Genomic DNA, 70,357 nt, shown 5'->3' on the forward strand with positions numbered 1-70,357 from the left:
AGAAGGGAGGGGGAGGGAGAGAGAGAGGGAGAAAGAGAGAGGGAGGGAGGGAGAGAGAGGGAGAGAGAGGGGGAGAGAGAAAGAGAGAGGGAGAGAAAGAGTGAGAGAGGGAGATCTCCCATCCATTGGTTCACTTTCCAAAAATGACCGCAGTGACTGGGGCTTGGCCAGGCCAAAGCCAGGATCCAGGACTTCTTCTGGGTCTCCCATGTGGGTACAGGGGCCCAAGTACTTGCTCCATCCTCCACTGCTTTCCCAGGTACATCAGCAGGGAGCTGGATCAGAAGTGGAGCAGCCGGAACTCTAACTGTGCTTATATGGGATGCCAGCACTGCAGGCAGCGGTTTTCCCTGCTAAGCCACAGCACTGGCCCCATCTTAGGTGGGAGAGGACATTATAAGAGGGTCTGAGAAAAGGCATGGGAATGGCAAGAATGGACTATGTCCATGGTTGGATCATAGGATTCTTTGGGGGGAAAACATCAGGAAATAACCTGTTTGAGGCCAGCTCCTAGAGAGCCGTGAATACCACACTGAATTTGGGCTGCCGTAGAGGCTTTGGGGGTAGAATGTGCTGCTCTGCACCAGCAAGTAACTGACCACACGATGTCGGGTGAATGTGAACCTGGGGAAGTTGGAAGCAGAACGGCCAGGAAAGGGGCTATTACAGCAACTAGTGGGGAAGATGATAGGAAATTAACGAGAAGAATTCTCAGTATTTAAAAACCTGGATTCAGTGCAAGAGCTGTTTCAGAAGTCAGAGCTAATGAGAGAGGGACTCGGCGGATGTTGGGAATGAGCAGCCTGGAGGAGTAAAACATGACAGACCTGCAGAGTGTACAGCTGAGTGAGGATTTGGGGAAGGAAGCTCCAAAGGGAGAAAAATCATGAAATGGAAGAATTTGGTGTATCAGAGAACCCGGTGAACATCGAAGTAAAGATGGCCAATATACATCTGAAACTTTAGAGCAAAAGTCACTCTGTCACAACTGCTCAGCTCTGCTCCTGCAGCGTGAAGGCAGCGCGGGTGTGACAGCAACAAATGGGGGTGGCTCTGTGCCCAGAGACCCTGAGGCATGGATGCTGAAGCTCCTGTCTTGTGTTACTTGTGCTTGTCATTAAATATGATCTACTTGATTTCTTTCAGTCATTAAGAAATGCAAAAATGTGTTCTTAGCTCGCAGAACGTGAGAAAATGGGCAGTGGTTTGGAGTTGGCCCACGCGTTGCCGCATTTTGCTGATCTCTGGTCTAGAGACTCGACGCCATCTGCACATTAGAGATAATGGAAGCCAGGCACAATGTAAAGCAAGAGAGTAAGATTGCCTCAGTAGGAGACAGGAGAGGCAATGAAAGGAAGAAGAAAAACACGTTAGAGACACCAGAGGACAGGAGAGCTTTACGCAGGGTGAGGAGGAGAGCATTGCTGCTGATGGTCGTGGTGGCTGCTGCGAGAAGTCAAGGATGTGAGTATTTGTGGTGAGTGTGGCCACTCAATTACTTTTTTTAAAAAAAGAAAATTATTTATTTATTTATTTGAAAGGCAGCAGGCAGAGAGAGAGAGTCTTCCATCCACTGGTTCACTCCCCAGATGGCCACAGCGGCTGGAGCTGCACTGATCTGAAGCCAGGAGCCAGGTGCAGCTTCCCAGTCTCTGACGCGGGTGCAGGGGCCCAAGGACTTGGGCCATCTTCTACTGCTTTCCTAGGCCACAGCAGAGAGCTGGATTGGAAGTGGAGCAGCTGGGACACGAACTGGCGCCCATATGGGATGCCAGCCCTGCAGGCAGCACCTTTACCTGCTACACCACAGCGCCAGCCCCTACTCAATTAGTTTTAACCACAGAATGGACCTCTTTTGTCACAGAAAGGCTTCTCTGTACTATTTAGAGGAAAAATATTCCTGCCTACCCAACCAGGTCACATCCAGTGAGGTGAATCACAGACAGTCTGCGCCTGGATGATAGCACAAAGAAAAGAGACAATCGAGTAACGATGTCACTGGGGACCTCTGAGAATTCAAGGTTAGCGGGGAGCAGAGGCCAACGTGCAGTAAGTTCTAGTAGCAGCTAGCCTTTCAGTTCCGATGGGTAAGGGAGGAAGCAACCTTGTAATGAAAGTGCAAAGTAAACAGAATCAAGTCAGGATTTGGGGGAACAACTTGGAGAAGTGAACCAGTGGAAAGGGAGGAAGGAAATATTAAAAAGTAATTTGCAAAGCAAAATCACGTATGAGGGCAAGTGGGATGAAGTCAAAGGCATAGATAGGTGTAGGGTTCTTTTTAAGTTGAGAGAGAGCAATTGCACACGATGTGCACTAGGCAGAGGGCTAGTGAGGAACAAGGAGCTGAGAGACTGCAGCATCTGCTTGTTGCAGCCCTGTGCCACCTAAAACCCCACCCCCTTCAGTGCCAATCCAACATGGCTGCAGGCTGGCTACCGACTTCCCCGTCATGTACCTAAGCCTCACTTACCTATCATGAATGAGATAACATGATGACCATGTGTGTGTTGCGGCTCCACCTGGAGATGCCATGACACCTTCCCAGAGGTCTTCGCCTGCACTGACGCCCTGCCCAAACTCTGCCCAATTTGTATGTCCAGTCAGGGTACCACTCCCTAAAGGGTCGGCCTGAACTTTGGTAGGGGCAGTAGCCACTCTGCTCATGGAGAGAAGCTGCTCACAGTTAGGTCTGAATGTGTACTACCCTTTTAAGTAAAGCCTGCTCTCCTCCTCCTCCTTCTCCTTCTCTGCACACCTCATCTATGCATCTGCTTTGACTCCGTCTTTCATACTGGGATGAGAACCTGGGATAAATCTAACTGGGGATCCCATACCCAACAGTACCTCCACTTGTTTACTCTGCAATGTTCCCTGGCTGGGAACAAAGGCAGGAAGCAGGAGCTGGAAACTCAATCCAGGTCTCCCACTAGGTGGCGGGACCAAATTATTGGAGCCATCACCACTGCCTCCTGGGGTCTGGAAGTGGAATCAGGAGGCAGAGGTTGGTATCAAACCTATGCGTTCCAATATGGGGCATAGGCGTCTTAACTGCTAGACCAGAAGCTCAGCTTAAGGATGACTTGTTTCCTTAAATTAATTAATTAATTAATTAATTTAAAATTCAGAGTTAGAGAGAAAGAGAGATCTTCCATCTGCTGGTTCACTCCCCAGATGGCCACAATAGCCAGCACTGGGCTAGGCTGAAGCCAGGAGTCAGGAGCTTCATCCAGGTCTCCCACATGGGTGGCAGGGGCCCAAATAACTTGGGCCATCTTCTGTTACTTTTCCCAGGCCATTAGCAGGGAGTTGGATCAGAAGTGGAGCAGCCAGGACATGAACTGGTGCCCATATGGGATGCCGGCATTGCAGGCAGTAGCTTTACCTGCCGCACCATTGCCAGCCCCTGACTTTTTTTTTTTTTAAGAATTATTTTTATTTATTTGAAAAGCAGAGTGTCAGAGAGAGGGGAGAGATACACACACAGAGTGATCTTCTATCTATAGATTCCCTCCCAATAAGGCCTCCCCATATGGTCACAACAGCCAAGGCTGGGCCAGGCTGAAGCAAGGAGCCTGAAACTCCATTCTGGTCTCCCATATAGGTGGCAGGAGCCTAAGAATATGGGCCATCTTCTACTGTTTTCCCAGGTGCATTAGTAGGGAGCTGGATTAGAAGCAGAGCAGCCAGGACTCCAACCAATTCTCAACATGGAATGCTGTCATCTGATGGTGTAACATAGCCCGCTGCTCCACAATGCTGGCCCCACCATGACTTTTTTTTTTTTTTTTTTTTTTGAACAGGAAGAGTTAGAGAGAGAGAGACAGAGAGAAAGGTCTTCCTTCCATTGGTTCACCCCCAAAATGGCCGCTACGGCCAGCGCTGCACTGATCTAAAGCCAGGAGCCAGGTGCTTCCTCCTGGTCTCCCATGCAGGGGCAGGGGCCCAAGGACTTGGGCCATCCTCCACTGCCCTCCCGGACCACAGCAGAGAGCTGGACTGGAAGAGGAGCAACCAGGACAGAATCTGGCACCCCAACTGGGACTAGAACCCTGGGTGCCGGCGCCTCAGGCAGAGGATTTGCCTAATGAGCGTGGCATCGGCCCCCATGGTGACTTTTAAAAATAGGAAGCTTTCTTCCTTTTTCAGATAAGTATTAGTGTATTATCTAACAGTATTTATGAGAAGAACTACCCCACGGGCCCATGCTGTGGTGCAGGAGGTTAAAGCCCTAGCCTGCAGTGCTGGCATCCTGTATGGGCACCAGTTTGAGTCCCGACTGCTCCACTTCCAATCCAGCTCCCTGCTAACTTGCCTGGGAAAGCAGCAGAGGATGGCCCAAGTCCTTGGGCCCTTGCACCCAGAAGAAGCTCCTGGCTCCTGGCTTCGGGTGGGCTCAGCTCCGGCCATTGCAGCCATTTGGGGAGTGAAAAGTGGACAGAAGAGCTCTCTGTCTCTACCTTTCTCTGTAACTCTTTCAAATAAATAAAATAAATATTTTTTAAAAATTACCCCAAAACCTAGTGGCTTAAAACAGGAAGCACGTATTAATTGACAGATTCTGTGGGTTGGGAATCCAGCACAGCCTAAAGGGTTACCTCTGGCTTAAAGTCTCTCAAAAAGCTTTTAGCTAAGCTGTTAGCCAGGGCTGTAGTCTCATCTGAAGGTTTGCGTGAAGGCGGCTCCACTCAAGCCGCTCACTTGCTTGCAGCCAGGCATCCCTGTGAAGCTGCCTTACGACATGGCGGCTGGCTTCCACCAGGGTGAGACAGAGAAGAGAATGAATGTCAGAGAGAGCAAGACAGTTCTGTGTGGAAGCCGGGGGTAGGTGCTATGGCACAGCAGAGTAAGCGACTGCTTGGGAAAGTTCACCTCCTGTATTGGAGCGCTGGTTTGGCTCAAATCCTGGCTTCTCTGGTCTAATCCAGCTTCCTGCCAGTGTGCCTAGGGAGCAGCAGGCAATGGCCCAAGTACTTGTGTTCCTGCCACCCACGTGGGAGATTTCATTGGAGTTCTGGGCTCCTGGCTTTGGCCTAGTACAGCCCTGCTGTTGTGGGCGTTTGGGGAGTGAGCCAATGAACGGAAGATCTCTCTCTGTCTCTTTCTCTCTCTCTCCCTCTCTGTTGCTCTGTTTCATAAATAAATAAATATTTTTTAAAACATGCAAGCCATATTCCTTTTTTTAAAAGATTTATTTATTTACTTTGAAAGTCAGAGTTACACAGAAAGAAGGAGAGGTAGAGAGAGAGAGATCTTCCATCGCTGGTTCACTCCCCAAGTGGCCAAAGCAGCCAGAGCTGGGCTAATCCAAAGCCAGGAGGGAGGAGCTTTCTCCAGGTCTCCCACGGGGGTGCAAGGGCTCAAGCACTTGGGCCATCTTCTACTGCTTTCCCAGGCCACAGCAGAGAGCTAGATCAGAAGTGGAGCAGCTGTGTCTTAAATCGGTGCCCATACAGGATGCCAGCACTGCAGGCGGTGGCTTTACCCACTTCACCGCAGCACCGGCCCCCAAGCCATAGTCTTTTAAAAACAGGGCCAGTGCTGTGGAGCAGTGTGTTAATCTGCCATCTGCAGTGCCGGCATCTCCTATGGGTGCTCATTTGAGTCCTGGCTACTCCACTTCCGATCCAGCTCTCTGCTAATGTGCCTGGGAAAGCAGTAGAAGATGGCCCAAGTCCTTGGGCCCCTTCACCTACATGAGAGACCAGAAGAAGCTCCTGGCTCTTAGCTTCAGATCCACCCAGCTCCAGCTGTTGCAGCCATGTGGGGAGTGAACCAGTAGATAGAAGATCTCTCTTTCCCTCTCTCTGTCTGTAAACTCTGCTTTTCAAACAAATAAATAAATCTCTAAAAAAAAAAAAAAAAAAAAAAAAAAAGCTTAATCCTGAAAATGAAAGCCCATGACTTTGTATCCTGTTTGCTAGATGGGAGTCCTTGAGTCTACACCTACTCAGTCAAATGAAGGGGATTCCAGGAGGACACAGACACCAGAGGGCAGGGGTCTCAGAGGGCCATCTTTGGGGCTGCCCACCACCATTGGTAAAGGCAGTGTTTTGATGCAGGAGGTGGAAGAGTTCATTTATGATGCTACTTCTGCCTCTGAAAAAGAGATGTCTGCCAGAGATGAAGCCAGTAGACAACCGGAGCAGGAGTAACATGGTAGAGGTTTTGTACAGTCTCTGTGAAAAAGGGGGAGGGGGCCAAGGAGGTGTCCAGGTGTTTCACCTGGATGTGAGGAGATGATGAGCCAGAAACATGACCAAAATGTTGGGGGCCAGAGCCTGATGCGAGGGGTCCGTAAATTGCTTTACTGAATCCAGTTCCCCCAATCTTAGTCATCAGTCTCACTCGACTCTATCACATATGGGAAACTCCAGGAAATGTAAAAATATCTACTCTTTCTTTTTACCTTCTTGTGTATCACTGATCCATCCGGTGACTTTTAAACTCATATATATCTCATTTTAAAGTCACTTTTGTAGTTGAATGGTCAGCAGTGATTCAGTGAGACATCCACACAGTGGTGAAAGAGTCCAAGTGTACAAACAGTGGTCCCCTTCCACCACTCTCAGCGTTTTCATGGAGGGAGAAGAGAAAGCTGCCCAGAATCCTCCTATTTTGAAAATCAGGTCGTAAACTCCATGTTCCACAAGCATAACTCACGGTTGGGCCACCGTCTTTCCTGCTGGATACGAACGAGGAAGGATGTCGCCCTAAGAACTGCTGACCCAGCCCCAGGAAAGCAGAAGGGAGACAGGCAGACCTTGTCCTGTGAACAGTATTAGAGCCCCGGGGTAAGCTTTACCTGAATTTACACTACCTTGGGATGCTCAGGTGATAGAAGTCACTAACGTCTCCTTATTGTTTAAGATGTTTTAGAGTCAGGTTTCCTCTTATAAAATAAAGTGCCCTAACACAGAAATAATGAACAGAATGGAGGCTTGCAAATACAGATCCAAAAATACGGAACTGGCTGAACAGGGAAAGTGGGGAAGTGCGGACTGTCCTGCTCTGGGAAGCTGACAGTCTGTTGGGCAGGAACTGTGACCTACGCTGTTTGGGACTCGGACCCTGAATATATTAACATGGAGCACTGGGGACGTGGTAGGAAAAAAAATCCAAGCTGTTAACAGCTGCTTGCCTCAGCCCTCAGTAAATCTCCAGAAAAAAAAAAAAAAAAAAAAGACTGCTTTGGACAGTCAGCTTGTAAACAAAGAAGGAAGAAAGAAATACAACATTTCTAAAAGAGGCCCTTTCCAAACTTCATCAATTTCTTCAAATTTCATTTCCATTTAATTTTTTTTCAGGTAAAATTAATTAATTATTATACTTTCAAAAATATTTATTTGAGAGGCAGTGTCAGAGAGAGAGAGAGAGAGAGAGAGAGAGAGAAGTCTTCCATACATTGGTTCACTCCCCAAATGGCCGAAACAGCCGGAGCTGAGCCGATCTGAAGCCAGGAACCTGGAGCTGCTTCTGGGTCTCCCACATGGGTGCAGGGCCCCAAGGACTTGGGCCATCTTCTGCTTTCCCAAGCACATTAGCAGGGAGCTGAATAGGAAGTGGAGCAGCTGGGACTCCACTCCCATATGGGATGCCGGCCCAGCAGGTGGCAGCTTTACCTGCTCTGCCACAGTGCCAGCCCCAGTTAATTATTTTATTAAGAATAATTGGAGGGGCTGGCGCCGTGGCTCACTTGGTTAATCCTCCCCCTGTGGCACCGGCATTCCACATAGGTGCCAGGTTCTAGTCCCGGTTGCTCCTCTTCCAGTCCAGCTCTCTGCTGTGGGCCGGGAGTGCAGTGGAGGATGGCCCAAGTGCTTGGGTGCCTGCACCCGTGTCGGAGACCAGGAAGAAGTACCTGGCTCCTGGCTTTGGATCGGCACAGCTCCGGCCGTGGCGGCCATTTAGGGGGTGAAACAACGGAAGGAAGACCTTTCTCTCTGTCTCTCTCTCTCTCACTGTCTAACTCTATCTGTCAAATTAATTGGAAGAACATGCTTGCAGTTGGTAAAATAATTCCAATCTATCTTTATGCTAATCTCTGTATTCATGACTGTATATGTTGTATGGAGAGATGTCTAAAATGATATCCACTAAATCCCATGCTTTCCTGGATAGTGTGAAATGAGGTGAATTATTTTCCATTCTTCTCTGTCCTTCTCCAAGCAGCTCAAGGTTTTTATAATGTGCATGTATCACTTCTACAAAACAAAAACGTTATTAATTTTCTTTTTAAAGGGGGATAGAAGAGCCCTTCTGCCATGTAATCACTAAACCAGGTTGCCTAAGAGATCAATCACATGTAGCCTGTCAAGAACAAAACGTCTCGGTTTCTAGTTTGGTGAGAATGAAATCAGGAAGAACAGAATCATGTAGAGAATAAATCAGGATCTGGGACGGGGTGGGGTGGAAAAGCCGGATGCCTAGCCCTCTGCTAAGGGGCTTTGGATAAGTGCCCATTCGTGCCAGCATGAAGACAGAGCTGGAATGCAACTCACAGGTCAGAAGGTGTTAAGTGGCAGCCAGGAACAGGAGGGGCCCGAGGCCTGCTGCCAGGAGGCAGAAATTCCTTGGCTTGTATCTGGTCTCAACTTGCCATAGCTTGGTTAGATTTCTGGCTTCAGTTACCAATCCCTGAAATGTGTGGGTTCCAGTGGACTGGGTGCCTACCACATTAAAAAAAAAAATAAGTTATTTGAGAGGTGGAGAGACAGAGAGCTCCCATCCACTGGCTAGCACTCCCCAAATGCCCACAATGGTTGGCGCTATGCCAGGCCAACACCTGGAATTGGAAACTCAGTCCATTTCTCCCACTGGCTGGCAGGGACCCAATTACTTGAGCCATCACCTGTTGCATTCAGGGTTCATGTTATCACAAAGCTAGAATCAGGAGAGCCAAGACTGAAACCCCGGTACTCTGATATGGGATCCAGGTGTCTTAACCAGGGTCTTAACTGCTGGGCCAAACACCCACCCCCTACTATGTTTTTGAGGGAAGTGTTTTTGCAAAGAAGGTATGAGCCTGGTTGACAAAGGTACATGATCTTTCCCTGGCCTGCAAGTTCTCCCCAACAAGGAGAAAACTGACAAATCTGCAGCTCCCAGAAGTAGCATCTCCAAAGCCCATGTCCCTGGATGACCAGAGAAAGAAGATCCCCAGAGAGAGAACAAAGGGTTGCCAAACAGCTGGCCAGGGAAGTGACAGCAGCTCTGGGAGGAGACCTTTCTGGTTTTGTCCTCATTCTCCAGCATGAATGGGAGTGTTTCTTCTCGGTAGCCTTGTCTCTGTCCACCACTGTTGCTCTGGTGCACTGGGGGTGACACCGCCCAGCCACAGTGTGTAGGAACATGACTGTTTCCTTTATGCCTGTTTAGAGAAAGAGAGAACCTGGACTGGGGGATGAAAACTCCAAGAAAGGGAATCTGTGTTGTTGGCTTTTGGGGAGGACATTAGCACGTTTTATGGAAACATGTGGGCACGTTTCTGAGGAATCAGAAGAGAATCGGTGGCTGTGGGGCTGCTAAGGGGATGGAGTATAATGGGCACTCCTTGATTGCCTCTCTATCAGCAGTGCCCACAGTCATCTGATTTACCCCAAAGGGTTTCATCCTCCCTGATAGAAAATCTGGATGGAAGAGAAACACCTCCGCCTGTTCCAAGGAGGGGCTTACCCCAGTTAGTGCATTCTATACCCGTGGCCACAGCACTTGATTCGGGGTGAGCATGTGACTCTTCAGACCGGGGAGAGAGCAGGAGAAATCAGCTAGAAAGGAGAAAGAAAAGGCCAGAGAGAGCTAGCGAAAGAGTCACTCGGAGTGGGTGTTTGGTGCAGTGACTGAGTCAGTGCTGGGGACACCCACACTCTATCGGAGCGCCTGGTGCTCGATTCCAGTCCCTACTCCTTTACTTCCGACCCAGCCTCTTGCTGATGCGCACCCTGGGAGAGGGCCGTGATGGTTCAAGGACTTGGATTCCTGACCCACGTGGGAGACCTGAACTGAGTTCTAGGAGCCTGGTTTTGCCCTGTTCCATCCCTGGCTGTTGCAGGCATTTGGGGAGTGAACCAGAGGATGGGAGAACTTTCTCTCTCTCTCTCTCTCTCTCTCTCTACCTCTCTGAAAAATCAAAATACATACATACATACATAGAGTCTGTCTTGCCTCTGGGTATGAAGAGGAGTGCAGTAGCTCCAGGAATTGCCAAGGGGACTCCTTCAGAAACCACAAGGGAAAGACGACCTGAGAGTTGAGTCCATTCTTTTTTTTTTTTTTTAAGATTTATTTATTTATTTATTTATTTGAGAGACAGAGGGAGATCTTCCATCTGCTGGTTCACTCCCCAGATGGCTACAACAGCTGGAGCTGGGCTAATCCAAAGCCAGGAGTGAGGAGCTTCTTCCAAGTCTCCCACATGGGTGCAGGGGTCCAAGAACTTGGGCCATCTATTGCTTTCTGAAGCCATTAGCAGGGAGCTGCATTGGAAGTGGAGTAACCAGGACTCAAACCAGTGCCCATATGGGATGCTGGCACTGCAGGAGGAGGTTTAAACTACTATGCCACAGTGCCAGCCCTAGGTTGAGTCCATTCTGTGGAAAGTAAGCAGAGAAACAGGAACCGTGTTCTGGTCCTAGGCATTCAGCTGTAGACTGTTCTGCCATGTAAGTGTGAGTAGCTTTGTGACCCCTCTGTGACCTGTCCTGAATCTGTTGCAAATGCATCCCATAGTCTATTGTACTGGTGGTGTTATTGGAAGAGGGTATTTGCTGGCAGTTGCAGGTTTTCTTTCTTTTCTCATGGAAAAGTAGATTTTTTTTTTATTTTTATTTATTTATTTATTTTTTTTTGCAGCAGTCCACGTCACTGTCAGGGTCTCCCTGTGGAGATCAAATGAAGGGATTCTTTCATCTCACCAGCCAGACACAAATAATAGCCGATACCGCTTTGTACTTCCAGGGAGACAGGACGACGTGAGCACACATGAGGAGAGTGCACTCTGGGTGGTCTTCAGAAGCAGGGCTGCTCTAGAAAGTTCACAGAAAAAAGATGCAAGTTGCTTTCCAAGTCTACTTGGGGATGCAACCCACAGTGCTGGGCTCTGCCTTCCTCCTGGAGGGCTTCTGGGCGCACTGGGACCCTGTGGCTGCCCTGTGTGCGAGAACAGTCTCTGGCCAAAGACCAAACTGAACCATTCAAATCCTTACCTTCGTAAGCACTCAAGGAGCCAACAGAAGCCCCAGGAGCTGATGGATCTTGAGGGCTCGAGAAGGCCCCCCAGGGAGAGCTTTGCCAGCGACTGAGTGGATGCAGAACTTGGGCCTGTGGGTGAAGTTTGGTGATCATCAGTTGGTGAATGTGACAAACGAAGCCTGGTTTGTGTACACAGGACTTCCTTTAAGTCCCCAGAATGTAGGCGGCGCCTTGGCTCACTAGGCTAATCCTCCGCCTTGCGGCGCTGGCACACCAGGTTCTAGTCCCGGTCGGGGCGCCGGATTCTGTCCTGGTTGCCCCTCTTCCAGGCCAGCTCTCTGCTGTGGCCAGGGAGTGCAGTGGAGGATGGCCCAAGTGCTTGGGCCCTGCACCCCATGGGAGACCCGGATAAGTACCTGGCTCCTACCATCGGATCAGCGTGGTGCGCCATTGGAGGCTGAACCAACGGCAAAGGAAGACCTTTCTCTCTGTCTCTCTCTCTCACTGTCCACTCTGCCTGTCAAAAAATAAAAAAAAGTCCCCAGAATGTGAGAGTGGACCTTGGGGAAGAGGCCATTCCCTTGTCCTGAGTACAGCCAGGACTTCCCTGAGAAGCTGAAACTCATGACCCACACCAGTCTGGAGCCATCTGTGGGCTGTGCATGTCAGGAATTTCATACCTGCTCAGCCACCAGCACATCTCTCTCTCTCTCTCTCTCTCTCTCTCTGTCCTTCCCCATTTTTCTGTAACTCTGCCTTTCAAACAAATAAAATAAAACTTAACCCCCCCCCAAAAAAAAAAAACACCAAAAAACAAGGGCCACCGCGCTGGCATCCCATGGACACCAGTTCGAGTCCTGGCTGCTCCTCTTCCGATCCAGCTCTCTGCTATGGCCTGGCTCCTGGCTTCAGATCAGCACAGCTCTGGCCATTGTGGCCCTCTGGGGAGTGAAACAATGGAATGGAAGACCTCTCTCTCTCTCTGATTCTACCTCTCTCTCTGTAACTCTTTCAAATAAATAAGAAAACAAAAACCTGAGGCTGGTACTGTGGCATGGTGGGTAAAGCCACCACCCGCAGTGCCAGTATCCCCTATGGGCGCCGGTTCCAGACCTGGCTGCTCCACTTCCCATCCAGCTCTCTGCAGTGGAAGATGGCCCAAGTGCTTGAGCCCCTGCACCCGTGTGGGAGACCTGGAGGAAGCTCCTCCCTCCTGGTTTGGATCAGCCCAGCTCTGGCTCTTTCAGCCACTTGGGGAGTGAACCAGCAGATGGAAGCGCTCTCTCTCTCTCTCTCTCTCTCTCTCTCTGCCTATGCCTCTCTGTAACTCTGCCTTTCAAATAAATAAATAAAAATAAAAAACCTGTTTAAAACCCATAAGACCACAGGGCACAATTTCAAGACTGCTAGAGCTTTGGGTTTTCAGAGTCTTCAGTTCCACACAAGTCCAAATAAACTTTTTTCTTTTTAACTTATTTATTTGATTACAGACACACAGAGGGAGAGACAGAGAGAGAGAGAGGACTTCCATCCAGTAGTTCACTCTCCAAATGGCTACATCAGCTGGAGCTGGGTCGATCCACAGCCAGGAGCCAGGAGCCAGGAGCTTCCTCCAGATCTCCCACGCGAGTGCAGGGGTCCAAGGACCCAGGCTGTCCTCTATTGCTTTCCCCAGACTACAGCAGAGAGCTGAATCGGAAGTGGAGCAGCTGGGACTCGAACCAGCGCCGATATGGGATGGCGGCGCTTCAGGCCAGGACGTTAACCCATTGCGCCACAGCGCCGGGCCCTGCATCTTAGTTTCTCATAGACATTAGCTCCAATTCTTCAAAAAAACATTTAATATTTTCACTGAATGACTTGCTCTTGTCTGGAGCTGATCTGGATGCAATAAATTTTGGCAGAAAACTTGCTCTGATTTAATTTTCCAGAATTGTATAAACCAAATCAATCAAGACATCTCTCATGTTGGCTGTTGCCTCTGTAGTTAATCATCAGTCCTCTCTTCAGTCAGGGCACACATAACATTAATTCTTTCCTGGAAAGCTGTTGTTGCTGTTACATTGCAGCAGGCTTTGTCTTCAATGTCACTCCTTCGTAAAATGAGTTATCTATTTACATTTTTTACATTTCTCATTTTATTTCAAAGGCAGAGAGACAAAGATCTTCCATCTTCTGGCTTATTCCCCAAATACCCACAACAGCCAAGACTGAGCCACGTCAGAACCAGGAGCCCATAACTCCATCCCACATGGGCGATGGGATCAATGTACTTGAGCCATCATCTGCTGCCTCCCAGGGTGCACATTAACAGGAAGCTGGATCAGAAGCAGAGCCAGGCTGGCGCCGCGGCTCACTAGGCTAATCCTCCACCTTGCGGCACCAGCACACCAGGTTCCAGTCCCGGTCAGGGCGCCGGAGTCTGTCCCGGTTGTCCCTCTTCCAGGCCAGCTCTCCGCTGTGGCCAGGGAGTGCAGTGGAGGATGGCCCAGGTACTTGGGCCCTGCACCCCATGGGAGACCAGGATAAGTACCTGGCTCCTGCCATTGGATCAGCATGGTGCGCTGGTTGCAGTGCGCCGGCCACGGTGGCCATTGGAGGGTGAACCAACAGCAAAGGAAGACCTTTTTCTCTGTCTCTCTCTCTCACTGTCCACTCTGCCTGTCAAAAAAATAAAAAAAAGAAGCAGAGCCAGCACTTGAATCAGGCATTCCTATATGGGATATGTGGGCATCCCAAACAGCGACTTAACTGCTTTACCAAATGCCTGCCCCGGGTTAATCGTTTTAAACTGATGAATTCTTCAGGGCACAGAAACCATACATTTTTCATAAAGCATCAATGATTTCACCATTCTACCATTCACACTTCAACATAAATTCCCTATTTTTGCTTCAATATTTAGCAGAATTTGTATTGCTGATAGAAGCTCTTTTCAAACTGTTTTACTGTTCTTAATATCTTAAACTAAATCCTGTTCAGACAAGTTAATATGAATTTATTTTGGTGCAGGAAAATCTTGAAATCAGTGCAGTTTTTTTTTTCACAATAGCATTCCCCATAAGCTTTCTGAAGACCATTTTTACTTTTTAAAGATTTATTTTATTTATTTATTTATTTGAAAGAATCAGAGAGACAGGTAGAGACAGAGAGAGAGAGGTCTTCCGTCCGCTGGTTCACTCCCCAGATGGCCGCAACGGCTGGAGCTGTGCCGATCTGAAGCCAGGAGCCAGGAGCTTCTTCCAGGTCTCCCACGTGTGTGCAGGGGCCCAAGGACTTGGGCCATCTTCTACTGTTTCCCCAGGCCATAGCAGAGAGCTGAATCAGAAGAGGTGCAGCCAGGACTAGAACTGGCGCCTATATGGGATGCCAGTGCCTCAGGCCAGGGCTTTAACCCGCTGCGCCACAGGGCCGGCCCTGAAGACCCTTTTTATATGTGAACATTCCTCTTAGTTGAGGAACATCAAAGGCAGTGTTCAAAGTTACTGGAAGATAATTGCATTACATTCTAGTCATTACATTCTAAAATGTGATGATAGAATCTGAATACGATATCTTAGTTAAGCATAGACTGGAACTAAGGAATAGTGCAACATCCCCAGGTGCCTGCCTGTACTGTTTTTTTGTTGTTGTTTTTTGACAGGCAGAGTGGACAGAGAGACAAAGGTCTTCCTTCCGTTGGTTCACCCCTCAATGGCCGCTGCGGCTGGCACACTGCGCTGATCTGAAGCCTGGAGCCAGGTGCTTCTCCTGGTCTCCCATGAGGGTGCAGGGGCCCAAGGACTTGGGCCATCCTCCACTGCACTCCCTGGCCACAGCAGAGAGCTGGATTAGAAGAGGAGCAACCAGGACAGAATCCGGCGCTCCAACCGGGACTAGAACCCAGTGTGCCGGCACCGCAGGCAGAGGATTAGCCTAGCGAGCCGCGGCCCCGGCCCGCTCGCCTGTACTGTTAACGGAGCCCTGCGTGTTGGCCTGAGACTTCATTTTGGTCTGTAATCTTTATGAGTGTGGGGAGCAACCCGGACTAGACTGTTACTGGAATTAAGACTTATTCTATGCATCTGCTCTCCCACAATATGGCGCTGAGAAGGGAGTAACAACTTCTACACAGCTGCCTCCAGTTCAACCAATAAACTGTAGGACCTGCTCCTGATTGGAGGAGAGCAGCATACTCGGCGTGTGGGTAGCAGAGTTGGGATTGGTGGAAGAGGACTATAAAGGAGGAGAGAGACAACATGCACCAAGAACATCTATCTGAGGGAACACCTGTGCAGCCCCCGAGAGAGCTGGCCGGCGGTGTGCCGCTCCCCCGCAGAAGTGGGGAAAGTGGCCAGGGGGAACCGCCCTTCCACGGAGGTGGAAGGGTCGGTAGCCAACCCGGGAAGAACCAGCAGCAAACCCGGGAAGGGCCGAGCAGACGAAAGAACAGCGCAGGGTCCTGTGTCGTTCCTCCACGAAGACGGGGAGCGACAATGAGTTAATGTGGATCTTTCAAGGGAGAGCTAAGTTACCTGAGAAGACAATGTGATAGCATGGGGAAATGATTATGATGTGATATTAAAATGTAGGATACAAAATTATATATAGTTCATATTTCTAGCTACATCACTGTCTGAAAAGGTAGAGAGTTCTGAAAACGAATTCAACTCTGAAGGCTTCAGCTTTTCCCCTGTATGAGAATCAGAGAACTGTATCAGAATCATGGGAAGGTAGGACTATTCCTGGAGTCTCCAGCACATACAATACATTATTCCATCCCACATGGTTTAACTCCTCCAGTGGACTGATCATCAACCTCACGCAGGCAGAGAATAAAGACTATGCAGCTATCTGGTCTCAGGTTAGTTTTCCAACCGTGTAAGCTCAGCCTGTGACGGTAGGCAAGTGACAGGAAAGTCACAGATCCACCTGGAGACAATGTAGATGAAGGTTATCTCCCCTTAGGCTACTTCTCTAGGGAGTGAAGTGTGGGAGGAGAGGAAAACACATGTTCAAAATGACCTACACACCCAGCCTAATAGTGTTAAATGGCAGCCCTGGGGACAAGTCAGGGGTAAGTTCATTTATATGAATGAATTTCCAAAGTAGGGTCCAATACTATGGCTTAGCAACCAGCTATTCATGGACGTGTCCTCTCTCTCCAGGCCAACCCTCAAAAGGCATTCCCCAAATTGTACCTACAACCACATCAGGTGAGACTTAGGGATCAAAGAACAGGAGCTCTCCAACTCTATCAGATCATGTTTTGCTGTGGAATGCACTGCCTGCTATACTCTAATTGCTTTAAAAAGGACATTACTGGGGCCAGTGCTGTGGCTGAGTGGGTAAAGCTGCCACCTACAGTGCTGGCATCCTATATGGGTACCAGGTTTGAGTTCTGGCTGCTCCACTTCCAATCCAGCTCTCTGCTATGGCCTGGGAGAGCAGTGAAAGATGACCCAAGTCCTTGGCCCCCTGCACCTGCGTGGGAGACCCCAAGGAAGCTCCTGGCTTCAGGTTGGCCCAGCTCTGGCAACATGTGTGTGTCTGCATGCATCTCTGAGTGCACACTTTGCACTTTAAAGGTTTCCTCCTCCCCTACCTGAATTAACAAAGGGCCTTAGTAAAGTCGGTGGTATTTGTCTCACATCTGGGCAAATGGGGCCCTCATTCCTCTGTTTAATAAACGCATAGGAAAGTCTGAAGAAAGACAAGGATTCCTATTAGAAAGTATCCCTTAGAACTAGTCTACTTAGAACCTCTCCCTATCTAAGAATCCCTTAGAGTTCTTTAAAATGATACCAAACTGCTTGCTAGTTGACATCCCTAGCGCTTTAATAAACCACTTAGTGTATACTCTGGTGTTAAATTTAAGGGCGCACACCTTTCTGCTCTACAAAACTGACGAGGACCCAGCAGGTTCACAGAAGTGTAAGAGAAGTTTTCTAATTGCTAAGGCCTGTCTGTGAGCGGCCCCCATTTTTCCTCCTCAGATAATCTGCGTGTACAAGAAAATACCGCTGAGGTCCTGCGTTTCATTGGGATTTTCTGTTGCTCTTGTCCTGTCTTCTGCAATTCTTCAGACACAGTAATCCCCAGGGGTCCAAAGTCTCAAACCCTACTACAGACTTCCGACACGTGAAAGTCCTACCTAAGTTTCTTCTCCCAAGAGAGACGATCTTGGCCACAGAACCACAAGCAACCCTATTCGGAGCTGTGCAAAAAAAAACACGTGCACGCTCTGTCTGGTACTTCCCGTGCAGAAAGTCACCAGAGGACTAAGGAACGTGAGGCGGCGTAGAGGCGATGCCCTGGCTAGTTCGCGGAAGACACCTTGGAAAGCATCTCCCTCGAATCCCGGGGCCAGGAGAGGAAACGCAGACTTCTAGTAGCTCAAGCTGAAAGAAAGCAGCCGAGAAGCCCACGAACGTAAAAGCGCTCTCGGGAGTCCCGCGCTCGCTCCTCCGCCCGCCTGGCTCGACCACCTCCCGGAGCCCCGGCGAACCAGGCGGACGGCGGTAAGGACACGCGTTCTTCCGGCCGAGTTCCGACACCAGAGCGCGCTCAGCGCAGCCCCCGCTTCCCAGGCACCGCCCACCTTCCCGCCGGCCAATCGGACCCCGAGGCGTCATCAGACCCCGCCCCGCCGGGCGCGGCTCGCCGCCTTTGTTCTCCCCCCCGCTCCCGGTCTCGGCCTGTGCGCTCCCCGCAAACCGAGTGGCAGGCTCTGATTGGTGGCCGCGACGCAGCCAATCAGAAGGGGGCACCTCATGTTAGAGCTCGGAGTTTTAAACGCGCTGACGAGGGGCGCGCGGAGCACTGGGGGTGTCGGTGGCGAGGAGAGGCCTGGGTGCGTGGGCGGTGCCACGGCTCGTGCGCCCTGCGTCGCGCGGGGATTGGCCAGCCCGCTGCTTCCTCCGCCCCCAGCCAATCGCCTGGGAGGACTTCCTGGAGGGTTTTCCCGCCCCTCAGTGTCGCTCGGGGGACCAGGGGCCGTGGGCCTGACCCGGAGTGCGGAGCCCTCAGCGGCACTGGGCGCGGGCTGGCGGCGCTCCGCTCTTGCAGCCATGAGGCCCCGGAAAGCCTGCCTGCTGGTCCTGCTCTTCGCGCTGGCGCAGCTGTTGGCTGTGGCGAGCGCCGGGGAAGCGGACGAAGGTGAGCGGACGGGCGCGCCGGGCCGGGCCGGGGAGAGCGGCGTGCGCCGCGCGGGACTGGGCCGGGGCGTGGGCACGCATCCCCTCCAGGACTGTCCGCGGTCTCAGGGCGGTCGGGGAGCCAGGATCGCCCTGGGCATCCCGGGACAGGAGCGCGGCCGGGGCTGCTGGACGCCGGGCCAGCCGAGGCAGGGGGTGCGAAGCTGGCTCCGTGTCCCCAACTTGGATTGTCCTCCAGGCTCCCGGCCCTCCGTCCGCTCCTGGGAAGGGCCAGCACTTACGGGCGAACACGCGTGGGGGGGTGTGAACGTGGGAGCGAGCCAAGGAGGACCCACTCGGGCACCTCACGCGGGCGTGAAGACCGGAGTGGGAGCCCTCCGCAGCCCCTGCGAGCGGCACGCGTTCTACTTTTAAACGCGGGATCCCTGGCTCCGCGGGTCATTAACCCAGACGTCCTGCTTTGAGGGGGAGAGGGAGGCTCGGTGTTCGTCTTCGGGAAACCGGAGATAACCAGCATTTCCTTAGCGCTGACGCCGGGTCCTGCCGATGCAGCAGGCACCCGCTGTGGCAGGAACAACACGCAGCTCCAGGTCATTGCCTGCGAGCTTCGAAATCGGCTGGCCGCAGACAGCAGAGAACTGTGAACATTAGAAGTCCTTGCTGGAAAAATAACTGTTCCTGGAGAACAGCATGTTCCAGGGCTGCTAGTAGCAACCCTTCTCCCTGTCACTGAGCTTACTGGGTTTGTCCCAATATAAATAAACCCCTCTTCTAATGTGAACTTGCGGGAGAAACGTGAACTTTACACTCTTTCAGACACGTTGGGCCATTTCTGTGTGGGTCACGAATTTAAGAGAGCCTTTGCCCAAATAGGAAAGGAAGAGCCAACACCCTGTGAAAGAAACACCTGTGGGAAGGAAACAGGTAGCAGTGCTGTCTTGGGACCTTTATGTAAATTCAGAGACCCAAAAAAAACCGCCCTGAAGCAGACTCTGCGTTTTAAGCGAGTTCTTCATGGCTCAAGGGCAGAGAAAACTTTGGAAGGCACGTTAAAGTTAGGTGTATGTGGAGGGTACTTTTTGCAACATAGAAAATAGCTTTGCCTTGGGTTTGACCCGGCAGTTCTGTTTGGGGGGTGATTCTGGAGAGACTGGGAGAGAGGCAAACTTTGGTGAGATGTCGGGCTGTTACAGACAGGGAGGGGTTTTTCCTGTGGGTTGCTTGCCCCAGAATCCCTGGGGTCCTGGCTGCCAAGGACAGTCCTCCAGGGCAGGTCCTCTGGGGAGGGACTGTAGCATTTATCTGGACTCTTTCCCCATCCTTGAGGGAACCCTTGGCCCACCATTTTCTCTGGTTATCACGGGTCACTTGTGCAACACGTGTATCTGGGGACTGTACCTACCTCTTAACCACTACAGTCCAAGTCTTTAGGCTTCCCCCTCCTCCACCCCATTACTGGATGTGATAGCACAGTGGTGTCTGGGCACCTAAGTCGTGTGTGTGTGTGTGTGTGTGTGTGTATTACTAAGTAGCTCCTAAGCCTGGTTGATTTGAGCCTCAGGTTGCAGGACTTTCTCAGGATAGAGGTCACCTGCCCTCTTCACATCCTTCCAGGTTAAATAGAGTATTTTGCTCTTCTTTCTTATCTGCATTTGTTTAGGGTTGCATCTGTTTAGATGTAAAAGTAAGTGGAAATTCACTTGTCTGTTATGTTAAGGAACTATAAAACCGCCCCTTATTTTCTTTCCTGAGAAGTAATTATATTCAGAGCCTGAAAGAAGTGGGAGGCCTGGATGATTCCACCTACAGCCTTCAGTGTTTGGGAGGAGAAGCTGATGAGACAACACAGCATGGCAGTTAGGGCGGGAGGACCCACCACCTAGCCCTGGTAGCTTTGGGATCCTGGGCAAGTGACTCAAGTTCTCAGTGCCACTCTTTCTTTCTCTAGAGTACGTGTGACAGACTTCCCTCAAGGGGTGGAAATAATGCGTTTGAGCTTGGCACAGGGCCTGGCACATACTATTAACCATAGTGGTAAATAGCTGATAACAATTTTCGTACTTTCTGTCTTTGCTATAAACCAACCTGTAATGGCGTAATAGCAGTAATTTATCCTGCTGTTGATTGGAGAGTCAGCGGCTGAAGAGTGGAGTGAGGACATCCTGGAAGTCATGGCCTGCATCCAGGCTGGGCCGGGGTCCCTTACTGCTGTCAGCTGTGTGCCGTGGAGTGGGGGGGTTGCAGCAACCTGGCTAGGTTGGCACGTTTTGGGAGCAGCCTTCCCGTGCAGGCTGAGCAGGTGGCTGTGCACGGGAAGGCTTCATTTGACCCGTGCTGCCGAGGCTCATACCCTTTCAGAAGGTGCTGGGAGGTTTTCAGTGAAGCCCAGGGAAAAGTAGTCTCCCCGTTAAAATGTGGGGTGTTTTCCTTGTGGAGGTGCGTGGATTTCCGGTAAAAATACAGAGGCAGCACCTTCTCAAAGTGCAGAGGAATAAGTCCTGGGTTGTCACTCACTTGGGGGCAATGAGAAGATAGGAACCACGCCTTGACACAGTTGAGAGGCGTTAATTATATAGGGCCCCTTGAAACATTCTGTCTTCAGAGTTCATTAATTATAGAGGGAATGTACTGTGCATTTGTTTGTCCTTAAAACATACTCGTTTTATTGAAGTGTCCAGAAATAAGATGCCTCTTAGGAATGCTGTGTCCCGTGTCAGCTCACTGACACCCATTGAGCACTCCATCACTAGTAGTGTAGAGTCCACTTCAGGCTGAGCGGAGGTAAGGAAGCATCTTGACATTTCCTTCTTGTAAATTTCACTCTGGACAGGCCGTCCCCACGTGGCTATGACTTAAGGCTTTTCGCTGTAAAGTAAATCTGAACACCTGTGTATTGAGTGGATTGTTGAGTTGCTCTTCCTCTAGACTGGACAGTGGACTAAGTTCCCCTGTTCTTCCTTTCCAACCTTACTCCAGTCTTTCCGTTTGCCTGCATGGGAAGTCCGTTCTTTTCCTGGGCAGAGCGGCCAGACGGGAGAGCTCAAATGGCCCATAAACCCTTCCTCACTGGCCACAGCGGACCTTCAGCTGGCGCCAGCGCACAGATCAGATCACAGGGTAGAGAATGGTGCTCCCAGGCCCCCTGCTGCCAGCTTGAACATTCTTGAGTCACGCCCCCAGGTCATTTGCCCCCAGGTCATTTGCAGGAGTGAGGGGTATTCAGACTAGCCTTGGGGAAGCCTTGTGACTAGCACCTGGCTGGACAGAGCTGCTGTAGCCACCGATTCCTGGGCACACCAGGAACAATGACCCCAGAGAACCAGTGTTGCGTTCCAAGGTCCTCTGATTTCTTGAGGACTGGGCCGTATAGTGTGGGCTTCCGGTCACAAGTAGAAGGGATTTTGGTCTGGTGTGTGTGTAAAGAAACGAGCTTAGGCCATCAGCCCTGGAATGGATGGTTACTTGCCACTTCGATTTAGTCTTAATTAATAACATCAGAGCAAGATGTGTATTTTAACCTCATGGGGTTCTTTTCCGGGAAGTGTAAATAGACCAGAAAGTGTCTCTGTGCACTGCTAAGCAGAGGTTCTTTTGCTCCCGGTCCCCTTCCCACCCCCAGGGGTCTAGAAGGATTTGGTTAGGGATTTGGGAACAGGGCGAGCAGCTGCCTTCTGTTCCCCTGGGAGACATGGGGAAAGCACTTGTGGGTCTCTCACACTCAGAGGTGGGCTGTTCCCATGCAGTCGCCCAAGAGTAGCGAGGCCGTGCTAGCGGGGCCGGAGCCCAGGTTGTCTTCTGCTGTGTCCTGTCCTCCCAGGGCACCTGGGCACCTGGCTCTTCTGTTCTGGGTTCATGGTGGGGAGGAAAGTAGGTGGCAGGAGAACCACGAAGCCAGCTTGGAGCCTGTTTCTCAAATCAGAGCTTGCTTTCCGTGTTTTAGAGCTGTCTGTCCCTCTTTCAATAAGGGAGTGAGTTACCTTAGTTTGGAGAGAGGGGCAGGGGTGTCTAAGGGGTAAGGGTTGGTGAGCTGTGACTGCAGAGGGATGGGCCTCTCTGTAGTTTGCAGGTGGGTAAATTTCAATGAGCATGAATCAAGCTGCCCACCCACCAAGGCCTGGGAGTAGAATGAGCAGCAGGGTGTGTGTATGTGTGTTGGGGGGGGCCTGTGGGGATTCTCCCTCTTCCCAGCACTTGCAGACCCTAGGGGTCCAGGATCCTGAGGGCAGGTGTTCCTGCCCTCACCTTGTCCACAGCTCCCAGCAGTAACTAGCACTGTTGATTTATCTCTCGGGAAGCCTCTCCAAAGGAGAATAATTGGCCCCTTGAAACATTCTGGCTTCAGAGTTCATGAATTATCCCTCTGGCTGCACTCAGTTCTTTTCATGATGTGACAGTAGCTGGAGAACCCTATTAATAAGAACTGTAGTGGGGCCGGTGCTGTGGCATAGCAGGTAAAGCCACCACCTGCAGTGCTGGCATCCCATATGGGTTCTGGTTGGAGTCCTGGCTGTTCTACTTCCAATCCAGCTCCCTGCTATGGCCTGGGAAAGCAGTGGAAGATGGCCTGAGTACTTGGGCCTCTGCACCTATGTGGGAAACCTGGAAGAAGCTCCCAGCTCCTGGCTTCGGCTTGGCCCAGCTCCAGCTGTTTTGGCCATTTGGGGAGAGACCCAGTGGATGGCATATCTCTATCTCTCCCTCTCTTGTGTAACTTTGCCTTTCAGATAAATAAGTAAACCTTAATAAATAACCCTAATTCCACAATTCCTTTTGTCTGTATGTGGCCATTTGCCCAAAAGAAATTAAGTTAAACCTTCACAGTAAGACATACTGTTTCTCACATTCTGGGAAGAAAATTTTGCTTCCAAGCAAAGGTGTAATTTTATATATATTTTAAAACTTTTTTATTTGAAAGGCAGAGTATGTGTATGTGTGAGAAAGAAAGAAAGCTCTCCCATCTGCTGGTTCACTCAAGGGCATGGAGGAGCCAGGGCTGGGCCAGGCCAAAGCCAGGAGCCTAGAACTTAATCCAGGTCTCCTGCCTGGGTGGCACTCCAGTGACGGGATGTGGGTGTCTCAGCTACTGCACCGAATACTTGTATATTTTTGGTACATTATGTGGCCCCTCAATTCATCATCTCAAAATAATTTCCACCCCGGAGACTAAGCAGGGAGACTGTAGAGGTAAGACGTGATTCCTCATCCTCTTCCCCTTCGTATTTTCCGTTTCCCTTGACCTGTAGGGCTTTACAAGTACGAGATAAATGCCTCTCCATTTCAGAAGTTAAGTTAGTATTCAGTCCCCCACCGTGGAAAGTTGAGAATGAGTATTTGTTTCCTGTTTGTACTGTTTTGGGGGCCACGGGAGGTTCTGTGGAAGGCAGAACAGGGCGGAGGACTGAGTGGGGAAGCAGCTGGTCCTGCCTTCCAAATCCCACTGGGACATTTGGACATTAAATTTGAGGCTGTGGTTTTCACACATCGTGTAGCTGTGAATCCTAACTGGTCCTTAGTGCCTTGTTGAGGGATGTGACCACCCATCTCTGGATCCCCTGGGCCACACACTTTGAGGCTTTTTTTTTTTTTTGGAGTCTAGGAAGGTTCTAAAGAGTGGCTGGCTTCCTAACCACTCTGGATATTTTCCACTCAGATTCTTCTGTTACAGAAAATGCCATTGAGGATGAAGAGGAAGAGGAGGAGGATGAAGATGATGAAGAGGAAGACGATTTGGAAGTTAAGGAAGAAAACGGCGTCCTGGTCCTGAATGATGCAAACTTTGATAACTTTGTGGCTGACAAAGACACGGTGCTGCTGGAGTTCTACGCCCCGTGGTAAGGACAGGCAGCCTGTGCCGCAGCCGGCCGGCGCCTGGGCTGCGCCTTCTCCCCACGGCGGGTGGGAGCGCTGCCTGCAGGAACTCATCCTCTTCATTGAGGAACTGCTCTGTGTTGAATGAGGAGCCTACGAGGAAGGCAGTCTCCTCTTGTTTCCAGGGGCGGGGTTTAAATTTGGATCCATCCTGATAGTTGCGGCTGGGCACAGGCATTTAACACGTGGTGTTGACACAGAGACTGGGGCTAGGACTGGCCAGGTCCTTGTTCCATATTCCATCCCTGGGTCATACACCTCCCTCTTCTCTGGCCGCATAGGGCTGGTATTTAGGTGGCTGCCCCAAGTGCATACTGTTGGCCTGCGTGGCACTCCACACCTTTTCCTGTCTTTGGCCTATCGTGATGTGGTATGTGGTAACTCGTCTCCCTGCCCCCAGCTCTCTTCTGTTTTATGTCTCATAACCCCTTCTTTTCTCTCTCTTGCCTTCTCTGTTTCATTTCTGAGGTAAAAGGATATGTGCAGGTGTTGTTTGTCTAGTGCCTGATGTTCAAGCTTAGTTCAAACATTTATGTAAAGTATGTAGGAGTGAGTGTTTTACCTAGTGGTTAAGATTCCTGTTGACACCTGTGTGCCTTACGGCAGTGCCTGGCTTTGAGTCCTGGCTCTGCTCCTGATCCTACTTTCCTGCTAATGCACACCCTGGAAGGCGGTAGGTCATGGCTCAAGAGGTTGGGTCTCTGCCACCCACACGGGAGACCTGGATTGATTTCCCAGCTCCTAACTTTGGCCTAGCCCAGCCTGACCATTGCAGGCATTTGTGGTACGAACTAGCAGATGGGACCAAATCTGTGTCTGTCTCTCTGTATTACAAATAAATAAATAAATATCTAGTTCTTTTAACAGGGTTACGAGATTATGTAATTTCTGTTTTATGGATCAGCAGTCTCAAACTCTTTGGTTTCAGGGCTCCTTAACATTCCTAAAAATGTAGAACTCCAAGAGCTTTGTGTGTGCATTGTGCTTACCAGTTTTAGCCACATTAGAAATTAAAACCAAGGAGTTCTGAAAGAGTTTATTCATTTTAAAATTACAACAGCCCAATACACATTAACATCAGAAGGCTGACATGCTTGTCAGTCAGGGTGGCTCTGGAAAACCCCAGTGCACACTCAGAAGAGTGACAGGGACAGTATCTTACATGAAGGATTCTGACCTCGTGGACTCCTCGAGAAGGGGTCATTGGACCAAGCATTGCAAGACTTAGAGATGAAAAATGGAGGTTGAGCAGTGTTTAAAGTGTTTGCCCAGGGCGGAGCTGACCTCAAACCATGGACAGTTGGACGTCCAAGCCCCTCATGCCTCCCTCCACTGTGTCCCATGTGTCTCTCCTTTAACTGCATGTTCCTTCCTAAAGCTCCCATTTTTGTATGCATCAATTTAAATTTCCAAGAGGACAATTAACCTATTTCTCCCTCCCTAAATTTAATCCTTAGGTGTGGACATTGCAAACAGTTTGCTCCAGAATATGAAAAAATTGCCAAAGTCTTGAAGGAAAATGATCCTCCCATTGCTGTGGCTAAGATTGACGCGACTTCAGCGTCCATGCTGGCCAGCAGGTTTGACGTGAGTGGCTATCCCACCATCAAGATCCTTAAGAAGGGGCAGGCCGTCGACTACGAGGGCTCCAGGACGCAGGAAGGTGAGCTGGCACCTGAGTTGTTGGAGGATCTGGGGCCAGGACACTCTTCCCTGGGAACACAAGGTGGGGGGAGGGGTGTGGTGAGCACTTGGATAATAGAGGGAAAGGAGGAAAAGTTGAACAGACCCGAGACTGGCTTCCCCAAGACAGCAGCTCTACTGCACAGCTTAGGGCAACGGAGATCTCCGTTAACTTGTCCTTGGGTGGGAGGAGCGTCTTCCCCATTCTAGACCGTTGAAAGTGAGGATCTAGAACAGGAGTGCTAAGAGATGATATCAATGTCCATGGTTTCTGGAGTTCTAGAGCAGTGGTTCTCAGTGTTCACGTGCATCAGGGTCCCCCAGAGGGCTTGCTCAAATGAGTTTCTGGTTCAGTGAGTTTCAAGTTGGACCAGATAACTGGCATTCCTTACAGGCGCCCAGGGCTCGCCAAGCCTTGTACTGAGAACCACTGGTGCAGAGTGCCGATTCAGGGCTCTGCCGGCACCTTCCCCTGGGCCTGATGGATTGCTGCCTGGCTCAGATTAGGCACTGTACTTTTTTTTTTTTTTTTTGACAGGCGGAGTGGACAGTGAGAGAGACAGAAAGGTCTTCCTTTACCGTTGGTTCACCCTGCAATGGTCGCTGCAGCTGGCGCACTGCACTGATCCAATGGCAGGAGCCAGGTGCTTCTTCTGGTCTCCCATGGGGTGCAGGGCCCAAGCACCTGGGCCATCCTCCACTGCACTCCCGTGCCACTGCAGAGAGCTGGCCTGGAAGAGGGGCAACCGGGACAGAATCCGGTGCCCCAACTGGGACTAGAACCCGGGGTGCCGGCGCCGCAGGCAGAGATTAGCCTAGTGAGCCGCGGCGCTGGCCAAGGCACTGTACATTTTATTAAATGAATGAACAAGGAAAACTGTAACATCCTTCAGCGAGACCCTCTTTCTTATTTTCACTTTATTAGACAGAGACAGAGATCTCCCATTTGCCTGTTTACTCCCCAAATGCCTGTAATAGCCTGGGCTGGGCCAGGCTGAAGTCGGGAGTCTGGAACTCAATCCATGTCTCACACGTGGATGGCAGGGACTTGAGCCTTCACCTTGCCACCTCCAGGGGTGCACGTTAACACAAAGAAGGATAAGAAGCTTAGGAGTACTCGAGCTGGGACGCCTGAATGCCGGGCAGCACCGCTAGCTGCTGCACCAAATGCCCACCCCCGCGTCTTATCACCACCAACGACAGCACCAGCAAAGTGATGCTGCGTTGTCCTTTCCCAGTGTGGAATGGGGGGAGGACGTTGAATGGGGTCCACTTCTTTAAAGCCACAAAACAGGCACGTGTGCTGGGCCTTAGACTCTCGGGTGGACCCTGAGACCAGGTGGACGTGTTGTCGGAGCCCCGTCCAGCTGGTGTGAGAATCTCTCCTCTGCTCCTGGAGCACTGGACCCATCGTGGGTGCCCAAAGAAAACAGCGTCGCTTCCTTCGATGCTGAATTTCACAGTGTATTTGTCTGTTAACTAGGAAACGTATGTATTTGCTTCATAATTCAAAGAGGTGGCGCTGTGAATCCTCTTTTAGAATAAGTCATCTCCCCTCCAGGAATGTGACTAGTGTGGTCTTCAGACATATTTTGTACACATAAAAGCAAGTATGTTTTTGTGTGTATATAATTTTTCTCATTTTTACACAATCATGAGCTTATCTTAAATACCATGCTGCACCTTCATGCTTTTATTTAACAAATATATCTTGGCTGTATCAGTACATAAGGAACCTGATCTAAAAGCAGGTTTAGGGGCGGGTATTTGGGACAACAGTTCAGGCACCGCTTGTAATACTTGCACCCTTTATCAGAGCACTAGCTTCAGGTCCCAGCTCCGTTCCCAATTCTGGCTCCCTGCAAACACACACCCTAGAAGGCAACAGGTGATGGCTCAAGTACTTGGGTTCCTGCCACCTATGTGGGAGAACCCAGATGGAGTTCCACAATCTTGATTCCTGGCTTCAACTGGTAAAGTTGAAGTGAACCAGAGGATGGAAGATCTGTGTCTCTGTCTTTCTCTGTTTCTCTGCCTTTGAGATAAATAAAAATAAGTGATAAAAAGTAAAACAGGTTGAAAGTAAATCGACGTATCTACTTGGAGGTCTGTGCCCAGTGTTTGACCGTGAGAAGCATGGCCCACTAGGACAGCGCAGTCCAAAGCGGGCCCCTCACTTCACGGGCACTCCCCTCCAAGTGTCTTAAGGGGTGGCCCCCTCAGGTTCACTGGCTGAAGTCTGGGTGTGGGGAGGGGCGCACAGCTTGTGCGTGGACACACTGTAGTGCTTTAGTCGGAAGGCTTCTGTGTCGCAGCAGTCGGTCTCCAGAATTGCCTTCCTGGTGGATTCTGCAACGGGCACAGAGAGTGTGTAGCCCTGATCCTGGGAAGCACCTGCCAGGGTTTTTGTCAGGACACGTTCTTGTGTCCTACTCTGCTTGTGGAATCCGTTTTGGGGAATGAGGCCACAAGCTCCTGCTCGTCTTTGACATTTTTCTTGATTTTTGCACTCCTGCTGGATGGGTATGACTGAATACTGTATACCATGTTTTGTACACGGTAGGGGATGCCCCAGATTGTATTAATGGGCACATGTGGTCCAAGTCATTAGGAGGCAGCACTCGGGGTTTACCTGCAGCTGGTCCCATAGTCTGGGAATAAAGGAAGTCTCATTTGACAGGTGGATCTTAGGTCATCTGGAGAAGCCTACAGCTTGTCTGTGTAGTGGCAGAAATGTGCCAGGTGGCTGCTGGGAAACAGTGGGCCTCCCCACTCTGAACTGTGTCCTTCAAACTGCAGGGGTGGCCCTGGCTAGGGATGCAGTTGGATTTCAGGTCACATCCCCTGGTCTCCGAGGCCACTGCCACTTTCTCTGGCCCCATCCCTATCTGCCCCTGGGTGAGGTGAAGGACTTGCCAACTCAGGGTCTCCTCATACTCAGCCTGTTTGCTTTCTTTCAGAAATTGTTGCCAAGGTCAAAGAGGTCTCCCAGCCCAACTGGACTCCCCCACCGGAAGTCACACTTGTGTTGACCAAAGATAACTTTGATGATGTTGTGAATGATGCAGATATCATCTTGGTGGAGTTTTATGCCCCATGGTAAGATGGGTATGAGTTTCACACTGTTAGGGTGTTGGTGCGGCCCTTTGCAGATTCAGCACTCTGCTGGGCCCTGGGTGAGAGTGTGGCAGGCAGACGGACAACAGGCCTCTGCAAGTTGCAGGGCCAAGCTGCGGCACCAAGTCTTGTGGAAGAGGGTCATTGTGGGGACGGGTAAGGAGAGAGGTGCCAGGGGAGCAGGGACCCCAATGCTAGGAGATGGCAGAAAGAAAAGCACAGTGGGAGGTAATGCCTGTGTGAGATGCCCAGTTTGAGGACCCAAGGTGGCTGCTGCTACCCTCCTTCCTGGGGAGGAGGGCAGGGAACAGAGGTATGACCAGTGGCATGGGTGAGCCAGGGAAGCAGTGCGGGGATCTGAGTGCAGCTCCACACGAGGATGTCAACTTTTCTAAGAACTAGCCCAAGGTACCAGTTAGGAGGAATTTGTCATGGGTCACCTGACATGGTGGTTCTAGTTACTGAGCGGGCCTGTTATTTATTTGAATGTACTGTGTAGACTAGGATGAAATCCAACAAACTGTGAATCTGGAATAGGAACCATCAGGCCAAGAATGGCCTCTAGTGCATGTATTGTGTGGATGGGCTTTGGGGATCAGCAAGAGAGGAATTGGGCCTGGAGTCCATAGGCTGGGGCTGATGCGTGGTGGGCAGGGTCGCACCTTCTGCATGGTGAGGGTGGGTTTGGCCAGGGCAGCCTTGCTCCAGCCAGTGCCTGGGTGTGCCCAAACCTGATGGTCTCTGGATTTTACAGCAAAAACCACCACATCCAGTAATCAGTGGGTACAGCAAGAAAAAGAGAAGACAGATGGGTGGTATTTTTTTTTAAAGATTCATTTTTATTTATTTGAAAGTCAAAATTAGAGGGAGAGACAAACCATCTGCTGGTTCACTCCCCAAATTGACCACAACAGTTAGGGCTGTGCCAGGCCAAAGCCCGGAGCCCAGAGCTTCCTCCGGGTCTCCCATGTGGGTGGCAGGGATCCAAGCACTTGGGCCATCTGCTGCTGCTCTCCCAGGTGCGCAAGCAGGGAGCTGAATTGGAAGTAGAGGAGGGTATGGGAGGTTGGCATCGCAGGCAGTGGCCTAACCCACTATGCCTCAGCGCTGAGTGACATATGGGTTTTGGAAGAGGAAAATGAACTGGCTTCTACCAGTCTACCCTTCTCAGGGTAGACCTCGCGTCTCCTGGCTTGCCCGTGGCTCTCCCTGTGCCACAGTCCTGGTGCTCCTGTCTGCATGTGTGTACACGTGTGAGGCGAACGTGATAACCACTACGCTACGGAAACACGCTATGCGTGTATGTGTGTGTGCACGCCCTCCCCCAGGGTGTGAATGGCTCCGAGGAGGCTCACGTCTTCATCCTGCTGGTGTCTCCTGAGGGGCGTTGTGCAGTGGCCTCACCTAGCAGACGTTAGGGTTTGCAGGTTGGGACAGTCGTGAGACACAGGATGGGTTTCTGCACCTTACTTGGCCTGGGAAGGGGGTGAGTCTGCAGTGCAGCAGGTCCCTGACAGAACTGGCTTCCTCCTGGCAGGTGTGGGCACTGCAAGAAGCTCGCCCCCGAGTACGAGAAGGCAGCCAAGGAGCTCAGCAAGCGCACGCCCCCAATTCCCCTGGCAAAAGTCGACGCCACGGCAGAAACAGACCTGGCCAAGAGGTTCGATGTGTCTGGCTACCCGACCCTGAAAATCTTCCGCAAAGGAAAGCCTTTTGACTACAATGGCCCACGAGAAAAATATGGTACTCCGCTTCCTTCTCTGCTGCCACCGTGGGGAAGGGCGGCTCCCTGCCAGGCCACTGCCCCTGGAAGGGCTGGGGGCAGGGGGCAGGGGGCAGGCAGTTCTGAGGTCCCCTTCTCAGAGGCGTGCTTTGTTCCCAGGGATCGTTGACTACATGATCGAGCAGTCCGGGCCTCCCTCCAAGGAGGTTCCGACCCTGAAGCAGGTCCAGGAATTCCTGAAGGACGGAGATGATGTCATCATCATTGGGGTCTTTAAGGGGGAGAGTGACCCAGCGTACCAGCAGTATCAGGATGCTGGTAAGTTGTGACTGCGGGCTGAGCGACGCGCACCTCTGCCGGACCGTGGGAAGTTGGCATCAGTGTAGGGAGTGACTTGGTGGGAGAACCGAGGTGGTGTCTGTGGGAATAAGCTTTCCCTTTGGGGCTGAGTTGGTCGCTGTTGCCTTCACTGTACATGGATGGTGTGATCACACTGGGCGTGGAGCGGACCCTCCGTGCCATCTCCCTGCTGGTCGCTCAAAGGAGGGGAGGAGCAGGTCAGACTCATCCAGCTCACTGTCTGCCTTCCTCACTTGAGGAGCCCCCTCCCCAGGACCCCCTGCAAGAGGGAAAGGCTGCTGACCCATAACGTGAGGGTCCGTCAAATGTAAAAGAGCAACATTCGGGGCTGCAGCCCACCACCTCTGGGAGGGGGGATTTAAACCCCATGAAGGGGGTGGGCATTTGACCTAGTAGTTAAGATGCCCACATGCCGGCCGGCGCCGCGGCTCACTAGGCTAATCCTCCACCTTGCGGCGCCGGCACACCGGGTTCTAGTCCCGGTCGGGGCGCCGGATTCTGTCCCAGTTGCCCCTCTTCCAGGCCAGCTCTCTGCTGTGGCCAGGGAGTGCAGTGGAGGATGGCCCAAGTCCTTGGGCCCTGCACCCCATGGGAGACCAGGAGAAGTACCTGGCTCCTGCCATTGGATCGGCGTGGTGCACCGGCCACGGCAGCCATTGGAGGGTGAAGCAATGGCAAAGGAAGACCTTTCTCACTGTCCACTCTGCCTGTCAAAAAAAAAAAAAAAGAAGAAGATGCCCACATGCCATAATAGCGTGTGGGTTTGGTACCCAGCTCTGGCTCCTGGTTCCAGCTCCTGCTGATACAGACCATGTGAGGCAGCAGTGATGGCTCAAGTCATTGGGCTCCTGCCACCCCCATGGGAGACCTGGAGTGAGTTCCTGGCCTTGGCCTAGCTGGAATGTGGAGAGTGAACCAGCAGACCAGCAGATGGGAATGTGGGGTTTGTGTCTGTGCACATGTGCATGCATCTCTCCCACTTCCCTGTGAGGATACTGGATGTGAAAACAACACAGGGAGGAGGGCCAGCGCTGTGGCACAGCAGGTAAAGCCGCCACCTACGGTGCCAGCATCCCATACGGGTGCCGGTGTAAGTCCTGGCTGCTCCACTTCTGATCAGCTCTCTGCTATGGCCTGAGAAAGCAGTAGAAGATGGGCCCTGGGACACGTGTGGGAAACCCAGAAGAAGCTCCTGGCTTCAGATTGGCCCAGCTCCAGCTGTTGGAGCCATTTTGGGTCTGAACCAGCAAATAGAAGACTGACCTCCCTCCCTCCCTTTCTCTCTCTCTCTTCTGTCTCTCTCTCCCTCTCTCCCCCCGTGCCTTCCCTCCCTCCCTTTCTTTTTCTCTCTCTCCCTCCCTTCCCCCACTCCCTTCCTCCCCCCTCTCCCTCCCTCTCTCTCTCCCTCTCTCTCTCCCTCTCTCTCTCTCTCTCTCTCTAACTTTGCCTTTCAAATACATAAATACAGCACAGGGACCTGGGCACATGTGGCACCTGCCTGTCAGCCAGGGCATGCTGTTGTCCAGGGGGTGTGTGCAGTGCTCCTGGTAGGCACAGTCAGCCGTCGCTGCTGACATCAGCTCTGAGCCTCTCTGGGAAACATCTGGTTTATTTGACACATTCCAAGACCACAGGACTTAGATACTACACCTGCACAGAATTTTTCAGAACAAACTCTTCAAGTGCTCAAGCTCCGGTGTTGTCCACACAGATTTTATGGTGGTGATTATACTGCTTGGGCATTTGCTCTGGCTGATCAGGGTAACAAATTAAACTTCAGTTGTGTGAGCAATTTGATAAATTACATTTTATCATTCTGATAATTTTTTCAGCTAACAACCTGAGAGAAGATTACAAATTTCACCATACTTTCAGCACTGAAATAGCGAAGTTCTTGAAGGTGTCCCCAGGGAAGTTGGTGGTAATGCAGCCTGAGAAGTTCCAGTCCAAGTATGAGCCCAGGACCAATGTGTTGGACATTCAGGTGCGTGGCGGTTCTCTGGGGCCCATGACGGGCACCTGGCAGGCCTGAGGATTCTGGGGTTTTGACGCCTGGTTTTGTCCTGTCTGTAGAGTCTGGAGTGTCTTTCCGAGCCCCACCTACCCTACGTCACTGGTTAAGAGGCAGGTTGCCTGAAGGCACGGGAAGGGAGCGCAGCCAGCAGGTGGCTTGTCGTCCTGGTCTGCAGGAGGGGCAGCGTTGGGAACGCAGGTGTGCCTGGCACATCCTGGGACAAAGGCCCTGGCAAAGCTCCACTTGCTTTTGCCAGAACAATTGTTCCCGCTCCTCATATCTCCTGGAAGGCAAACGCTGGTCTCCCTCGGCACCCATTCAACTGCAGGCTTAGCCAGTGTGTAGCCAGGTGTGTTGCTGGGGCTTGAGCCAAGCCTTGTTTGCTGGCAGGTCAAGGGCAGGCCCTTTTGTTCCCTGGATGGAGCTGCTGAGCTTAACACATGGATTTTTGCCTTTCCAATCCCCCACTCCAGACCCACTCACTTCCTCTTCCTAAAGGGAGTGACGCATTCAGCTGTAGAAGAGATCACCCATTCCAGGATGGGCCTGGGTCCAGCTTAGGGTTCCAGGGGCGTCACCAGATAGACCTCGGGTTTGGAGGGAGTTGCAGATGCCAGATCTGAGGCTGCAGAGAGAGTTCTGGAACCCGTCCTGGACAGCGCAGCAGGTGGAAGCAGAGCTGAGAAGGAGAGGCAGGAGCGTTTCCCGAGCTCTGCGGACCCCCGGCACTGGGTCCCTGCTGTTTGGGTGAAGACCTGGAGGAGGAGAGGGCCAGGCAGGGCACTCAGGAGGTAGGAGCGTCAGGAAACGAGGAACGTGGTGGTGCCTTGTTCCCAACCCAAGCCAGTGGCTGTTCTGTTCTGTTCTGTTCTGTACTTTCATTTGCTTACTAGGGAGGTAGAACTTTTTATAATTTTGTTGTCTTTTTTTTTTTTTTGCCACATTGGTTGTGTTTTGCCATTTTTCTAGTAGTCTATCTTTTACTTAATGATTTGTAAGAAGTCTTTGAAATCGTTCACTGTGTATGCCACAAAGGTTTTTCCCACCTTGTCATTTCTGTGATACTTCTTACCAATGATTTTCATGTAGTCAAATTTAATCTGTTTTTACCCTTATGGTGTTCACCTTTTGTATTATGTATGAACTTTTTTTTATTAACATGCAATACTTGTGCATTTTTGTGGGCTACAGCAGAACATTTCAACACACAAATACAGCACAAACCAGTCAACCCAGGCAACTAGGCTGTCCATTTCTTTTCTTTGTCTTGCTGTGCTGTGGAACTGGTGCTTGTTACTTCTATCTGACTGCATTTGGGTACCCTTGTCTGGCCTCCCCCGGCCCCCTCTCTGCACCCCAGGTCAGGTTCCAGCTCTCCTGTCCCTCGTCCTCTTCCGTCGGTCCTTGATGGTGTTGCTCATTTGTCTGCCGCATCTCTTTCTCTGTGCCCTCTTCTTGGTGTAGGGCAGCTGCTGCGACTCCTCCCTCGGCCTCTCTCATCCAGAGATACAGAGCTGGGGTCCTCTTGGAGGGTGGAGGCGTGGGCCCCAGGGGATCAGGCCTAGCTCTCTGCAGGAGTGCATGCATTGGGAGAAGCAGCCCTTGACCCCCAGAGATGGACAGGTTCCATGTGCCCGGTCTTTGAAGCACACGGCTGCGCTTTTTGCGTCTTCTGAGTGAAGATCACTTCCGGGACTGCTGCCTGGGAGTAAAGCCTTCGTCTTGCTGTGGCTTCCAGGGCCGCCGCCTCTGCCTTTCCCACCTGGTGCCAGCAGGCTTGAGGCGGTTTCTCCAGGCAGAACGCGGTGTCACGGGGCCTCGCTTAGGAAGTGTACCTCTCGGGGCTGTGGTGACGACCAGGCCAGCCGCACGGATCCGTCCATGTGCATGGCAGAGAGCCAGGCCTTCCTTGAGCAGCCACGGGGCCTGGTGAGGCCAGAGCCAAAGGACAGTGTGCCACGAAGCACGCTAGTGTTCACAGCGGGAGAAGGCTCCAACAGCCAAGGGAGTGGCTGGGCAGTGCTGAGAGGGGCTGGCCCGGTGTTGTGCTTCCCCAGACTGGGCCCTTCCACTGCCCATACAGGCCTCTGTGTCGCGATGCTCACTAACGCCCCTCTCGTCCATCCCCTCTGGAGCAGGGTTCCACGGAGGGATCGGCCATCAAGGACCACGTAGTGAAGCACGCCCTGCCGCTGGTTGGCCACCGCAAGACCTCCAACGACGCCAAGCGCTACACCAAGCGCCCCCTGGTGGTCGTGTACTACGGCGTGGACTTCAGCTTCGATTACAGAGCGGGTGAGGGGCTCCCACCAAGAGCTGCATGGGGGAGGGCGCCTCACTCCTTTAGAGATCTGCCCTGGGGCCCTGGCAGGTTGTGGCGCAGGTTGATTTAAATTTATGGCTTTGAGATCATCTTTATGCTGTGCTGCGTAACTGTCCCTTCTCCTTCCCTTCTAGAGAAGCTTAGAGCTGAGGCCTCACCTGAGGGGGACCAGACCAGCCTCCAGCCCTGGCAGTGGCTGTGTCGCCCCGGCACAGGTCCCCTGGGCTTGCAGCCGTGGCCCAGCTGTGCTCACAGCACGTGCGTCTCTCAGGACGCTTCCCTGCGACTGCTGTAGAGCCGGGGCTGGTGCCCTGTCAGAAGGTCAGTGGCAGCCTTGACCCTGAGCTCACAGCCCTTGGTCTGTTGCAGCCACTCAGTTTTGGCGGAGCAAAGTCCTGGAGGTGGCCAAGGACTTCCCCGAGTACACCTTTGCCATCGCCGACGAGGAGGACTACGCCGCGGAGGTGAAGGACCTGGGCCTCAGCGAGAGTGGGGAGGATGTCAACGCGGCCATCCTGGACGAGAGCGGCAGGAAGTTCGCCATGGAGCCCGAGGAGTTCGATTCGGACGTCCTCCGCGAGTTCGTCACAGCTTTCAAAAAAGGTCAGCCTGGGCGGGGGTGGGGCAGCCCTGAGCCCCCTCCCGTGCACGCTGTGTGCCGGGCAGGGCCCCGTGTAGCCTGAACTGCAGGTACCAGGACGGCAAGCGTTGTGGGACGTGTAGGGTTCTTGCTTTTCCTTCCAACAGCTCCTCCGTCTTTTGGCTCTGTGGCCTCAGAGCCCGACCAGGAGCCGCCTCTTTCCCAGCCGTTCGCTGTCCTGGACCTAAGGGACGGGAGGACAGAGCCAGACCCCAGCTCTGTGCTTGCTTTCCTTCTTTGAGACAAAGAACTGAGATGTCTTAGAAATTTTAAGAAGCCTTATTGTAAAAATCTGGGTTTAGACCGCAGTTAGGTGTGTGTGGAAGGCCTGCTTTGATCCTGGTTGAACACGGCCCCAGTGGCTGGTGTTCGCCACATGGCAGGCAGGCCACGCTGCCTTGGAGCTTTCCTCACGGGGCTCCCGGGCTCTGGGGCCCGTTACACCGAGTGTAGGGTTCACCTGCCCCTGCTGGCAGGGACTGGAGAGCAAAGATGGGGGTAAGCAGAGAAATAAGGTGCCCATTGTTGGGGTGAGGCTCTGGAGGACAAGGCCCTTCCTGGCCCTTCCAGCACATGACTCACCCCTTCCGACGGCATCACCGTGCCCTGTGTCGCACGGCCCTGCTGCCTGGTCCAGTTAGCGCAGCCAGGGTCCAGGACCTCTCCAGCACTGACCGTGCCTTCCCCACTTGCTCTCCTTGGCAGGAAAACTGAAACCAGTCATCAAGTCCCAGCCAGTGCCCAAGAACAACAAGGGACCCGTCCAGGTCGTGGTGGGGAAGACCTTCGACTCCATCGTGATGGACCCCAAGAAGGATGTACTCATTGAGTTCTACGCTCCATGGTGCGGGCACTGCAAGCAGCTGGAACCCATCTACACCAGCCTGGCCAAGAAGTACAAGAGCCACAAGGGCCTGGTCATCGCCAAGATGGACGCCACCGCCAACGACATCACCAGCGACCGCTACAAGGTGGATGGCTTCCCCACCATCTACTTCGCCCCCCGTGGGGACAAAAAGAACCCAATTAAGTTTGAGGGTGGAGACAGAGATTTGGAGCATTTGAGCCAGTTTGTAGATGAACACACCACAGCACAGAGCCGGACCAAGGAGGAGCTTTGAAGGCCTAGGCGTCTGCGGAGGGCGGGGGGACCAGACGCTTTTGCAGACTTGGCCGGGGCGCGAGGGAGCCCTGCGGGCCAAGGCCGTGGTGCAAGGGCGGGATCGTGACCCTTTGGCCGTTTTTATACTTTGGTATTTCAGCTCACATTCTGAATACTGAGTAGCCGTGAATGACTCGATAGTTTAGTTCAGATTTTTATGGAGGATACATTTATTTTTATCATTTGGGGTTTGATTTTTTTTTTTTGGCCTTCCACTTTCTTTAATATTTCCTCAAAGCTGATAAGTTGAATCTTTTCTGTGTGACAATGTTTTCTTTTTTAATTTAAAGTTTAAAAAACCTTTGCCAAACCATGTTTGTCTTGCCTTTTATTGTCTCATTGTCCGAGGAGTGGTTTCCTTGGGATTTGACTGGCGGTGTGTTTTAGTGTGGTGAGAGGTGTCACTGAGCACTGTGCTGTGGCACCGTCCTGGCCTGCTTTGTGCACGTGCCTTCCAGGCAGGACACCAGGGGCTGCAGATGGAGCAGCATTGCCCAGGTCTCCCCAACCTGTCCCTGCCAGAAGAGATGTACCCAGACACAGACGCAGATACTTCAGGGCAGGGGGAAAGACAGGGACAGACAGAACTATTAAAAATCTACCTCCTGACTGTCGGAAAACACCTGCTGTGACTGGGAGCAGAGGGTTTGGGTGGAAGCCAAAGGAGGGCCTGGCCTGGGCCTGTTGGGCAGGGTGCGGGTTGCCACCCCTGATCCTGAACGCCCTGGGCATGGGAGTTTCAGGAGTGTATGGCAGGTTGAGGGCTGGGACCAGAGGGCAGCCCCTGGCCTTCGTCCTATTGCATCTCCCTTGTACGAAAGCAGGTGTCGGAGCAAGGGAGTGAGTGATGGGCCGGCTGCACCCAGTACTGAAAGGGTGGGCTCAGGGCTCAGGGGGCAGAATCCCCAAGACTCAGGCTGACAGATGTTGCAGGCAAGTTAGTAGACCAGAGAGGACTGATAGGAATTTTTTCTTACACTTGTGCTGGGTTTTCATAGTATACACTTTTTAAAAGATCTATCATTTGGGCCGGCGCCGCGGCTCACTAGGCTAATCTTCCACCTTGCGGCGCCGGCACCCCGGGTTCTAGTCCCGGTCGGGGCGCCGGATTCTGTCCCGGTTGCCCCTCTTCCAGGCCAGCCCTCTGCTGTGGCCAGGGAGTGCAGTGGAGGATGGCCCAGGTGCTTGGGCCCTGCACCCCATGGGAGACCAGGAAAAGCACCTGGCTCCTGGCTCCTGCCATCGGATCGGCGCGGTGCGCTGGCCGCGGCAGCCTTTGGAGGGTGAACCAACGGCAAAGGAAGACCTTTCTCTCTGTCTCTCACTGTCCACTCTGCCTGTCAAAAAGAAAAAAAAAAAAAAGATCTGTCATTTGAAAGGTAGTTACAGAGAGGCAAAGAGAGAGTCTTCCATCTGCTGGTTCACTCCCCAACTGGCCACAACAGCTGGAGCTGCACCAATCCAAAGCTGGGAGCCAGGAGCTTCTTCCAGGTCTCCCATGCAGGTGCAGGGGCCCAAGCACTTGGGCCATCTTCTACTGCTTTCCCAGGCCATAGCAGAGAGCTGGATCAGAAGTAGAGCAGCTGGGACTAGAACCAGCACCCATATGGGATGCCAGCACTGCAGGCAGCAGCTTTACCTGGTACGCCACAATGCTGGTCCTCTAGACATTTTTTTTCTTTAATTATGAAACATCTCAAGTGTGTCCAAAAATGAGTTTATCGATACTTCAGAAATTTCATGGAAATGGGATTAAATTTATTTTGGGTGCAAAAACTTGAAATCCATGCATTGCTCACTTGGCACCCAATAGAAGAAAACCATTGCAAGGAGAGATTGTGGCTCCTAACTATAGGGAAAGAGGCCCCTGAGGCTGGGCTAGGGAAAAAAGCTACCTTGGGCAAAGTCCAGGATATTCCACCCCTCTGGGAAAACACAAAACTTGAGTAAGTACACAATGTAAACAATGAAACGGGAAGCTGGTGCACAGGACTTCAGGCATCGATGTGACCGCTGCCGCTGCCGGAGCCCTGGAAAGCTGAATCTGAAAGCCTTTTCCTTTAGCTCTGCAAACCCGCAGGGCAGGTGCCCAGCTAAGGCTGTGGGTCCCTGAGTACCGACCCTGGCTGCTGCCAGTCAGCCTGCAGCCTTGGCGCCTCCCATGTTTCCAAAAGCTCCCATCGGCAGCACAGTGAGTCCCGTGCTGCAGGCGGGCAGGCTGTCTGCCCTCCATCGAGGAGAAAAGGCGTGGAGAGCTGGGAGGTTAGACGCTGTGCTCTGGAGCCGCCGGCTGGCTGTGTAAGTGGGAAGCCAGAACCGGAGCTCAGGTTGCGGTGCAGTGGGTTCAGCCGCCGCCTGCCAGGCCAGCATCCCCTGTGAGCACCAGTTTGAGCTCCTGCTGCTCCACTTCCGAGCCAGCTCCCTGCTAACGTGCCTGGGAAAGCAGCGGCAGATGGACCAACAGACCGATCCCCTGAACCCACGTGGGAGTTCAGATGGAGTTCCAGGCTCCTGGCTTCGTTGTGGCCACCCGGGGAGTGAACCAGTGGATGGAAGATTCTGTGTGTGTGTGTGTGTGTGTGTCCCTCTCTCGCGGTAACTTTGCCTTTCAAACAAATAACTTAAACAAGCAAAAGAACTAGTATCCTTTCCATAGCACCTGCATCTCCCAATGTGTTGGCAGAATACTTCTGAAGGCGGTCCATAGGCGCTCCATTAAAACTGAATTCCCGGAATTCTCTGGCGTGGCGAACACCAGAGCTGCCTGAGAGTGAAGGGGGCGGTCAGGAGACAAGGACAAGGCAAGGCCCCCGAGTTCCGCGGTGGCTGCACCCCCGGTTAGCTCAGCAGCCCCCCCTGTGCCCCTCTCGCATCTGTGGACCCAGAAGGACCCCAGAAGCCCCAAGGACAAACCTGACCCTGGAGCCGTCTCGGTGCACAGCTTCAGAGAGCGCGTGTGTCTCTCCTGTCTGCTGAAAATCCTAGCCGGTGGGCCGGAGGCGCGAACCCCGCGGGATGGAGGTTACTGGAACCTCCCACTGGGAATCAAAGAGCAATGTCAAATCCATCCCACGGAGAGGAAAAGCACTCTCCCGCCCCACCAGGCTGTTATCCGCTTGGTGATTGGCTGACTGTGCCAAGCAAGGAAGCAAAAAGGGAGAGGTGGAGCCAGGAGGCCGCCTAGGACCCAGCACACAGCGGGTTGACTGCTTCTGAGTGAAGGCTAGAAGGGGCTCTCCTGCCCGACCTAGAGCCTCCCGAGCTCCCCTGCACGCCCTCTCTTTTCACTGGCTCAGCACAAAACAAAAGCAGCATAGTGCGCTAAATCCACGCGCTCCCATCTTGGATTACTGAGATAACTGTGGCAGGCAGAGGACAAAGGAACGCTTGTAAGCAAGTGGGGACTGGGAAGGGGTCTTGTAGGGAGCCGTGGCTGAGGCTTGGAGACGGGATGCTGAGGGAAAGGAGCCCTTCCTGGGTTTTCTCACGTGGATGTAAAAGTGTGCTTCAACGCAGGTGCACCTGTGATGCCTTTGAATCCTCCCTCCCTCTGCGACCAAAGTGTCCTGCTCAGAAATGAGAAATGACTGGGGCTGACAGGTAGCTTTAGAGGCCTTGGAAGTCAGAGGTTGGCGTCTCTAGTGTTCCGGGAAGCTGACAGGTAAGGTAAGTGGAGGCAGGAGCAATAGGGAGTGGTGGGGACCAGGGCACACTTCAGGTTCTGTGTCCCATTTGAAAGGGGTGCTGGTGTGGGCCCCAGACACTTTTCTGGGAATTTGGGCCCACTGTAACTATCCTGATTTCTCAAGAAAAGCCAAGCAGTTTTATGTTAAATCCCCCAATTTAAAATGTTTCTTTGGGGGCCAGAGCTGTGGTGGAGCCTGTAAAGCCGCTGCCTGTGGTGCTGGCATCCCATGCAGGCACCAGTTCTAGTCCCGGCTGCTCCGCTTCTGATCCAGCTCCCTGCTAATGTGCCTGGGAAAGCAGTGGAAGATGGCCCAAGTGCTCGGGCCCCTGCACCCACGTGGGAGACCTGGAAGAAGCTCCTGACTCGACTCTTGGCTTTGGCCTGGCCCAGCTCTGTCTGCAGCAGCCATTTGGGGAGTGAGCCAGCAAATGGAAGATCTCTGGGTCTCTGTAATTCTGCCTTTCATATAAATAAATACTTTAAAAAAAAAAAAAGTGTTTGTTTTATTTGAAAGGCAGAAAGAGAGAGAGAGAATCTCTAATCCACCAGTTCACTCCCCAAATGCTGCAACATTTGCAGTGACTCTGCCAGGTCAAAGCCTGGAGCAGCCAGAAAGAAACTCAGTCCGGATCTCCCGTGGGTGGCAGGGACCCAGCCAGTTGAGCTATCACCTGCCGCCCCCCAGTGTTCATGTTAGCAGGAGAAGATCCGGGACTTAAACACAGGCACTCCATAAATCTTCCAGCTTTAAAATGCCAGGTCTAATTCAAATTGTTTCAGCAACACTATGTGGGCCAGAGAAAAGGCATTTAGGGCAGGATTCGGTTAGAAGCTTCTGACAAGCATAATGAGGGCTCAAAAATTGAGGTTTTCCCTTTGAAAAGCTGAAGGCTGCGGCCCCGTGTTGGCTTGTGGACTGCAGGCAGGTGGCTTGGATGGGGGACTGGCTGCCTGGCACGGCTCCTGCTTCAATCGAGTTTGGGCACAAGAGCTGTCGGTTGGCCAGGCAGGCGTGCTGCGTCTCGTGGGTCCCCTGGACATAGTGCCTGGTGGAGCTGCCCGCTCTCTGCCCTCTCTTTCGCAGCACACCGGCTGAGAGCTGCCACGCCTCAACCTAGGCAGCCGCTTTTTGGTCACCCCAAGGCTCATCTGGGTCTGAGAGGCTGCAACAGCTCCCTGAGAGTGGGGCTGGCTGGGCTCAAGTCCGTCCAAATCTGCTGTTCCTTCCAAAGCCGTACCTCTTCCATCTCCCTCCCTTGCAAGAGACCGGAGGCTGAAGAGCCAGGAGGGCTAGCCAGGGCACTTCCAGCTTTGCAGAGGCACAAGGGCTGAAAGTCTACTGGTGATGCCCCATTTCAATTCCTTGAGACTTTGAGGCTCTTCCCTGGCTGGGAATTAGCACACTGTGGTCAGACCCATCCTGCTTTGAGCCATGAGCAAAGGAAAGCAGCCATCAGCCAAGCTCCTCAGGGAGGAAGGGGATTCTGGATCAGAGCCACCTAGCGCTCTGGGGCTGGCCAGGCCTGGGGTGTCCCGTCTGTGAGCCGCAGGGACCACTCCAGCCTGTGCAGGATCCAAGCCGGAACAGCGTCGCAGGCGTGTGCCCTGCGCAGGACAGAGTGTCAGCTCGGTGCTGTCGGCGCCCGGCTGCAGCCGGCCGTTCAGACTTTTCCCATCAGCCGCGGTCTCCAGGGCCCGTCATTCCTGGCCCTGGAGATGCGTTCTTCGCACGGGGCGGCCACCGCCTTCCGGCTCCCCGGCTCCCCGGCTCCGGCGCCCTGGTGTGCTCTGGCTCCGAGGCGCTGTTGCAGAAATCCGCCCGCTCGCCCCAGGCGTCTTTCCTCCCGCTCCTGCCTGGTGTCCCTTTCAGCTCTGACGTCCTCCGAGGGTTTCAGGCACCCCCCCACCCCCACCCCCCACGTTTCTGGGCGGTTTTCTGTCTTTCAATCGCTCGGGATTTTGGGGAGGAGGCGAGGATCGCGGGCAGCGGGCAGGCACCTTCCCTCCTTTCCGATGGGAAAGAGTCAGCTTCCAGCTTTGCAGGGGCAGGAAGCGCCGGGCTCGCTCTGCCTGGCTCTTTCCTCCGGGTCCGGGAGCGCAGTCCCCAGGGCCAGTGCAGTAAACAAAGGAGGCCAGCGCCGATTGGGCGGCGCTCCCTGCGAGGCCGAGCCGCGCCAGACCAGCAGGACAGGAGGAGGGATGCCCTGGTGAGGGGATGCTAATTTTGCATGCCTTTTTCCCAGGATGCTCAGCAAGGAAGAGCAGCCTCTGATTCCTGCTTTGAAATATGTTTATCCAACCGATTGATAACCCGATGCCTCCAGGAATCCTTAGAGGATGTAGATTATCCATACCATAAGTGTAGCCATCGCCTCGTTACAAATGAAATATCACAATAAGGGAAAAATGAAAAAGTCCTTGGGCTTTAAATAGTCCAAGCAGTGGGCAGCTATCTCGGCTGGTCCGAAGGTAGTGAGTTATCTCAATTGATTGTTCACAGTCAGTTACAGACCGAACTCCTGATCTACTCTTTCCCCCCTTCTCACTACTGCACTAGACTAGTCTTTTGCAGTGCTGCTTTTACAAATTTGAAAGCTCCAAGTGGTAATTCTGTGTTTCTATCCTTGATGTAAAAGCTTTAAATGCAGGAAGGTAAAAAGAGAAATTCTAGGCTTTTCCCGGGAGGAACTCAGTGAGTTTCAGAAAATCCACGGATCCGCCCCCGCCTCCCAAGGACAACAATTGGTGAAGACAGCATCTGTCTTAAGAGATCAAAGGAAGGAAACGGGGCAGGAGTGGAGTAGGGCTTTGAATTTTCTCACTTTTTAATGTAGTATGGATTGCTCCTAATTTCTGCATCCTCTAAGTCATTTGAAAACAGAAGAAGAAAGGGAGGAGGGATGGAAGATGAAAGGCAGAATCTTTGGGGCTTTGTGAAGGTTTTCCACTAATAGGAAGAGCATGAGGGATTGGTATTACACGACGCTCACAACATCCGATAGACAAAATCGGGAGACGTTTCAAAGCCGACAATCTTGTTAGGTTTTGAAGATGGAAATGTGAACATGCTCAGAGAGAGCGCGTTTTGGAGGGAAAAAACCCAAGTCTGCAAGTCGGCAACTAGAGAGCAAGGCAGGAGAGGGCAGAGCGTGTTGTGGGTGCCCAGCAGAGTAGCCTTCTCATGCGGCTCGGCCCACGCCTCCTTCCCTGTCCTAGAGCTCAGCTGCCTCCAAGCTCTGCCTCTTCCCTCTGCTGGTGCAAGCGCAGGCTCCCAGTGGCCTCAGAGGCCAGGCGTTGTTCGTGACAAGTGCGGTGGTGTCTCGGCAGTGTGCCCACCACAGCCGGTAGCTAAGAGGAGAAAATGTTGTCTGTACAGGTGCAGGCGGCCTTGAAAGCACATTTGGGTTTCCTAAGGCTTCCACGGTTATCATCTTTCAGTCTCCAGGGAACTCCCATGAAAAAGAGGCATCTTTCAGAGCGCCAGGCTCAGGGAAGGCGACACTCAGCTCGGGGCACCCTAGCAGGCCTTCGCGGTCTAGGTCCCATGTCCTTTCCCGTACAGCTCACTGCTCCGTCAGTGGCGGGTTCCCTCTTGGGAGGCAAATCTGTCTTATAGTGGATGGTTCAAGCCAGTTGATAGCACTATGCTCACCTACCAGTAGTTAGCACACGACTCTCCTTGTCTCTAGGGAATAATGGCATTAAGTGATACAGTAAATAGAATACCAATGGCAATAAAGAGAATATCAGTCTGTTGGTCATCATCAATATGTGTCAAGGAAAATCCTTACATTTGTACTAATTTTTATAAGATGCAGAGTATTTGTATTTGTGTTATTTATTGAATATTCTTTACAAGCTTATTGGGTTCATGGGGTAGGCATTACGGTTTTACAAAGGAAGAAACTGAGGTTTAAGGGATCACAAGGGCAGTTCAAAGCCAGCCACTGTTTGCAGAGCCAGGATAACCTTTCTTCTTCAGCAAAATGCTCTCTGCTACTCTATGATGCAGAAATCAACAACAAAACCATGGAAACAGAGCCATGAAGCCAATTGCCGTACTGCCCCAGTCGGTAGAAACATTACAAATAAATAAAGGGGCGGGGGGAGAATGGTGGAATAACTGCAGGTGTAGGAAACAAGAGTCGCTGAGAGCAAAGTCCACTTCTCTGACACTTGGAAGATCTCTCTGCACAGGTTATAGGACTAGACGATGTCATCTGTCTTGATGACATATGTGTCCCATCTTCCGAAGATTGCTAACCAGATATCTACAAAGCCATCATGAATAGTCTGTGGAACGGAACGCAGAGTCATACAATAACTGTAGAAAAAAAGCATTTGGGGTTAGTTCTTTCCTAAGCCTTATTCAACTACAATGGGGTTGCCAGATAAAATACAGGATGCCCAGCTGTCTTCATCCATTCTGTGCCACTGTAACAGAATGCCACAGACCCTGCGATTATTGATAAAGGGTAGAAGTGTATGTCCTCATGGTTCTGAAGGCCGGAAGTCTAAGATCACGGTGTGGGCATCTGATGAGGGCTTACTTGCTAGATCGGTGCATGGCAGATGGCAGAAGAGCGAGAACGCACTCCTGCAAGCCCCTTTCAGAGAGAGTGGCTCTAAGTCCTCCAACGGAAACACCTTCCAACACTTGCATGAGGGATTTAATTTCCAACACGTGAAACTGAGGGGCCACATTTAGACAGTAGCACTAGTCAAATCTGAATTTGAATAGCAGTTATAAGTATGTCCCAAGTTTTGTGTAGCGTATTCTGCTAGCATTGCATACACACTATGTATGCACTATGGAAGCCAAAAATCGCAAAACTTGCAAAAGCCAGGCATTTGATACATTTGATAAGAGAATGGATTCTCCCCCTCCAATACCCAAATCAAGAAAAGCAAAGCTTGGTGCTCCCAGATCTTAAAGCCAATATCATGAACTGTGGAGTCTGAGCAAGGCCCAAGGAGGAGAGCTGCACTTCGCGTCATTCCGGATGGACAACTCTGGCGTTTCTTTCTTCACCGTGTCACCTTGCTAAAGCCAACGCAATCTGACTCGGATAGTTTTGCTTTGTAGGCGTGAGACTCCCGCTACACAGACTACTTTGCAACTCGCAAAGCTTGCTCTTACACTCTGCTGTGCCTTGCTGACCTGCTGTCTTCGTGCAGGCGTATGGCTCATGGAAGAATCATTCCCCACTCACGGTTCTCCCAATTCTTTTTTTTTTTAACTTTTATTTAATGAATATAAATTTCCAAAGTACGACTTATGGATTACAATGGCTTTCCCCCCATACCGTCCCTCCCACCCACAACCCTCCCCTTTCCCACTCCCTCTCCCCTTCCATTCACATCAAGATTCATTTTCGATTATCTTAATATACAGAAGATCAGCTTAGTATACATTAAGTATGGATTTCAACAGTTTGCTCCCACACAGAAACATAAAGTGAAAAATAATAGATGATTTTTTTTAAATGATGATGAAATCAGAGCAGACCTATTGTCATGTTTAATCCCAGTGAGAGTCAAGTTGGGAATTGATAATTTCTTTCTTTCTTTTTTTTTTTTTTTTTTTTTACAGAGGATCAGTTTAGTATGCATTAAGTAAGGATTTCAACAGAGTGATCCAACATGGGAAGTGAGATACTCAGCAGACTCATAGAATGGCAGATGTCCTAAGTAGCACTCTGGCCTCAGAATCAGCCCTAAAGGCATTCGGATCTGGCTGAAAAGCCCATGAGAGTATTTCAGGCATGGAAAGCCAAGACACTCTGGCAAAAGATCTCTGTGAGTGAGATCCCAGTGGAAAAACAGGTCATCAAAGAAGGAGGTACCTTTCTCTGAAGGGAGGAGAGAACCTCCACTTTGACTATGACCTTGTCTAAACAAGATAAGAGTCGGAGAACTCAGAGGGCTTCCATAGCCTTGGAAACTCATGACTGGAGCATAGGGAGATTACTGATGCCATAGACAGGAGTGTCAATTGGTAAAGTCAACAACAGGAGTCACTGTGCACTTACTCCTCATGTAGGATCTCTGTCCTTAATGTGCTGTGCATTGAGATTTAATGCTATAACGAGTACTCAAACAATATATTTCACTTTGTGTTTCTATGGGGGTTCTCCCAATTCTTAAGGAGTAGCACAGACTCCTAAACGCGTAATCTGCTGCAGTCCCTTAGCCATCTTTACTGGCAGGTGCAGTGTTGCACAGGTGCTTTCTAAATCCTTGGAGAAAACATCGTTCTTTGGCCGTCTCACAAAAAAAGCGCAAAAGCACTTTTCAACACCTTCTTTGTCCTCCTATCTGACCGCAAAAGACTGGTCAAGTGAAGCAGTGGGAGTGGAGAAGGAACAAAGAAATCTGTAACTGGTTGTGATCAATTAGTTGTAAACGCCACTGCACTCGGACCAGCCAAGTCTGACTGTTGTGCTATGGCTTATATAAGAATCCAAAGTTGAGATACTTTAACAGTTATGGTGATTATTAAGGCGCGCTTGTTTTAAAATGTATACGATACACTCCAAATACATACCATGTACATTAAACACATGGAGTTTGTTACGAAAAAAGCTGTCTCAATAAAATTAAAGGCTCTCCGGAGAAGCCCCGCTCAGAGCATTGTGGGTGATTTGTATGCAAAAACAGCGGAATTCCACGATTGGATTCGCTGAGGGAGTCCTGGCGTCTACACGGGCCGCCTCGCGCAGTTTTCTTGAGCAGGAGGCGTGGATGCAGTGCCCCGCGCCGGGCGCCCCACGAGAGCGGCCGCTGCTCTTGAAGACGCGTCCCAGTCCGCGTTTGCCCCGAGACGCTCAGGGGCCGCTTTTCGGGAGCGCTCGCCCGGGGTCGCTTTCTCCCTGACTGGCGCTTTTGTTGCAAGGAGAACTGGGGGCTCCGAGGTAATCCGGGGGGAGACAGGGGTCCTCCCCGTCTGAACAGAAAGGGACACAAGTGGATTCTGCCCACGGCAGCGGAGATCACCAGTGCAGAAGTAGCAATGTGTGTTTAAATGGTGCTGAGGAGGACCAACGCGCCGTGGCCTCAGACCCCTGCAGCCAGGAACCTCCCGGTCCCCTCCTCAGAGGCAGGCGCGCCCCGGCCCCCGTGCCCGGCCCCGGCCCCCGACCGCACCGCCCCCGCCTGCCGCGCCGTGCCGCGGGCTGGGCCGAGCCGTTCGCGTTTCCACGTTCCGCAGCCGGGACCTGAGGCTTCCCGCCCATCATCGTGCACCCACGTGTACGACCAAATTGCTTCCAGCACAGCTCAGGTGATGGCCATCGAGGGTCCCTGCTCTCCCCGTTCGTCCTTTGCTTTCGGAACGAGCCCCTAACAATTTGCAAAAAGAGTGAACTGCCGTGTTAAAGTTTTTTTCTCTCAAATTTAGTATAATATTTCATGGAGGAATTGAAATCTGTAGGTGCCGAATAACAAAAAATGTTACATTTTGTCGTGTCCTCGGCTTCAGTTTTGAAAGACTGCGCTTTTAAATTTTGTGTTTCAGAACGTAGCAGCTGAATTCTGTTTCTTGTCTGAAAGCATTCGCTATCCTGTGGAGGTGTTGGCCCGTTTGCTTTTGTTTTTAAGATAGACTTTCTTTTTAGGGCAGTCTTGGGTCCACAGCAAAATTGAGCTAACGGTACAGACTTTCCGTGTACCCTCAGTTCCACAAAACACTGTGTCTCAAATATTTGTCCTCTTGTACCTGTCGGATTTCACTTTGCCTGGTGTCAAAGTTCATCTGTGTTGTCCGAATCTCCTTGCTTCTATGGCTGAATGGGCTAACGTGGTCTGTACATAAATTGGTTTACTTAGCCATTCATCGGTCAACAGACACTTGGTTGCTCCCACCTTTGGCTCCTGTCAGTCGTGCTGTTCAAGCCCTTGTTTTCACTTCTTTTGCGGATCTATTAAAAAGTGGAACACATAGTAACTCTGCTTTTATTTATTTATTTTTTTCAGGAAGTGCTGTCTGTTTTTCCACAGCGAGTGTACCATTTCCCATTCCCATTAGCAGGACCCAAGTAAGGACCCGGATACCCAATAATCGATCAGTTTTTCCCTCGACCACACCCTTCGTCTCCAGAGCCTTGTCTCCTACTGCTTTTGCACATACCAGACAAGGTGGGTTAAAACACTTCAACGCATGTGCCACCGCATCTGTCAGTGGCCGACTGACAAAAAGAGTGATGGAACCACCGCTGTTGACCCCTGACACAAACTGTGGGAAGTGGACCGTGAAAGGGTTTGGCTTTGACGTGGATCACCTATAGGAGCACGTTTGGCCAACCCTAGCTCCAGGCTGGCCAGGTTGTGCCACCGCCTCCTCTCAGAGGCTCCAGAAAAGTCCCAGGGTGGGGTCATGGCTCCAGGGAAGCTTTGCACGGGAGAGTGAAGAAAGCCCTGGGTGCCTGATGCCCACACACGGAGGGTCAGGCTGTGGTAGGGGGAGGGGCATAAAGACAGCCGTGCTGGGGCCTTTGCAAAGCGGTTGGAGTCCCAGGTTTTTCTTAGGGATCAGCATCTGTGAAAGGAAAGAGAGGAGGTGGGACAGGTTTGGGTAGAGGGAGAAGTTGAACGATAATGCAAATCCAACAATCGGCCGTACAGACTACAGCTTCAGAATAAATCGTGCCCCTCAGACTAGTGTCTAAAAAGCAAAGTAACAGATCCTTGTACACCCATGTCCGTAACAACACTCTTCACAATAGCCAGTCCCCCAAATGTTCCTTGACGGATGAATGGATAAACCGACAGAAACGTACCAGAGTAGTCAAATTCCTAGAAAAAGAACACAGAGTGGGGTTGGCCAGGACCAGGGATGGCGAAGGGTTGTACAAAGTTTCAGTTTTGCAGGATGAAAAGATTCTGGAGATTGTGTAACAATGTGAATAAACTTAGCACCACTGAGGGGCACATTTAAAGTGGTTAAGATGGTACCATTTAGGCTATATGTATATATATATATATATGTATATGTGTGTGTGTGTGTATATATATATATATATATATTTGAAAGAGTTACAACGAGGGAGAGAGAGAGGTCTTCCATCTGCTGGTTCACTGCCCAAATGCCTGCAACAGCTGGGGCTGGGCCAGGCTGAAACCAGGAGCCAGGAACTCCGTCCAGGTCTTGCATGTGGGAGAACATTAGTAGGGAGCTGGAGTGGAAGCAGAAAAACCAGGACTTGAACCAGCTGTCCGATATGGGATGCTGGTGTCCCAGGCTGTGGCTTAACCCACTGCACCACAATGCTGGCCCCTAGGCTATGAATTTTTGCCAGAATTTTTAAAGAAAGCAAAACAAAAAGCAGGAAAGTACTGTGTGCCGTGCACAGCTGGGCTCCAGGGGTGATCCCATCAGGACCTGGCTTGGTCTGTCTGGAATTCCCTTAGCTCTGCATCCTGTGCGGCCTTGTCCTCAGGGGCCTTCCCGTTTGCACAAGTGAGAAAACACGTGTGCTGATTCACATCCCCCTGGAGGGAGACTGGTCTTTTCCATCAATAGGGTGTGGTCATGTGCCCGGCTCCCAGGCAATACTGCCAGGTCAGGCCATGCCCTGATGGGCTGAAATCCTGAGCCAGTTCCAGGCAAGGGCCCTGCAAGGATGGAATTGGAGTGTTTAGAACAGGACCATCGTCCCTAAAGCTGGGGGTGGGGCTGCTTTCCCTGATGGGTGAGCTGTGTGGAAGAGGTGGAGAGCTGAATGAGGGCTCTGTTAGGAAAAGGTGACGTAGATGGTAAGAACCGGTCATGTCCACCCTAACTTCATCTTCCCTAGCAACAGCTTCTCACTCATGTAGTCCTATATTTTGAAATTAGCATAAATGTTCAAACTCTTTCTTGACCTATAGCAGTTGCTCAAATTAGACTCCTTGGTTATTTGACTCAAAATTTTATGCCCTTGAAGAGGTAAAATTTAGGAGAGATATCTAGCTTGGTAATTACCACATCTCGACCTCAGAAAATTTAGCGGTTTCTGTCTTTTAAAGAATTTAATAGGGGCCCACACTGTGGCATAGACAGTAAAGCTGCCTCCTGCAGTGCCGGCATCCCATACGGGCGCCAGTTCAAGTCCTGGCTGCTTTATTTCTGATCCAGCTCCCTGCTAATGCGCCTGGGAAAGCAGTAGAAGGTGGTCCAAGTGCTTGGGCCCCTGTATCCTCGTGGGAGACCCAGATGAACCTTCTGGCTCCTGGCTTCAGCCTGGCCCTGCACCAGCCATTGTGGCTATTTGGGGAGTGAACCAGAGGATGGAAGATTTCTCTGTCTCTCCCTGTCTCTGTAAACTCTGACTTTCTAATAAATAAATAAATATTTTTAAGAAAGACTAATAGGCTGGCGCCGCGGCTCACTAGGCTAATCCTCCGCCTGCGGCGCCGGCACACCGGGTTCTAGTCCCGGTTGGGGCGCCGGATTCTGTCCCGGTTGCCCCTCTTCCAGGCCAGCTCTCTGCTGTGGCCAGGGAGGGCAGTGGAGGATGGCCCAGGTGCTTGGGCCCTGCACCCCATGGGAGACCAGGAAAAGCACCTGGCTCCTGGCTCCTGCCATCGGATCAGCGCGGTGCGCTGGCCGCAGCGCGCCGGCCGTGGCGGCCATTGGAGGGTGAACCAACGGCAAAAGGAAGACCTGTCTCTCTGTCTCTCTCTCTCACTGTCCACTCTGCCTGTAAAAAAAAAAAAAAAAAAAAAAAAGACTAATAAATCATTGAGAAAACCTAAATCTTTTTAAAAATTAATTATTTTTCATTTGAAAGAGTTACAAAGAGAGGAAGAAAGAGCTCTTCCATTGGCTGGTTCACTCCTCAGATGGCCACAATGGCACTGGCCAGGAGCTTCTTCTGGGTCTCCCACGAGGGTGCAGGAGCCTAAGCTCTTGGGCCATCTTCTGCTGCTTTCCCAGGTGCACTAGCAGGGAGCTGGATTAGAAGTGGAGTATCTGAGACCCAAACTGGCAGCAGGCGATTGTTTAACCTGCTATGTCACACCGCCGGCCCCTAAATCTGCAATTTTACTGCAGGCACTTGAAACATTCTCCAGTCAGCCCCTGTGAATCCGGTTGGTCTCATCACAAATCAAGAATCATGACCACAGGTGGTAAGTGTAATGGGGAGTTTGTGTAGGACAGTTTGTTATCAAAGTCCAGTCATTCAAAAGGTCTCAGAACAGTTGCCTAAGAGCTTCCTCATCGTGAATGGTATTTCTGCATGGCCAGTAATCATGCACTCCTGCAGAGGGAGGGCCTCCGTGTGTGGTATATGTACACGTCTTCTGCGACTCCATTCATCTTTGCCTCACCTCTGCACTGTTTTTAAGGAGCCTTTTCTTTTTTTTTTACAGGCAGAGTGGACAGTGTGAGAGAGAGAGAGACAGAGAGAAAGGTCTTCCTTTGTCGTTGGTTCACCCTCCAATGGCCGCCGAGGCAGGTGCGCTGTGGCCGGCGCACCACGCTGATCCGATGGCAGGAGCCAGGTACTTTTCCTGGTCTCCCATGGGGTGCAGGGCCCAAGCACTTGGGCCATCCTCCACTGCCCTCCCTGGCCACAGCAGAGAGCTGGCCTGGAAGAGGGGCAACCGGGACAGAATCCGGCGCCCCGACCGGGACTAGAACCCGGTGTGCCGGCGCCGCAGGCGGAGGATTAGCCTAGTGAGCCGCGGCGCTGGCTCCAAGGAGCCTTTTCATTTTAACTGACCCACAGCAAGTTTTCTTGGATGAAATGTGAGTTTGCTTTTTCCTTTCACTATCGAGACTCCGGATGAAAGGAATTTTAGAACTGGGGAGAAGTTGGAGAGTCCTGAGTCCGAGGTCAGCAAAATCAGTGCCATGTCACTGATGAAGATTATTCTTTCAATCTGTTTCCGGTGTGGATCACCTCAGTAGCCTCACTGCGTTTCAGCGTAGCGCACTGTGCTGAGCAGCGAGAACTGAGAAATTACCCAAAGCGAAGGTCTTCCTGGCCCCTGGGTCTGGAGATGGGGTTTGGTCAAAGCGGCCATGGTCAGATCGCTCAGAGTCACGGGAGGAATGGAAAGGAAGGCTGCTGGAAGCTCCTACCAGTCTCCCGACCCCAGCAAGGCTGGGCGGGGCAGGTGGGGCTGTACAAGGCAGGCTGCAGAGAGGAGCTGGTGGCCTCAGCTCCTCCTTGCTAGCCAGCACTCCCTACTGGAATGTCAGTGAAAGTCCCAGCTGCTTTACTTCCCTCCAGCTTCCTGTTAATGCACCTGGGAAGGCAGTAGAAGATGGCTCAAGTACTGGGTCGCCGCTGCCCATGGGGGAGACCCTGATGAAGCTCCTGGCTCCTGGCTCCAGCCTGGCCCAGCCCTGGCTATTGCAGGCATTTGGGGAGTGAACCAGCAGATGGAAGATCAGTTTCTCTCTCGCTCTCTGCCACTCTGCCTTTCAAAAAAAGAAGTCAACCTTTTGTTCAAGGTAAATAAATGTGGATATCATATTGATTAACTTAATACAGTTCTTTGTTTCTGATGGCTTATTCTTTTTAAATTATGTGAATTGAAGGCAGAGAGCAGTCCATTTATCTCTAACCAGGGAGAGAGCATAGTTACTGGAGAGAGTATCAGATAGGAGTCAGTTGACTTGATTTAATATTTTTTAATAGATTTTATTTATTTATTTGAGAGGTAGAATTACAGTGAGAGGGAGAGATAGAAAGGTCTTCCATCCACTGGTTCACTTTCCAAATGGCCACAATGGCCAGAGCTGGGCCAATCTGAAGCCAGGAGCCAGGAGCTTCTTCTGGGTCTCCCACATTGGTGCAAGGGCCATAGCAGAGAGCTGAATCGGAAGAGAAGCAGCAGGGACTAGAACCGGCACCCATATGGAATGTGGGCACAGCAGGTGGAGGTGGAGGATTAACCTACTGAGCCACAGCACCAGCACCAACTTGTTTTTTTTTTTTTTTTTAAGATTTATTTATTTATTTGAAAGAGTTACACACACACACACACACACACACACACCCCGAGAGGGAGGGAGGGAGAGAGAGAGAGAGAGAGAGAGAGCGCGCGCGCTTCCATCTGCTGGTTTACTCCCCAGATGGCTGCAACGGCCAGAGCTATGCCGATCTGAAGCCAGGAGCCAGGAGCTTCTTCAGGGTCTCTTATGTGGATGCAGGGGCCCAGGGACTTGCGCCATCCTCTACTGCTGTCCCAGGCCATAGCAGAGAGCGGAATTGAAAGTGGAGCAGCCAGGACTTGAACCGGCGCCCATATGGGATGCCCAGCAGTGGCTTTATCCACTATGCCACAGTGCTGCCCCCCACCCAACTTGGTTTAATATTAAGAAAAGTACACATCCTAACTTGCTGTGAGATGGATTGTGTAGCTGCTATAAACAGAATAGATATTCAGGAGTGTACTAAATTGCAGTTCAAGTTATGAAATGTAATTTGCTGTAAGTGCCATCTCCTGGCTATGCCCACCACCCACATTTGTAATTTATACCCCCACAAAACACCTTACCTCTATCAATTTAATCACAACTAACAGACTGCTGTGGTTGTAAATAATCAAGGGTCTGCTTAGAACCTTATTCTTTTTATAGGTAAAAGGAGGAAATGGCCTAGGACCTCTAAGCCAATGCATCTCTAAAGTTAAAGTGATTCTGGTATGAATAGAGATATTCATACACCATACAATTCATCTTTGTATATGATTCAGTTTTTTTAGTATATTCAGTTATCATTACATAATTTTAGAACATTTTCGGTACCCCCAAAAAGAAACTCCATAACCACTGCAATCACTCCACATTCCCCTTACCCCCAGATCTTGGTAACCACTAATCTGCTTTCTCTCTAGATTGGTCTGTTCTGGATATTTTATGTAAAAGGAATCACACCATATGTGGCCTTTTGTCTCACTTAGCATATTATTTTCAAGGCTCATCCATGTTACAACGGTTCATCTCTTTTAACGACACAAAAACATCCCTTTTCACACACGTACTGTATTTTGTTTTACGCATCTGGCAGCGAATGGACACTTGGGTTTCCAACTTTTAGTTCTTTACTTGGGCAGGTCTTGATAATACTTTCTACCATGGCAGGTCAGTGCACTGCAGGAGATAAAATACTCTCTATGCCCGCCCTTCAAGATAAGAAGATGGCCAATAGGAAGCAGCCACTGTTGAGTAATTGGAGAAAAGATACAGGGCAAAAGAATCAAACGGTGGCAAATGGTTAGAATGCCTTCTCCAGTTGTTGATGGGAGAGCCAGATTAGATTCAAGATGTCCAAATCATTAAATATTGACTTCCTATGAACACTATAGTTTAAAACCAGGAAGAGAGAATCGGGATGGGGTTCAGAAATCCTCCTTGCTTCCTACATAATTTATGGGCCATCCAGAGTCCCTTAGCACATCTGAAGCACAATTCTCAGTACAATAGATGTTCTAGACTCTGTAGGAATGGTGCCCCCAGGAGTATGCAGTACACAGTGCACTTGGCCGTCCACAGTGGCTCTGGGGAGGTCAGCCTTGGATAGACACCAACAAGGTCACATTCTCAACAGGCCTGCCTGTTTGCCAGGACAGGGCTTCCCAAGTCTGTACAAAAGGGTCCAGGAAAGCACAAGCTCAACACCAAGGATTGCATTTTATATTTTAATTAAAAGCCGACTTCCCTGGAGCCCAATTTCTTTCATATCCTATGTGCCTCTGCTACTTTACATAGAGTAATTTAACCTTGCTCTGAAATGACACCTTGCCATTCCCTCCTTTCAGATTTTTAACCAAGATAACATGTCTATATTCTAAAAAAAAAAATCTATAATGTGGAATATAATATATAATCTAACATTCAATATTGGGTACACTATCATATATAATATGTTAAAATATACATTCTACATTACATATTTGTTTATAGTATAGTATTATGTATTACTATATTTTCTATAATATCTGATTGGAATGTTATATATTCTAATATATATTCTGATGAGAAATGAGATGTAATTACTTTAATTAATCAAATAAATAAGCCCACCTTTGTGCTACAAGGAGACAGTGATCATTTACTTCAAGAATACATTGTGCATATTCCTGTCCTATAGGAGGAAATCAATAATTACAGCATGAAACTAATCTTTCCATGAGTTCATTTTAAAAATTCAAACATTGTAATTAGAACATTGCCCAGGGAACCAATTTAGACTTAATGATACTTGCTAGCAGGCTCTGATGTTTTAAACAGAGATGATAATTATGTCGTGGATGGATTGATGTGGTGATTAACTGCTGGCTGTGTCACAGCTGATAACATTACAATAAAAAAAAAAAAAACTTTCCTCTGTAGCTCACAGCCTCCTCACCTGAGGTCATAAGGACTGTTTGCCTCCCAAGCTCCAGCGACACCCACTTGACAAATTCTTGCCTTATATAGATATTTATTCCAGGCCTAATGCCAACTCGCTGATTAGACTCCAAAGGAAGCTATAGCAAAGAAAGGAAAATAAGATGGAAATTGGAGCTGGGCTGATCCGAAGCCAGAAGCCTGGAGCTTCTTTCAGGTCTCCTTCCAGGTCTCCCGTGTGGGTGCAGGGGCCCAAGGACTTAGGCCATCTTTGGCTGCTTTCCCAGGCACATTGGCAGAGAGCTGGATCAGAAGTGGAACAGCCAGGACTTGAACCAGTGCCCATGTGGGATGCTGGCACTGCAGGCAGTGGCTTTAAGTATATACTCTTTTTTTTTTTTTTTTTTTTTTTTTTTTTTGGACAGTGAGAGAGAGGTCTTCCTTTGCCGTTGGTTCACCCTCCAATGGCCGCCACGGCCGGTGCGCTGTGCTGATCCGATGGCAGGAGCCAGGTACTTATTCTGGTCTCCCATGGGGTGCAGGGCCCAAGGACTTAGGCCATCCTCCACTGCACTCCCTGGCCACAGCAAAGAGCTGGCCTGGAAGAGGGGGAACCGGGACAGAATCCGGCGCCCCAACTGGGACTAGAACCCGGTGTGCAAGGCAGAGGATTAGCCTAGTGAGCCACAGCGCCAGCCAAGCATATACTCTTAAAGGCAAAGCTTTGCTTCTACCTGTCCCCTTCTAAAATTTATCCCTGTCTCCTCCTAGAGGCTCTTGTTTGATGGAGAAATTGATAGAGTCACCCCCATGCCTTTCTTTACACAGAATTCCTCTCCATTCGGGGTCTGCATTTTCTTGGACAATCAAAAACTCTTCAAGCTGCTGCCTTGGGATCTTTTTTTACAAGCAGCAGTGATGACCACAAGTGGGCCTGTCTTCAACTCATGGGTGCCCCCTGACCCCATGGCCAGAGCTTGGCCAAGAACTGATTAAGTGTACCACATCTGGTAGCGATGGTCAGAAGCGTCCCTCAGCAAGAACGCAAGGAGATACTGAGGAATCTGGCTTTCTGTAGCTGCTTTTATCCCTTTTCCAGGAAGCCTCTGTTGAAGTTGATAGATCCATTCTGTAGAGATGGAAGTAAAGAAAGAAAGGGGAGAAAATGGATGCTGACACAGTGTTGATGAGTGCTTACTTGAGAAGGTTATTGGAGTGCCTCCGTGGAATCGCAGAGCAGAAAATTATAACACACACACACACACGCGCGCCCTGGGCTTGAGTGGATTTGACTCTGGAAGTAAAGTGTAGCAGGTATTGTGAATAACTGTGAGAGCTGGAGATCCTAAGCTCTTAAATTGACCCTACTGTGGAAAAGTGACCTTGCAGTAAGACCACGGACCTGCTTGTTTTCTGACAAAGGCCCCTGACCGAGGTCCTAGGCTGATAGGAAATAAAACCAGGGCTTTGTTTCCACTTCCTGCATTTGGGAAGGATTTGGGAAGGTGTTTCTGAGGCACTGCTGACTGGAGTGGGTTGTGAGAAAGGCCCTCTCAGCGTAGAAGTGGCTGCCATAGCCATGAGCCAGGGGAGAGCTAACCAACGTGTTCTTAGAGGGCTGCCTTCAGTGACGTTGACTTTTATTCTGTCCTCCCCTTCCTACTAATCCCATTATTTACTGACAACTTCTACCACCTGCTGCAGCTCCCAGAGGGGCCCACTGGCTTAGCCCGTTGATTAGGAGTAAACTGACTTCTGTACCAAGCCCTAAAAAAAAATGTACCAAGCACATTACAGTCAGTGGGCTTTACTCAATGTTTACTCACTCAAGTGTTCATTCATTCAAAAGGTGTGAATACCTGTGACATGGGGGTTTGGGTGCTAGGTCTGGGGAATGCATAGACAAAAAGAAATCAAGAACTATTAGAGCCAGAGAAGTAGATAGATGATGAGAATATGAGGCAAGAGGTGGTAGGATAAAGGTAGCACAAGGGAATCTGCCCTGAGGAAGGATGGAGTGTATTTTGCAAAAGGTAGTGGCTAGGGTGCTCAGAGATAGGGTGGGGGGTAGGAATCAGTGAGGTGGGGCCTAGAAATATGAGTCTCTCCAAAGGATCAATTTCCATTCTGGCCTCGGGAGAGCAAGATATTTGAGATCCAGATCAACACAATTATGAGTCCTCAAGGGACCGTGCAGAGAAGACAAAGCCCAGGCTGCCGCAGCGACACTCTGCCACAGGTGCCGATGGGACACTCAGCAGTGCACCTGCTCACACTGCCCTGTTCTCTGGAATACTCCTCATGGCATCAGCAGCAATCATCCAGGCAACAGAGCAAATGCTGTTCAGATTTGTTGGGCAAAAGGGTTTGGGGGAGCAGCAGGAAGGCTGCCTACAGTATCCAGATATTAGTTTTTTTTATTAATTTATTTATATTACTATGCTTAAGTTACATGGAAAAAGACAACCAAGCAACTCTGCCCCGTTTCAGAAGTTTCCAGTCAACACCAGTTACGTGCTGACAAGTCACGAAGAACGGTCAAGACTGGCAGGGAAGAATGCGCTCTGGTGCTACGGTTCATCTCCAACAAGAATATGGCACACTGGCCAGCACAGGCCGTGCTAACACTGAGCCTTTAGCACTGGGCAGATTCGGATCCCTTCTCTGAAGCTAGCAAATCAAATGAAATAACTGTGTTTTTTTTTTTTTTAACAGATATTAGTTTTAATTCCCCATTTCCTGGGGCCGGCGCAGTGGTGCACTAGGTTACTCCTCCACCTGCGGCGCTGGCATCCCATGTGGGCACCAGGTTCTGGTCCCGGTTGCTTCTCTTCCAGTCCAGCTCTCTGCTGTGGCCCGGGAGGGCAGTGGAGGATGGCCCAAGTGCTTGGGCCCTGCACCCACATGGGAGACCAGGAAAGAGGCTCCTGGATCCTGGCTTCAGATTGGCATAGCTCTGGCCGTGGCGGCCATTTGGGGAGTGAACCAATGGAAGGAAGACCTCTCTCTCTCTCTCTCTCTCTCTCACTGTCTCTCTCTACCTGTCAAATAAACAAACAAACAAAAAAATTCCCCATTTCCTGTAACCACGTCTGTGATGTGATTTGGACTAGGGATCATGTAACATGACATTTTTAGGTACTTAATTCTATTTTAGTGACTCAGCCACCAACCATTGCTCTTCTTCCTCATTACAGAGAAAAAGAGAGAGAGGGAGAGAAAGAAAAAAAAGCCCACCTAATCAGGAGTTTTTTTTTTTTTTAAAGACTTATTTACTTATATGAAAGGCAGAGTTACAGAGAAAGAGGTGTGTGTGGGGGAGAGGGAGAGAGAGAGAAAGATCTTCCATCTGCTGGTTTACTCTTCATATGGCCACAGCTGCTGGAGCTGGGCCAGGCCGAAGCCAGGAGCCTGGAACTCTTCCAGGTCTCCCACATGGGTGGCAGGCCTGCAAGTATTCGGCTGTCGTCTGCTGCTTTCCTAGGTACGTTAGCAGGGAGCTGGATTGGAAGAGGAACAGCTGGAACTTGAACTGGCACTCAAATAGGATGCCAGTGTCACCCATTGTACTACAATGCCAGCCACAATCAGGAGATCTGAGGGTGATATCAACCTTATTATTCCTTTGTTTTGCTCAAATAGACAGCCCCATTTTACAAGAAATAAAAATTGTGCTTGTTTTACTATTTTTCTAATCATTGCTATTTTGGGGTAGATGTTGTGGCACAGTGAGTTAAGCTGCCTCTGGACCCTGCATCCCATATCAGAGGGTCTGGGATCTAACCTCCTCTGCTTTCAATCCAGCTTTCTGATGGTGCACCCTGGGGGCAGTAGATGTTGGCCCAAGCACTCGGGTTCCTGCCACCCGCATGGGCGACCCAGATGGAGCTTCTGGCTCATGGCTTTGACTTGGCCTAACCACAGCTGTTGCAGGCATTTGGGGGAATGAATCAGCTGACAGAAAATTTCTTTCTTCTCTCTTTATCTCTTTGTCTCTCACTCTTTGTCCCTCTGCTTTTCAAATAAATACATAAATCTTTTTAAAACATTTTTATTTATTTATTTATGTGAAAGAGTTAGAGAGAAGGAGAGGCAAAGGCAGAGAGAGAGAGAGAGAGAGAGAGAGAGAGAGAGAGTCTTCTACCCACTGGTCCACTCCCTAAATGGCCACAATAGCCTTGCTAGGCCTGGCTAATGCCAGGAGCCAGGAGCTTCCTCTGGGTCTCCTACGCGGGTACAGGGGCCCAAGGAACTGGGCCATAGCCCTCTGCTTTTCCAGGCACATTAGCAGGGAGCTGGATTGGAAGTGGAGCAGCCAGGACTTGAACTGGCAACCATATGGGATGCTGGTGCCGCGTGTAGTGGCTTTACCCACTATGCCACAGCACCAGCCCCTAAAATTTTTTAAAACTTTAAAAAGTCATTACTGTTTCAAACTAAAGCAAACATGATAGAACAAGGTCAAGGAAAGACTTAGCTAGTTTCCCCTTTTTATTCCTCATCATAACCCTCACCCCTAAACTCCTCTTAAAAAAGCAGCTAGACCTTAGATGCTTACAGAGAGAGATAATGGACAAGTACTGCAGACGACCTTAACCTCGCAGAGAACCTATCCTCAGAAGAGACAATCGTATAAAATTGTGCCTGGTGCCCTGGAACCTGTTCATCCCTTCCGAGTAGATAAACCAAGGCTCCCTGTGCAGATGCCCTGGACGGCGCTTCCTTTCCCCAGAAGGCCAGCACGCGGCTTAACACCTGCCAGGGAGCCTGAACTCTGAGAGCCAGTACAGGCGGCTGATAAAGAAGAGGTATTCTCCAGTCCTCCAAAACACAGGATGCTGTCTAGCATTTAGGCTAATCACAAATAATCTGTAGACTACCATTTCTGGTTTAAAAAGTGATGTGACTGTCATTAAAATCAGAAAATCAATATATTGTTCTTAGTTTTAAAAGTACACTCATGTAAGAGTGAATGTTTTTGGAAAGTTAGATTTTAATTGAATACAAATTCAAATGGCAAAAAGCCAGTCAAATTTAGCAGTGGGGGGTTGTATACCAACTTTAGTGACACTAATGTTAATAAGTTCTGATAACCCACTACCATCGGACCAGCCAAGGTAGCTGCTTTCACTTTCATTATATAAATCTCTGGAGCAGCTACTCTAAATAACTTAGGATGAATTAGTTTCATAATTTTTCAAAAAGGTTTAATGTATATGAACCCTGTGCTATAGTGCTGCAAAAAAACCAGTACATGTCCTGATTATTTTTCTTGTATTTTAAACAGCTTAACGCAAACTCGTATTCAGAATGAATTGTAGTTGCATGATGGGAAATAGAAACAAATTACCAAATGCAAGCCTCTTGTCTTTCACAAATATCTTAAGATATTCATGAATCACAGAGGAAAAAAAGAACATATTTGTGCTAATGTTCATCAAAATAAATACTAAGCCTTTGATATCAGCAGAATGAGCTTGGCGTTTGTTTTCTGTCGTCTTCCTGTCCCTGATCTTCACAACGTCTTCCTGTTACAAGACAGCAGCAGGTGGCAGTAATACACAGAGGATCCACTTTCTGTCCACTCCGCACACAAAGCTTCTGCTAGAGAACTGGTGGCCCAAATTACATTTAATGCTCACATTCACTATTTTCTGGACTTTTCTCTCTTTTCCTTGTAATCCCTAACCATTACTTCAAGCCAAATAGTTATTCTAAATTTAACATGACTAGATCCTTTGCCTTTTGGACAGACTGCTGCCAATACATGGAAGTAGCCATGAAATACTGAAAATATTATTTTACCTATGGTTTTAGCCTAAGAGGCCAAATCCTACTCAGTTAGGGTAAGAGATTCCACAGTGACCAAAAGAAAAAAAATGAAAATTATTAGAAAATGATCAGCAAATCTTAGTTATTATCTAAGTTAATGACTTAGTTATTATTATTTGACATCAAATCTTCATTTTCCTATTTTAAATAACTTTTATTTTAAAATATTAAATGTTAAAGTAGATTGAAGGTTTCAATGGAGAGGAGAAAATGTGTACTCAGGATTAGCTGGAATGCTTAGCACACGCCACTTTCTAAGGCGTAATATTTGCCAACATCGTAGGCACTGAGCTTGGCTGGTGACACAAGTTTTCTTTTAAGGAACTGAAATGAGAATTATAAGAGTTCGTAGACCTCAGCTTGAAGAAGTGGAAGACTGAGACTTCTGGGCAGAGGAGCAGAAAGAAGACACAGCCGCTGCCCTCAGCTTCACCATCTCTCAGGTAGTGCTTAGGACCACTTGCCAAACCAGACAGCAGGAATTTTCATCTCTCCTACATTTGGCAGGTTCTTCCATTCCTTTGGACAGAAGGCCCTTCCGGTTAACGACACCTCTTACCAACAGGTAAGTAGTAAACCTCTGTTTAACGTGGTAGGTTGGACACATACAGCTGTCTGAATTCCTTCACTAATCCCACTAAAATTAGAGTGAAATAATAAAAAGAGGGCAAAGGGAAGAGAAAGAAGACACACTTGGACCCCTTCCTCCTGCCTAGGGTGGGATCCGGGGCCCAGAACTGGAAAGCCGTCATGAAACCACAGAAGCAAAAGCCCTCCCAAGGATGAATGCCCTGAGATACAGAGAAGAGGTCTCGGAGCACTGATGATGTGGTAGATAGGGGCACTGCTCGCAGCCTGGACGGTGCCTGTCTCCATGCTTCTTGTGACAGGCAGACAATTAATTAGTCTGCATGGGTGCTGCGGTTTGGATGTAGTTTGTCCCCCAAAAGTTCATGTGTCAGTGATTTGATCCAGTGTGGTGATGTAGAAGGGGTGGGACCGCTAAAGGGTGGGCCTCTTGGGAGGTTCTCATATCATTGAAGGAGAGTTTTCATTACAGCTGTGAAAGATGGACGCATACAGAGGGTTTCCTGTTCCATGCAGTGTAGTGATAGAAAGAATGGATCTAAAGCGTGGGATGTGGCGCACTGAATCACTGGTGGGGAATGAGAAACTTCAGGTAGTACTGAATGTGTACTTAGCATTAAATGACATTGAGTCATTCATTTCCATCTTGCCTTTGATCCTTCTGATTACATCATAGAGAAAAAGTTCAGGATTTGATGAGAATATGGCTATTGTTATTATTCCTTGAAAGACATAGAAGCAGAGAGAGGGAGAGGCAGAGAGAGTTCTTCCATCTGCTGGTTCACTCCACAAATGCTTATAACAGCTGGGGCTGTGTCAGACCAAAGCTAGGGGCCAGAAACTCATTGTAGATGTCCCACGCGGCTGGCAGGGGTCCAATTACTTGAGCCATGACTTGCACCTTCCTAGGGTGCATATTAGCAGGAAACTGGAATTGGAAGCAGCCAGGACTCAAACCTAGGCCCTCTGATATGGGATGTCAGCATCCCATGTGGTATCATGACTGCTCTTCCAAACACCTGCCCAATAATGTCTAACAATGGTGAACTAACACCATTTACTAACATTCTCTCAATGCTGGGCCGAGTCAAAGCCAGGATCCTAGAATCCATTGAGGTCTCCCATGTAGATAGATGTCAGAGACTCAAGTACTTGAGCCATCATGTGTTGCTTGCCAGGGTGCACATTAGCAGAAGCCAGATTGAAAGTGGAGGATCCAGATGCGACCTCTGACAGGGGCTATGGCCATCCCAGGCTGCCATTTCAGTGGTGCTGGCAAAGCTGTGAGGATGGGGACTGACTTCAAAGGGCCATGAAGGAACATTTTTGTGGTGATGGAAAATTTTTTTTGACAGGCAGAGTGGACAGTGGGAGAGAGAGAGACAAAGAGAAAGGTCTTCCTTTGCCGTTGGTTCAACCTCCAATGGCCGCCGCGGCCGGCGCGCTGCGGCCGGCACACCACGCTGATCCGAAGGCAGGAGCCAGGTACTTCTCCTGGTCTCCCATGGGGTGCAGGGCCCAAGCACCTGGGCCATCCTCCACTGCACTCCCTGGCCACAGCAGAGAGCTGGCCTGGAAGAGGGGCAACCGGGACAGAATCCAGCGCCCCGACCGGGACTAGAACCCGGTGTGCCGGCGCCGCAAGGCGGAGGATTAGCCTAGTGAGCCGCGGCGCCGGCCCGGAAATGCTCTTGATTGAGCTTTCCTGGATGTATACATGTGTCAAAACTTGAACTGCATTATGAAAATGAGTGTGTATTACTGTCTACAAATTGTATCTCAATGAGGATAAAAAATTAAAAACAAGTATCTAAGTACTACAGTTAATTTACCTAAAGAAAATATGGTATAAATAACCATCGAAGTGATACTTGGATTTCACAAAACCCCCAGAGGCAAGTCTCAAATGGCTGAGGCTGGGAATGGAGCTTCAGTAGAAAGAGTTGAACAGATGCTGAGGTCAAGGTCCTAAAGCTCCATGCAGGGCTGGCTGCAAAGGCCAGAGACGAGTGCTGGGGAGGCCTTGGGCTGACAGAGAAAGGAGGTTGGAAGAGGAAGTGTTGGGCCAGTGCCGTGGCTCAATAGGCTAATCCCCCGCCTGCAGTGCCGGCACCCCAGGGTTCTAGTCCTGGTTGGGGCCCCGGATTCTGTCCTGGTTGCTCCTCTTCCAGACCAGCTCTCTGCTGCGGCCCAGGAAGGCAGTGGAGGATGGCCCAAGTGCTTGGGCCCTGCCCCGGCATGGGAGACCAGGAAAAGCACCTGGCTCCTGGCCGCAGAGGCCACTGCGGGGTGAACCAATGGAAAAAGGAAGACCTTTCTCTGTCTCACTGTCCACTCTGCCTGACAAAAAAAAAAAAAAAAAAAAGCCGGCGCCGCGGCTCACTAGGCTAATCCTCCGCCTTGCGGCGCCGGCACACCGGGTTCTAGTCCCGGTCGGGGCGCCGGATTCTGTCCCGGTTGCCCCTCTTCCAGGCCAGCTCTCTGCTGTGGCCCGGGAGTGCAGTGGAGGATGGCCCAGGTGCTTGGGCCCTGCACCCCATGGGAGACCAGGAAAAGCACCTGGCTCCTGGCTCCTGCCATCGGATCAGCGCGGTGCGCCGGCCACATCGCGCTGGCCGCGGCGGCCATTGGAGGGTGAACCAGCGGCAAAGGAAGACCTTTCTCTCTGTCTCTCTCTCTCTCACTGTCCACTCTGCCTGTCAAAAAAAAAAAAAAAAAAAAAAAAAAAAAAAAAAAAGGAAGTGCTGGAAAGATGTCCTAATGAGCTGGCTTCACAGTTTTGCTGTGGCCTACCTGGAAACGCAGGGCTTGTGGAGGTGAATGCTTTTCATGAGTTAACTTCTGCTTTTCTTCAGAATGTGCTGGAAGCCCTTCCGCGGCTCTTGCTGCCTTGAGATCAGGTTTAAATTCTCCCCTTCTCTGACTCCTGTCTCCCGCATGCTCATCTCTGCAGTCTCACCCCTGCCCAGGACCCCACTCTCCAGCCAGGCCCGAGAACTGCTTGCAGCTCCCAAGTGAACCTTACTGTCAAAGTCCACACCTTTCTCCCCCCATCCATCCTGGTTACAACCATAGCCGCCTATGGGCAGGGCAGGGCAGGGCAGGGCAGGGCAGGGCAGGGCAGGGCAATAATTCTTTAGTGAACATTTTCTGTGCACGGAAGCATTTTCAGCCACTCTGTTAAACTCTGCTACAATCCTCCCTTTACGAATCTCTGTGCATGGGACGTAAACAGACGCCTCTTGTAAAATGCACGAGAAGCACATCACTGAAACAGCAGCAACTACAACACAAATGCTGCTTTCGGGCAAAGATCACATGAGTATGGAAAGAACCAACAGTTGGGGCCAGCGTTGTGGCGTAGTGGGTTAAAGCCCTAGCCTGAAGCACCGGTATCCCAAATGGGCGCCGGTTCGAGACCCAGCCGCTCCACTTTCTGTCCAGCTCTCTGCTGTGGCCTGGGAAAGCAGTAGAAGGTGGCCCAAGTCTTTGGGCCCCTGAACCCACGTGGAAGACCAGGAAGAGGCTCCTGGCTCCTGACATCTGATCAGCGCAGTTCCAGCCATTGCGGCCATCTGGGGAGTGAACCAGCGGATGGAAGACCTCTCTCTCTCACTCTTTCTCTCTCTCTCTCTCTCTCTCTCTGCCTCTCCTCTCTCTGTGTAACTCTGACTTTCAAATAAATAAATAAAATCTTGAAAAGAACCAACAGTTGTGCTCTGGTGATAGGATGTCAGGTAGTTCTTTCTTTTAAAGATTTACTTGTAGGAGGCAGTGCGAGGGGGGTGATAAAAAGGTTTTAAAACCGGATTGCGGGCCGGCGCCATGGCTCAATAGGCTAATCCTCCACCTTGCGGCGCCGGCACACCGGGTTCTAGTCTCGGTTGGGGCGCCGGATTCTGTCCCGGTTGCCCCTCTTCCAGGCCAGCTCTCTGCTATGGCCAGGGAGTGCAGTGGAGGATGGCCCAGGTGCTTGGGCCCTGCACCCCATGGGAGACCAGGAAAAGCACCTGGATCCTGGCTCCTGCCATCGGATCAGCGCGGTGCGCCGGCTGCAGTGGCGGCCATTGGAGGGTGAACCAACGGCAAAGGAAGACCTTTCTCTCTCTGTCTCTCTCTCTCACTGTCCACTCTGCCTGTCAAAAATTAAAAAAAAAAAAAAAAAAAAAAAAAAAAAACGGATTGCGGTGATGTGTAAACACCTTCAAATTTACTAAAAATCATCTTATTTTGAGGTATTTAACTTATACCTCAATAAAGCTGTGGAAAAGCTTCTACTTGAGCCTTTATATTTTTAGCAATGAGTGAAAAGTTTGAAATAAAGGAAAACGCGTCTGTTATGAGTTCCAGGTGCTTTTCATGTTAGTTAATGTGCAGACATATACTGAGGCCCTGCCCATTGCTGGACCTTATGTGATACAAACGGGAAGATGCAAACATGATTAAGAGAGCTAACCTGCAAGGGCTGTGAACGAACGCCTGTCACGGGCCCCGGGGTGTTCCGCGTGCACAGGGCCAGACTGGCTCAAGTGTCATCTCTTTGATCCTATATTCTGCTTACTGCTATGATTTGGATACAGTGTGAGTGTGTTCCTCATGGGTTCACATGTTGAAATTTAATCTTTTTTGTGAGCACAGATGAAGAGGTGGAAACTTAATTCATCTATCCTGTTGAGAGGTGTGACCTTTGGGAGGTGATTAGGATTAGGCAAAGTCATCAGGTTTGAATCTCCATGATTGGATCTTGTTTACTTCATAAGAAGAGAGTGGGCTGGCGTCATGCTGCGTTAGGTTGTCACCACCTGCCATGCTGGCCTCCCGTATTGGAGGGCCAGGATGCCGCTCTGCTTCCAATCAGACTTCCTGCTAATGCGCCTGGCAAAGCAGCAGCAGGTGACCCCAGTGCTTTGGTCCCTGCCACCCACGTAGGAGTGGGGATGGAGTTTCAGGCTCCTGGCTTAGACGTGGCCCAAGCACTTGGGCCATCTTCTGCTGCTTTCCCAGGCCATAGCAGGGAGCTGTGTTGGAAGTGGAGCAGCTTGGTCTTGAACTGGTGTCCATGAGGGTTGCCAGTGTTGCAGCCACTGGCCCCACAACACAGGATCTTAAAACCACTTGGTCCCACTCTGCCTTTCCTCTTTATTTCCTCCCTCGCATTTCTGAAGCCTACACTCCAGACAGCCTTATCCAACCGTATCCTACAAGCTCCCTCATGGTGCCTGACATTTCCTATCTGCTGAGAAGTGGCTCCCATGGCACACGCCAGTGTGTGGTTCCAAATGCTGCCTATCAGATACAGTCTCTGGGAAGGCAGAAGCTTAGTAACTATGGAGACTTGCCCTTTCCTGTTTTTTTTTTTCTCAAAACCAGCAGTTTCAAGATGGTATAAGAAGTATTGAACTCTTTGGGACTCTGATGAAAGTTATACATCAGAAATATCTACAAAACTGCACACATTCACAAATGCACACAGACATTTTCTGTGGGTTGCAGGGTGTTGTTCTTAGACCCCCAAACGTGACCATAAATCTCAGGTTAAAAAATCTGTGTGAGAGAAACAGGGGTGGGCGGCATGATGTAGGGGATTAAGCCACCACTTGAGTTGCCTTATTGGAGCACCTGGTTTGTGTCCTGGCTACTCTGCTTCTGATCCAGCTTCACGCTAATGCGCATCTCGCTGAGGCAGCAGATGGCTCAAGTACTTGAGCCCCTGGCATCTTCGTGGGAGATCCAGGCTCCTGGCTTCAGCCTGGCTTAGCCCCAGGCATTTGGAGAGTACATCAACATATGGAAGATCTCTCTCTCTCTCTCTCTCCCTCTCCCTCCCTCCCTCCCTCCTTTCTCCTTCTGCCTTTCAAATAAACAGACTTTTTTAAACTACAGGAAAAATCGTTGTTAACTGCAAAAACAGGACCAATGTGTCTGATTCATCCAACCTTGCCTCTGCTTTCTGCTTCTTCATCCCAGCCACAGCTGCTCTTGGGAGGCAGTGTCCCCACCTCCACCGTTACCCTTTCCCCCAGATTAAGCATCCAAGACTAGGAACAAATGCAGTATATATGTACACTGCCATTTGAGAGATGGAGACTCATATAGATTTAAACTTGACAGTTAAGATTGGGTGGCACAAAGGAAAATTCTTACATATAAAAGTCAGTGGCAAACAAAACTAAACAGAACCATACTATGCTCACAACTGTGGGGAAATCATATGGGAATAAGGACACAGACAATTGAAGCATCAAAAATTTGATGTAGTGGTTACCAGAGATCAAGGAGGGAAGCAGCACGTGATGGCTCAAGAAGCTGGGTCCTTGATACCAGTCTGGGAGACCCAGTTTGAGTTCCTGGTTTCTGGTTTCAGTCTGTCCCTGTTTTGACTGTTGTGAACATTTGGGGAGTGAACCAGCCAATGAGGGATAGGGAGAGGTTAGTTGTCAGGTAGAAAGTTACAGCTGGATGGGAGAAATAAATTCTAATGTCTGCAGCACAATAGGTTAACTATGATTAGCAACACTTGATTGTATATTTCAAAACAGCTAGGAGAGAGGATTTTGAATGTTCTTACCACCAAGAAATGATAAATATTTGAGGTGACAGGTATGCTTATTGCCCTGGTTGAACATCACATATGATATGCATGTGTCAAAATGCCCCACTGTACCCCAAAATATGTATAACCATTATGTGTCAATTAAAAGCAAGTGTGATGGATTGGGAGAGTGGCTTTTCTTGCCATATATATATATATATATACACACACACTTCAAAAAAGCTCATGGAAAAGTGGAATACAAAGGAAGGTAAGTTTATTGTGGTGCAAAAATTATTTGAAATCCGTGCATAGGTGCGGTGTGATGAACCTTTGTTTATATTCTGAGATGAGGTTGTAGCGCGCTGTTTGTGTAGTAAGAAATCCTGGCCTGCCACGCAGCCAACTCAGCGAGGGAGAATTGAAGCAGCAAACAGTTTCCCCCATTGTGTGCATAACACCGTAGAATCGCCTAGACCTGCTTTGCATGGGATTCCCAAAGCCAACATGAACCTGGAATGGGACTTTGTCGAAGCTACCAGGCTGTTGCGGTTCCCGCGTGTTACCTTTGCCGAGCTCAGCTGTGGCGTTCTTAACATGGCTTTCCAACTTGGAAAAGGAAAAAAACTGAAATGTGCTCCCCGTGACCCTTCCAGGAGAGTGCACCCTCCTCGGGGGCAGCTCTGCTTTTGAGGACGGTGCTTGTCAGTGACAGGCATGCCCCTGGAAGCCTGTGGGACCCCCGGGGGCCAGCATGGGGAAGCGCGCAGCTCTGCAGTGCTGGGGACGGGTCCGGCAGCGGTGCCCACGCTCTCTCTCCCTGGGAAGATCAGAGCTAAGGGTTCTCGCCCAAGAGGGTTCAGGCAGGCCCAGAGAAGGAGGCCAGGAGGCGAGGAGCACTGGACCATGCACCGCATGGGAACAGTCTCCTTTCTGTTCAGGCTTCCGGCTCATGGCTCCTGAAGGAGGGATCGCTCCGCGGAGGCCGCTGCCCACAGGCCTCTGTGTTACGTAAGGCAGCAATACGGCCTGGGGCTCAAACAAGAGCGCTTTGTGCATTTTGGTTTTGGCAGGTTGGCCCGCCAGGGACTTCTTTCCCTTTTAAAATCTTATTTCTTTCTCCTTTCTGCTTGGTTCTTTCTTCCTGCCCAAACCTGTCGCCTCAGCCCTCCAACACAC

The 70,357-nt window shown here is 50.5% G+C and overlaps 1 protein-coding gene across 3 annotated transcripts; it reads left to right on the forward strand.

Moving 5' to 3' along the window:
- The first annotated feature begins 17,822 nt into the window (after positions 1–17,822).
- PDIA4 (protein disulfide isomerase family A member 4) lies at positions 17,823–37,526 on the forward strand. Of its 3 annotated transcripts, none has more exons than XM_051839385.2 (10): positions 17,823–18,324; positions 23,989–24,154; positions 25,649–25,854; positions 28,835–28,973; positions 30,529–30,734; positions 30,874–31,032; positions 32,907–33,058; positions 35,227–35,383; positions 35,781–36,014; positions 36,757–37,526. In XM_051839385.2, exons 1-10 carry the CDS (start codon positions 17,940–17,942, stop codon positions 37,170–37,172), a joined length of 2,220 nt encoding a protein of 739 aa, XP_051695345.2. In that variant the 5' UTR covers positions 17,823–17,939; the 3' UTR covers positions 37,173–37,526. The 3 variants fall into 3 exon arrangements, with proteins under 3 accessions (XP_051695345.2, XP_051695344.2, XP_051695346.2); XM_051839384.2 differs by having other exon boundaries at positions 17,829–18,324; positions 23,974–24,154; XM_051839386.2 differs by having other exon boundaries at positions 17,829–18,324; positions 23,974–24,154; positions 28,835–28,972; positions 30,514–30,651.
- Positions 37,527–70,357: the final 32,831 nt, after the last annotated feature.

Source organism: Oryctolagus cuniculus, chromosome 3, assembly GCF_964237555.1.
Source record: "Oryctolagus cuniculus chromosome 3, mOryCun1.1, whole genome shotgun sequence".
NCBI lineage: Eukaryota > Metazoa > Chordata > Mammalia > Lagomorpha > Leporidae > Oryctolagus > Oryctolagus cuniculus.

Bases quoted from the DNA above. Each gene is read 5' to 3' on its own strand.
- PDIA4 (XM_051839384.2), top strand. From the start codon at position 17,940: ATGTTAGAGCTCGGAGTTTTAAACGCGCTGACGAGGGGCGCGCGGAGC. The intron at 25,855-28,834 runs GTGAGCTGGCAC...GCTTTCTTTCAG, and splicing joins GGGCTCCAGGACGCAGGAAG to AAATTGTTGCCAAGGTCAAA. The intron at 31,033-32,906 runs GTAAGTTGTGAC...TAATTTTTTCAG, and splicing joins CCAGCAGTATCAGGATGCTG to CTAACAACCTGAGAGAAGAT.